Source organism: Pogona vitticeps, chromosome 3 (genome assembly GCF_051106095.1).
Source record: "Pogona vitticeps strain Pit_001003342236 chromosome 3, PviZW2.1, whole genome shotgun sequence".
NCBI lineage: Eukaryota > Metazoa > Chordata > Lepidosauria > Squamata > Agamidae > Pogona > Pogona vitticeps.
The window spans coordinates 107,600,700-107,672,788 of record NC_135785.1 but is presented as its reverse complement, the minus strand read 5'-3'; the positions used below and the strand labels follow the sequence as shown (position 1 = coordinate 107,672,788).

General features: G+C 41.2%; 2 protein-coding genes and 1 long non-coding RNA gene across 3 annotated transcripts; 2 read left to right on the top strand and 1 right to left on the bottom strand.

The window, feature by feature from the left end:
- Positions 1-4,063: 4,063 nt before the first annotated feature.
- LOC144588350 (uncharacterized) lies at positions 4,064-13,930 on the bottom strand. The gene is made up of 2 exons (XR_013543863.1): positions 8,854-13,930; positions 4,064-8,013 (listed from the first exon to the last, which is right to left on the bottom strand). It is a non-coding gene; the product is annotated as an uncharacterized LOC144588350 (long non-coding RNA).
- A 10,750-nt stretch (positions 13,931-24,680) lies between these two features.
- LOC110083680 (phospholipase A2 inhibitor alpha-like protein) lies at positions 24,681-29,468 on the top strand. Its single transcript, XM_020802297.3, has 4 exons — positions 24,681-24,934; positions 25,966-26,062; positions 27,531-27,614; positions 28,819-29,468. Exons 2-4 carry the CDS (start codon positions 25,984-25,986, stop codon positions 29,157-29,159), a joined length of 504 nt encoding a protein of 167 aa, XP_020657956.2. The 5' UTR covers positions 24,681-24,934; positions 25,966-25,983; the 3' UTR covers positions 29,160-29,468.
- A 23,612-nt stretch (positions 29,469-53,080) lies between these two features.
- Positions 53,081-70,272, top strand: LOC110083676 (uncharacterized). Its single transcript, XM_072995063.2, has 8 exons — positions 53,081-53,257; positions 55,167-55,379; positions 59,818-59,934; positions 61,901-62,008; positions 64,177-64,293; positions 66,730-66,846; positions 67,315-67,398; positions 68,390-70,272. The coding sequence occupies exons 2-8, from the start codon at positions 55,184-55,186 to the stop codon at positions 68,764-68,766; spliced, it is 1,116 nt and encodes a 371-aa protein (XP_072851164.2). The 5' UTR covers positions 53,081-53,257; positions 55,167-55,183; the 3' UTR covers positions 68,767-70,272.
- The last annotated feature ends 1,817 nt before the right edge of the window (positions 70,273-72,089 follow it).

The following is a 72,089-nucleotide window of genomic DNA, read 5'->3' as shown; positions in this document are numbered from 1 at the left end:
TATCCATTTTTCTAGCCAATCTCCAAGCAAGTAGCTTTGAGGCTCACTGGCTTTGTTTCAGCAGCAGATCATTTATTGTGTTATTATCATACCTCTGACTATTGCTTCTGCTTCCTTCTTCTTGGGGTGGTCATGTGGGTGATCCCACATGATCAGGACCATGCTGTGAATACATGTTGAATGACATCACAAAGCTTTATGACTGTGGTGCCCAACCTTGGCCTTAGACTACAGCTCCCAGAAGCCTTCACCACCACCTCTGCCGGCAAGGATTTCTGGGAGTTGAAGTCCAAGAACATCAGGAGGCCCAAGGTTGGACACCACTGCTTTATGATTTCAGGTGATACTAAAGTAAGCAGATTTGAGAATTTGGAGACAAATAATAATGCAGATGTTGAGAGAGAAAGATCACTAAACTACATAGTGATGTACACCATCTAGGGATGTGCACCAGCTCCCCTGCCCTCCCCTAGTGCACTCCATTGTTTCTGGTGACTCTCTGACCTGATCTGCAATGCTGTTTGTGCATTTCAGTTATTTCTGGAAAAAAACATTTCTGCAAATGCAGAAAACACTAACGGCTAAATGAAGTGGGCTACACCATGCCTTCAATTCTGGGAATGTAGTAGAGAGAAGAATTTTATTTCTGCCCACAGGCATGCTCCTAGCAACTCATCAAAGGCCAACAGGCAGTGGGATTTGCAACACCATAAAGGAGAAAAACAACTGAGGTTGCAGGAAGGAAAAAAAAGACCCTGATGAAATGATTTTTACTTTCCCAATCAAGCCCTCATAAGAGGAACATAGGCATGCATTCAGTCTTATCAGTGAACTGTTGAGTAAATTATCTAAAAGCTTCATAAGAAAGGACAGTTCTAAGAATGTGAATGCTAGCTAGCAACAATGACACAAGTCTTTCACTTTGCCCCAAAGCTATGTGAAATTGATGGCAGAGTGGCTGCAAGGAGATACACAATGCACAGTGATCATAGTCAAAGCCTTCTGTCCAAAGATGGGAGTGTCCAGGGGAGATCTTGAGTGTCTTTACTGGAGTTTAGGTGTCACTCACCCCCTCCTTTGGTTTCAGCAGTGGCAAATATTTGACCACCGTTTTCCTCAGTTCAAATGGCTGGCCATCTTGGATGAAAAACCTTTCAACCCCGGAAATGCCAGATAGAAGATGAAGGATCCGTGAGCGATTTTGCTCTATCTTGTGGACAATCAGCAGCTCTTTCCTCTGCCCCATAGCTGCCCAGAATTGCAGGCGTAACCCTGCTTTGGACTGTTTCTGCACATTTATGGAAGGACAGAGAATGTTACTACAAAATAACATAAGCTAAAAGAGATCCGTCCCTGGGGGGGAGACCTTACACTCTAAATGTATGGAAATGGTAGGCAAAAGAAGAAAAGAAAGAACAAGGTAGGTAAAGGCCAGGTCTTTTAAGCACTGCATTCATCAGTGAAAATGCCCAATCCTAGCCTAGAACATTGTTGCTTTATCAGTGTAAAATGCTTCAGTCGCTCTGCTTGGTGATAATGATATATCTGGGGGGTTTTGGAAACTGTTTTAGGTTGAAAAGACCATGTGAAAATGGCATCCTGGGACGTGTACACTAATCCTGATGAGCAGTTTTTATTGGCAATGACTAGGTACAGGTGGTGCACACACATCCTTGATTGCAACAGTAAAAGGGAATGGAGAACCTTGCCACTGGAAGCATGCCCATCTGCCAGCCACCCTTGCTGGAGTGGCACAATACTAAGGATGTCCGGGTGGCAATTGGCAACACTGCGTTGCACCATTTTCTGCAACCTTCCACTCTCAACCTTTCCTCCCAGGAAAGAATTGTAACAGCCAACAATTGACTAATAGGTGACACAGCAAATTATTTTTCAGGGCACGACAAATAATAACACAATTAATTACGTTTGTTTTTTTTTAATTTCTCAGTGATTAAAAAAGGAATAAATTACTTTTTAAAAAGGATGATGTTCAAGCTTCTCAATAACCTCTGAACCATCCTTTTCTGTAAAGTACATAATAATAAATGTGACTATCAGATCCATAGATAAGAGCAGTTATTAGTAGGGCCGCATGTGTATCCCCTGAACCCACTCAGGACTTTCAAATATACATTCATTTGGTCTAGAGTAATTTGTACCCCTTTGATTTGATTTGAACAAATGCTTATTTATAAGACTGCTACTTGCTTGCGCTAGAAAACCAAAATAGCTGCATATTTATTGCTTGTGTACAAGTGAATACGAAATTGCCGTAGAGTTTTAAATTTCTGTATAAATTCCTCTAGCTGCATAGCAGAAGTGCAAAGATTTAAAGAGCAGAATAGCTTTACATTCCCCAAAGTAGACCACCCCTTTCTCATGAACTGGCATTTACACTTTAAGACATTCATAGTAGAAAGGTTAAAGATTTCAATTTTTGTAGTGAACAGATAAGAAGGTGACTAACTGCCTTCAGCAACAGACCCCAACAGACTACCTAATTGCTTCCAACAGACTTAAAAGAGAGGAAAGCTCTCAGCAAAAAGATCCTACTTTACTTGAATTCAGGGGCAGGAAAGGCATGATTGGTTGCTGTTGGAGAGATTGACAGTCACTCCAGTCCAGAAAGATCCTTCTCAGCCAAACCTACTAAAGGCAGCATGCGAGGTTGCAGTAACTCCAACAGAAATTTGGAGACATGTCAAATTTCAAACAGCTAGATTTTAGGAATTTAAACACTAAATATCTTTAACACCTGCAAAAAATTTCCCTGAAGCAATTTGTGCCCAATCTGACTCAATATATTTTGTCAGCAGCCTGTACATTTTCTTTGCTTTGCCCCAGATCTGAATATGGCTATTCTGCTTCAATTTGGACCTTATATAAGTTGGTCCAAATCCAGCCATTTCAGTTTGGATTTTAGGATTTGTCTGAATCTGCTTCAGATCCATGGTTAATACTAATTTCTGGAATTTGTTTTCAGTCATGTTGTTCAGGGGTGACTTTCAATCATTAGAGATGGCAAGTTCGTTATCCTGCTAAAGACCCCATTACATTGAAAAGAGGCTGTCGGCAAACACAACAGATTAAACCTGAATATATTTTCAGTTCAGTTATATATTCACCTTCAGAATCATTCCAGTTCAACAAGAATATGTATTCTTGAAGGCTTTCATGGCCGGGATCCAATGGTGGTTGTAGGTTTTCCGGGCTGTTTGGCCATGTTCAGAACAATGCCAAACAGCCCGAAAAACCTACAACAACCATCATTAAGAATACCTTGCTGTTTATTTACTCGGAAGTAAAGTTTTTGCAGTGTACAGCACGGCTCACTCTCAAGTAGATGCAAGCATGATAAAAAACCTCTCACCCATAAGTCAATGTGTCTGGAATGAGTAGATGCAGTATTTCAGTGAAGCCCACCATCTTTTCGTAAGCATGAGCAGCCTTGAATGAATATCCACAATTGCTATAGAAACCAAAATAGAAACTGTGAATTATGCACAGTGTTCATGTAGGATTAAGTATTGCCTCTGGAATATGGACAGTAAAGAAGCTTTAGGAAGAAGATAATATTTAGGGGAGGGAAAAGAGATTACTTATTCTTGGGAATTCAGGCCTCAGTTTTAGAGTGCAACTAGACAATGAAGTTATCCCAGGCTGGATCGAACTAAATAGGGTTGCTTGAGAGTGTGGTTTAAGATTTAGAATGTATTTGCATGCATTCACAATGATCAGGTGGTTTCAGGATACGAAACCACACTGCACCTCAAAGTAACCCCATTTGACCTGTTTTCCCAGCCTTCATGGCCACACATCCTCTCCTGCTTCCCCCTCCACAGAAATAAATTATTTCCTTATTTATTGATAAGTGCCATGTCACTGTATTGGCAGGCCAGTGCGGTGAAACAGCATGGATTAATGAAGAAAAAAATAGATGTTTCTATGGTTTGTTTTCTCTCTCTCTCTCTCCTTCCCCCTTCTCTCGTGTTTCCCCTCTGTGGGGAGCAAGGAAAACTGGATTTTATTTTATGTTGATTTATTGGTAAGTAGCATATTATTTTATTGGTTTGCCACCAAAGTGCAACCGCACTGGGCTATAAAGAAAAAGAGTGTAGGGAGAGATCACCCTCTGCATTCTCTCCTCTCTCACACTGTACAAGAAGCAGAGAAAAGGTTATTTTGTTTCATTTATTGGAAGCTGACACATCACTGTATTGGTGCACTACCCAAGTGACACAGCACTGAATTGTTGGGGGAAACACTTACCAGTGCCACTCTGCTTCAGTAACAGTGATCAAACATGATGAAAATCAAACTCAGGATGCAATAGGCACTTTATCTTGTGTTTTGTTCTGCTTTGAGAACATGCTGGTTGACTCTATGTTCTGTTGACCACGTGGTCTACAGGAAATCATGAACCAACCTGACCCTCATCCATGCCTACCTGCACTTTTTGGGTCCTTAGCAGGAACTATTGTAATTTTTTATAACACAAGTAGGATTGCTCCATAGTTTGGCAGGCAAAATATCTTGCTATTTAGCAATATGCGGCCTGTTTCTGTGTATTGATATTTACTTACTCAAAAAATAATCATATGTATTTACTCATTGACATTGCTGGCAGGTGGATTCTGGAAGCAGTAGTCAAAAAACATTTTAATGGGTTGCTACTTGCCACTATGGTAATGAAAAGTGCTTAATTTTTTATGCTTTATTTAAATTTTATTGATTTTTGCAAATCCTTCGCTTCAGTTACATATGCATAATATTTGTTCAGACCGAACTCTTGATTTACCTTGGCAATGAACAAGAACAAATAATAAATATTAACAATGCTTAAATACTTGAAATTACATCTGCGTGCCAAAGAAAGCATATTGTGTACTTAGTCAGCAGAGGTAATTCATTTGTGAAGCACCCAAGATAGATTTGAAATCCCGGGGTATGGATTGACAAACCTGTCCATTTCACTTTCTCCCACATTTGGATTTTTAACATCTCAGGTCTTCTTTGTTAGACTTGTGGAGAAATTTTAGAATAGATTTAAGAAAGTTTAGAGGGGGAAAACCTAACTAGATAAAATGTTCACCACTCCTACCCTCCAGGACAGACTCTGTGGCAGGAGGGATATTCCCTGAATCATCCTCCTATGGGCATCCAGATTGGGATGACAGTAGTGTCCCAAAGCCTGCATTTAGCTCTGTTATCTGTAGAAAAGTGTGTAATGGGGGCCTGAGGACTGATCCCAATAAATTACCACTCACAACCTCTTCCACTCTATCTTGATATTTTTTGTCACCACTGTATGACTCCAAGCATCTTAATTTAGTTTCTAAATTCCCGTTCCATACAGAATGCCTCCCCTGAGGAGAGTCCAGAAAGGCAGACAGCTCTGTTAACCCACGTCGATAAATGAAGGCCCATTTGTTTTCATCTCCACTGAGTGCAGGTCTTTTGTAAAGCTAATAGGTCGCCCAATGAGTTGATCACAATTGTGCAAAGAAGGTCTAGCTGAGGGGGGGGGGCAAGGTCTCCCAGTGAGTTTCATGGTTGAGTGGGGATTTGAACCTGGCTGTCCCACACCCAAGCGCAACCATTTAACCCATATACTACTCTTGCTCTGGCATGCGTACTGGTCCTAATTCTCTCCCAGGTGGATATTTTTATTTCAGTCTCTTTGCTTGACTTATTCCTCTTATACTTTTCATGCTGACTTGAGATTAGTGGCTTGACTGCCAGAAAACTGGGGCTTCCCAGTTGCTTTTTCATTTCGAAAAGAGCATTAATTTTAAACATTTTGAATGGCTTTCAAATCTCTCCGGAGCAATGTTGTTCTCTGCTTAGAGGGATCATTCCCGTCTAAGTGGAGTTAAAGCTTTGTGCAACTGACAGTCCAGAGGCATTTTTTGTGATCTTGCAGAGTTAGCCTGGCAAGGCAGCACTCAATGCATCTGTCAGTTGCCTTGTCTGTTAGTGTCAAAACACACCCAATACAAGGAATCTTCAAATGCATTCTACAGTAGTCTTAGAACCATTGGATACACTGCACAATAGCAAACAGAAATCATCTGCCAGATGAACGCTTGACAGGGTGCCACAACCAGTTTGGGCTCCCTGATAAGTGTCATATATGGGATGTGTACTCATGGATGTGTGTGTTTGTTACGTGCATGAATATTCACACTCAAAACATCTTAAGGATGGGGAAAACTGCCAGTCCCCTTTCCCCGAATTCACAGGTTGTTGTTTTTTTAACTTCAATTTTTATGTGTGCCAAACATGTCGTTGGTGACCTTGGGAAAATTCTTCAGAAGCCAACTGAAACAAATTTCTCCACCACCTACACACCTACCTAACTTCAAAAGCTACAGTTTTTCTCAGTCTGAGCAGGATCAGAAAGGTGTCAGAGGGGAAGAACCACACGAGAGAGAAAAGGAGGTGGCACTGCTCGTGCAGCACTTCCATGGCTTGAGTGTAGAGCGAATTCAAAGCCAGACTTTTAAGAAGTTAAGCACCCAGAACGAAATGGTCAAAAGGATAAGGTTCAGTTTCTCAAACATTCATTTTTTTAAAAAAATAATCAAGTCCCTCCCATCCTGCATATGAAGGAACCTGTGATTTTTGGTAAGTTATTATCTAGAGTAAACTGAAACTGAAGTCTCACTTGGCATTGCTTTTAATCTATCATGTTTGAAGTCCATTTCCCACAATGTTTGCATTCCTAAATGCCCCAATTTCATATATTCCTGGTATCATTATGATGCTTCAGCAGCAAATGCAAAACATACATACAAATATAGGTGGGCAGAAAACCATTCCAGAATGCATTCGTTATATAGGTTTTAACAATCTCAGTTAGAACATGACTGCTGGATAGCTCAGGGGTTTAGGCATCTGGCTGTGAAGACAAGAGGTTGGGAGTTCAATTCCCCACTGTGCCTCCTTGACAGGAGCTGGACGTGATGATCCATAGGGTCCCTTCCAGCTCTGTAGTTCTAAAACAATAATTAGTATTGGGTTCCTTTGGGACAAATACTGTTCTACCTGCAACATCGCACAGTGAGAGAGCTGGCCCTGCTTCTCTGACCTTTGTTCATTTCTTGTCATATCTTTAGCAAACTCTGCAAGTACCTGTCAACCCAGCAACACATCAATACCACACATTGATGTGCAATCCCCATGTTTCACAACTTCTCCTGACTTCCGATAAACACAGAATGAGGGTTTTGTTCCGCACATTGCAAAATTGATACAGGCTACCCTCACTATTAGTACTTTTACCAGCACAGGAGCACTGAAGAAACATTAACCGTTAGTAACCACCCCTCCACAAACCTCAAATTTTAGAAATCAGTATACAAACATGGAGAGTAATCTTTTTATTTTTACCAGCTTTGGAGAAAGAGTAATGGAAACAACAGCAGCAACACTCACTTGCATTTTCATACTTGCTTATTTATCTACATCCAACATAATGAGGCAAAACAAAGCGCAATAAAATTCAAATTCAGATCCAAACCAAACCGAGAACTGTCCCATCATTAACACCCGGGGCAAATACACCAATCTCTCTTGATGTTTGTTAAAATAGGTTTGTTCCCTTAAGACTAAACGGGCTGATCTGGAAAAGCAGAAAGAGGAGCAGCTGGCTCAGGGATACGAGATACACTCTCCCCCCGCCCCCAACTCTTACACAGATGGAATATTTCATACTAGACATTGTGATTGTTGTGACCATTCCTTGGTCAATTAAGTGGCATCTGTGATGACAGGCCAAAAACCACGCCCGTCCATCACAATGGAATACTGGTTCAGTAGCCAATGGTTGTGCAGGAAGGCGGAACTAGGGAATATAGGAAGCGAATGGAGGACAGTTAGAGTTTCAGTTAGAGTTAGGAGTTCAGTTAGCCTGGAGTTAAGGGCTTTGGTTAGTGATGAGATAGGACAGTTAGTCAGGAGTTAGGGAAAGAGTTAGGTAGTTTGAAGAATTGTTTTGGAAAGAAACACCTGAAAAGAAACGTATAAATGCAACTGTTATAAAGTGATTGAAACTAGCAAAGTAACCAGCATATTTCTAAGATAAATGAAGTTTAATGAATACGAAATACAATTCCATCTATGATTTCCTTGATTCTTAAATATGTTAATCTATTAATAAATGATATTATATTTGACACAATTGATTCTGTGGTCCTAATTGGTAATTGAGGAAGGATTTCCTCTGGTGGCAGCGGAAGTGGAGACAAGAGAAATTGTCATGCTCGAAGGCAAATCTATTTGTTAGGGAGAACAATCAGAGGAGCTGGGGTGTGTGTGTGTGACAGCATCCTTTCACACTAGGAGCATGCCTTGTGATAAAATAAATAAATAAACTTAATAATAAATAAAAAGGTCTGTAGCAGTTTGATTTAGGTAGTTATGTTAATCACAAGCTGACTTTTCTGGAGGCTAGTGCAACGCTCACCAGTGGTCCATGGCCAATGGAGGTAGGCACCTCATCTTGCAGTAGGCTTCTGGTATCAAAGGTTGTGTACATCACACACAGTATAAGACAGGCTCATAAATTCTACTATACTCTCATGCACCTCTGACATTAGGTCCTATAGCCACTAGATCCAAATGTAGGTTACTAGCCTCCAATTAAACGCTGCCTTCTCTATATACATGGCCCATTAGTAAGGTATAGCTGCCAGGACTGAATAGGTAGGTGAGGCCATGGAATTAGGAAGAAGGGTTTAGATTTGCTAGATCCTGCAGAATGTTCAGATTATCCCAATCCTGTACCAAAGAGAAGGCTGCAAATATTTGAGTCATAGTGGTCATGGACTGCTGGAGGCGAATACTGACCTTTTAGAGATGGCTGAATGGAACTGATGAGCATCCATATAAGGTCAACTCCTCTCTTCAGGACAATGGTGTACAAGTTCCAGGTCATCTCAGTAGGGATACAGTAAAGGATGGTAGTGAGTACATTGTGAGACATAACACCTCTATCCTAAGAACAAAAAGTCACAGGAATAGTTGCACACAAAATGAATCTTTAGAGGGGGACTCAATGTACAAATATCTATATGTTCAAAATGATGGAACAGCAAGACTAAGTGGGATACAGTTATCCCTGGGGGAAAATTCTATATAAATAGCAAGGAAGGATATATTAACGAATGCTATTACTCAGAATGTAAAGAAAGGCATAATACTGGATAATTTAGAAAGATGAAATAATTTTTTTTCACAGAATCACTGATGATGATCTAGCTATCCATAGTAAATAAGCATGGAGGACACCCCACTGACCAAAATCTAAGAGTAATTTTGTATCTTGAAATGTAAGCAATCAGTGGGGGAAAGGAGAATGTACAAGCAATGTAATTGGAGTCTTTGACAACTTCCCTGTTCATGAGTAAATTAACATTTGGATCATAATAAAGATTAAATGTATTGCTAGAATCAATGACTGTGTCTTGGGGCCATTAAACACTGAGGACCAAACTCTACATTAGACATTGACATCAGAACTGAATTCATGTTAACATTCGAGAAATGAGACTGAGACTATATTTTGTTTATGAGAAATCAAACTTGCAAAGAAAATGGTTATGGCCTGAATGCCAATTACAAAATGAAGCTAGTTAATTTGCAAATAATGGGAACTGAGAAAAGCTAGTGTTGTAACAATGTACATCCAGTGCCACTGCCAAGAGGAAAGGAGGCAGTGATTGTGTTTTAAGATGCAGGCTCCATGAACTTCACAGAATGAGACAGAGTCCAACCAGATTTACTAGAGCAGAGGAACTGGATACATCAGCAGTCTGAGAGGCCTGGTCCTGCACCCACTCGTTCCCTCTACTTGTCTTGTCCCTGCAAGGGCTGAGTTCTGTGCACTACCCCCCCTTTGCCCAACATCCAAAGATGGGACTGAGTTTTCAGCACAAACTCCAGCAACCAGACACCCCTCAATGAGGGTTGGTAGTGCCTGGCCAAAGCAAATCTTCCCAGTGGATCTGCTCCTCTCATCCTGAGCCTGCTGGCAATGCCTCCAATGCCTCTTCTGGGTTGGCATCACCTTCCTCAGGTGAGGTTACACTGGGCAGTCTGGTCGCCATTGCGATGGCCCAGGTGGGGGACACATGGGTGCTCTCCTATCATGATCCTCCCTGGAGCAAACCTGATCCACTCTCCTGTCTCCTGTTCTGGAGAAGCATGAACCAGTTCTCCCGCATGGCATAGAAGATCAAGAGCTGCTCTTCCCATACCTCCATCCATGTTTCTGACACTGATGCCAACAACCCCCCTCTCTTTTTACCTCTTCCTGCCACCCAACTCCACCAGTTATCCAGCTATCCTGTCCATGTTTTCAGGCTGCCCTACCAGTGGGGTCTCGGGATAGTCCTCCAGAGGGCACAGGAATGAGGTTCGCATCCTCCTGGCTCTTAAATAATTCCCTCCTCTGGTAGCTAGGGATTGAAAGAATGCTTGCCAAAATTGTCATTCTCGTTGATTATGGTTGTCTCAACAGGACAAGATACCTTAACAAGATAATTAAAAGCCATGTGAGATTCCGTCTGCTCAGCACAAGCAAGACAAACAGATTTTCTCCCCCTCAAGGCCTCTAGCATTATAAAATGTCCTTAGTGTCCTTGCTTTTAAAAAGCAAAATGCGGGTATGGGGTGGGTTGGGTGGGCACACGTGTACTTACCCACACACAGAGAAGACCAATGAGGGAGAAGGGACTGGTTAACACTTAGCGTTCAGTTTAGTGCTTCAAATTCTTAAATAAAGCAGCAATCATTATGTTAATATGTGCAGTTCATGAATAATTGCACAGCACTGAGTAAAACCAGGTAATTTTATGCAAAACAGACAGTTTTGTGCAAACGTGGGCAATTCTGCGGAATAACATCATTCTTGCCAATTCAAGAACTTTATCAACAGCCCCTGGGAATTCCTCACTATCCTTACAAGTAAAAGAATATTGCAGTTCCTTCTTGTCTGCAAGGACAAGACAGGCAACGAATTGCATTGCTACCAGTATTCAGTTATCTGAGCCGTGTGTGCACTGGGAGAGAAGCTGATCCTTGCATGGTGCTTAGGAACAAGTTAAAGATGCAAACTGTTGCCAGACTATTTGGAACCATAGCAACAACACCATCGAATACATGGCAGTGGAAACTTGCTACAGAGATACAACACAGGCATTTGGAATATCAGTTGAAGTCTAGGGAAAGAAATACCTATCATAGATTAGGAAAAATACTTGTGCAATAGGATGCCGATACAGTGAAGCAAATCAACCAAAAAAGATGTGAAATGATTCCTGAAGGATAATCCAGAGATTGCAAAGAAGCTAACTAATTTATCTATACTGTATTGGTCCTTGCTGTGAAGTTATAGGACAGATACAGATATCCGCTTTTGGAGCCCCCCCCCCCCGCTCTTGTTTCAAATAGTTCATGCAACCCCGGCTTCCTATGCAAATGAAGTTCTTGATCATGATGTGATCAAGCGCCCTCAGTTTGGACAATATTTTAGGATAGGTTAAAACTTTTGTAAGTACATTATGTGTTGTGCGCCTGGATAGTTGTGATACTTTTATTTGTTTTTTTTAAAAAAACAAAAAGCAGCAGAATAAGAATAATATGCAAAAAATATAACTTTCCAGCCTCCAAAAACCCATGGGAACATCATGTAGAGAAGATGTCAGAAAATGACAAAGTCAAGATATTCTGGGATTTCCAGACCCCAACTGTTAGACACCTTGAACATAACACACCAGACATTGTAGTAGTGGAACGAAGAAATGTCTGTATCATTGACACTGTAACTCCAGAGGATGCCAGAGTTGAAAATAAGGCTCTCTCTGTGTCAGCGTTTCTTAGTGCAAATCACAGTTTTAGCAGAGTGATTCGCAGTCCAGGCAGTCAAGAAATAGCTCACGGACAGTCCAGCAGCATTTCCTTCAGCAACGTGTATTTACAGCGGTATTTACAGCATTCTGGCAGCATAACATGTAGAAGTGATCTTCAAGCAGGAAGATACAACTGACTGTACAATTCACACATATATACATATAGAGGACCAATCAGATCACGCATTGCATCATCCCTGAGTTGCATCATCCCTGAGTTGCATCAGCTCTGCTGAGTCATCCTGACTCCGTTTTAACACACCTGATCATTATGGATTCTCATTAATACACTCCATTCTGCTCAGGCCTGTAATTTTCTTTGACACTCTGTGAGGCATGCAACTGCTAGGCTGGGGCTTCTTCGAGTGCAGGCTGGCCCGAAGGAGCATTTAAGAAGGCTGCCCAGGCCTGCTTTTATCTCTCTTGCTGGCTTCATCTGGATGAGGAGGTGCTGAGCAAGCGTCAAGTGGTTTTGCTTTTGGCCGTGTGGCTTGTGCTGCATTGAAAAGCGACGAGGGAGCTGGGTTGTATATTGGCACAGCCCTGTGGTCAGAGGGGCCTGAGGGAGAGAGTTTTTGAGAGCCTGTGCAGGATCTAAAGTAAAATGTTAATTTAAAAATGTGCAGGGACCACACTGCTGACTTCTGTATTCGGAAGATGATTGCAATGTGGGGCAAGGAACGGGGTGCCATGGGGGACACCTGTATGCCCAGATCACTGGCCATCCTGGATAAATTAGGGAACACGTGGGATAAGGTTTGTATAGATCACTTTGACACCTGCCGTTTTTGGGTGGCAACACTGATAGCATTTGGGGGAAAGTGAGTTAGTGGCAGTGGCAAAAAATAGATGCATCCCTGTCTTCTTTGCAGAGAAAGGGCATGGTGGTGTTGAATGAGCAAATTGCCATTCACTTATGAAGGTGAAAAATGGATCAGTGGGGGAAGGGGAAGGGGCAGATTATTGTGCTAGGACAGTGTTCAACAGGAGAGATCTGTCCCGTGAATACCTATGCCTCAGGGGAGATGAGGAGGGGGGATTTTTTGCAGCACAAGGATGGATCTCCACTGAAGAAATATCAGTTCTGGAGAGTGACTCTCGGGCCCAAAACTGCTGCCTTTAGTTGTCCACCGGGTGTGCTATAACCCACCACTACAGTGGCAGCCATGGGGTACAGAGTTCAGGACATTAAAAGAGTAGGTAGGTGGTCACTCTGATCTTAGAGTTAATCAGCCTTGGCTATACAGAGAGGATGGAGTACACATCGAATGTGGGAGTAGACGTTTTCCTAAGGGATTTGCAAGTGAGCCTTCGAACTGACATTGTCGGCTTGGTGGGGGACAAGTGGCCTGGTTGCCAGATGGTGCGGGGTATAAATTCAATAAATAAATAAATAAAGTAAAGGGGCATACTTCGTAGCTCCTATACTGTGGTAGGTGATGCAAAAAGGAACAAAATGGGGCACCCAGGGTGCGTAAGGCACCTCTCCCCTCAGAAGGGAATTAGATGAGGGGAGAGTAAGTAGGGGAACCTAGGAAACGTTGGGTACTTAGGGGCAGGAGGACCACCTGGGGGTACTCCGGCTATTTGAGGACCGGGAGTGTGCTGTACAGTGCACAGTGGACAGTGCACTTCTGGAATAGGAACTCACTAGGGCAAAGTCTGGACTGGGAGGACAAGGTTGACCCTGATTACAGACCTGTTTTGCTTTACGGTAGTCCCCTTGTGAAGTTCAAGTTAAATAAGTTAACGAAGTTATTCCTTATACTGTGTCTGTCTCATTATTCTGGTCTAGGCAGGCAAAGAATTGGAAAAACTCACAAAATACAGAGATCTGGCAATTGAAACATCTTACTTGTGGATGAAACACACTTCAGTGGTTCCTGTCGTCATCAGGCCTTTGGGAACAATATAAAGAAATTTCACATAGTATTATAAGCAGTTGCAGATCTCAGAAATAACACCATCAGAGCTACAAAAAAACCCCTGCAATATTAGGACCAGCAAATGTACTACATTGATATTTAATAGGTACTGTACTTAGGTTTTTGGTTAAAACTTGTATTTGTTCTATAATACCAGTCAATGTTTTGTAGTTTTGATTGACTGTGCCTGGTGTTTTTGGATAATGATGAAAATGCTAATAATAGTAATAAGGAGGAGGGGTAAGAAACATGTGATGCCCAACATTTGCCATATCCATCACTGGCTGTGCTAATTGTGACTGACAGTTGTGCATTCTAGCTTCCTATGGTGAGCTAGACATTCTGTACGGCGGAACTGGACAGTGCATCTGTTTTCTCATGCTCCTTGTACCATTGGGCCATGGCATTTAATGATGGAAAGCCATAGCCACTGGGGAAATAGAAACAGTTTGCTGAAAGCACTCTAGGTTTGGTTTCAGTTTCTGTTTATTGTGCAATATCCAGCTAGGCTTTTTGTAGACAGCAAAACAAGATAATAAAGAGGTATTAAAAATGGATAAAACCAACTATGCAAAACATAGTAAAATGCTACAGCATGATTCTGGATGTTTTCTATTGACATTGAGGAACTTCCTTCCTCTTTAAGACCAGCTTAACATTTTAAATTGAGTATCACATAATAGCCTTTTCTCTGCATCATAAATAGCGTTTTATTTGAGAAACTATTATCTCCAGTGCCAGCAAACAGAAGATCAAGATAATGAATCTTTGAGTGTACATATAAAAGTCATTCTAGAGGAACACAAACTCTCCATCTCTCTTCCAAAAACCAGCAGGCAATGTATACTCACCTAAGATTGTTTTGATGCTTCTTGACCTCCATCAACTGCAAGGTATTTAGTCTATATTTAGTTAAAAGCCTTTCTATATTATTGTATTTTAATCATTATATTGTTATTATAGTTATTTTGATTGTCTTATTGAATGATAATTGCTTATTGTATGTTTTTATTATTGTAATTATGTTATGGTTGTATTTAAACTGTTTTTGACTATTGGAAAGCACTCTGGTATATAAATAAATATTATTTTTAACCCATATTGGCCAATATGGATGCAACTTCCAGGAGAGACAATAAAACTTTTGTACTACCGTATTTGCCAGCATATAAGACTGGGCATATAAGATGACCCCTCAACATTTCCACTCAAAATATAGAGTTTGTATATGGCAGCCCACCAGCCATTGCCTACCGGAGAGCGAGAGAGACCCTGCCTCGCAGCATTCCTGGCGGAACCTCCCACTCCCCTGGCCCCGGTGCAGCTGGCCCACCTTCAATGGAAATGACGTGCTCGCGGATCTGGCTCTGGAGCGCCAGGTCCTCCATGCACTCTATCAGGTTGTAGATGGCATAGAAGTTGGGGTGCACCAACTCAAAGCGCCCGATCTCGGCCCAGATGACCACAGAGTTGGAGAGGCCGAACTGCAGCTGCGGCACCCCGCCCGGCAATGGCCCCAACAGGCCTCCCAGGGTGGCCAGGCTCTGCTGCAGTGCCTGTGGCAGCTGCCTGGGGCTCTGCCCGGGCCCGCCCTGGAAGTTCATGGCCGGTGACGAGGCCCGAGGAGGAGGGGAAGTGGCTGGGTGGGCGGCAGCAGTGGAGGAGGAGGAGGGGAAGCAGCTCCCCGGCAGCTGGTGGGCAAGTGGGCAGCTGGCTCAGTGGCGCGGGGTGGCAGGCAGCCCAGCGGCGGGCTCTGGCCGCTCAGGCATGGCCGGCTCTGCTTCCCTCCCTCCGTCCGGACTGCCTGCCTGCCTGCCCGCCTGCCTTCCTCCCCGGCCCAGTGTCACTCACTCAATGGCGGCAGCGGCAGCTCCTTCAAGAAAGCCTGCCCGCCACCCTCCTGGCCCAACTGAAGTGCTCCCGGCGTATAAGATGACCCCCCCAACACTTGGAAGCATTTTTTTCAGGGTAAAAATGTCATCTTATACGCTGGCAAATACGGTATATATTTTAAAAACCGGTTAACCACAAGAGTCTCGTGAGGGGTGGAAGTTGTTCTAATTCCAGAATTTGAATATGTGTAGTATTTGGCCTGAGAGTTTAGTCCTATAAAGTTCAAGAAAGAACACCACTAGCCTGCCACCCAATCCAGTCACAGTGAAAAAAATTCCATAAGTTATTAACATTATCTGTTAATACAGCAGCTTTCAAATACTGCACCATGCTCCAGATTGTCTAAATATCACCTAACTATTTATAGGAGTCAACTTGCTCCAGTTGTTAATCAGCCAGTTGCCATAGATACTTCTGTCTGCTCTTTCCAAATACTATTATTTTCATTTTGGAATAATTAACTCATAGAATTTCCTTAGCACAGTAGGAATCTAGAGGTCTCAGGAGTCTATGCATCCCATACTGTGTGCATGAAACAAGAATGGCTTTATCAGTATTCAAGAAGATGGAAATGCCCCTGTATTTTAGATGAGGAGGAGGAAAAACCCACACCTGTGAAAATGGAACATAATTAAGACAGTAATTAAATAGGAGAGGAGCTAATAAGCCTCCCTACCACCTGTCCTTTTTAATGGGTATGACTTCAGAGAGCAGCCCCTTGCTCTGCCACTTACACATATATTAGAGTTTTTGCATAGCTCTGAATTTTTCTCAACAACCTCTGACCTATGTCTAGGAGAGCCAAAAGTAGGAATTTTAGTATATTGTGCATCTTGCGCAGACTGTCTTCCTTGTACACAAGCCCTTTGGTAGACTACCAAGAGAACCCTATTTTCTACAAAGCACTAGCAGTTATATATAGGCCCCAGTGTTGAACTGTACTTATTGTTTCATGTTCTGTGTCTGGTTTTTAATTTCTTCCCTTCATTTTACTGTATTTGCCAGCGTCCAAGATGACTGGGCGTATAAGACACACACCCCCAACATTTCCACTCAAAATATAGAGTGGATGGCTCTGCTGAGGGAAGCAGCTCGCTGGCGGTGCATGGGCGAGCGGGCAGCTGGCTCAGCTGCGAGGAGGGCAAGAAAGAGGGAAAGGGGCCGGGCAGAGGAGGAGGAGGGGAAGGGGAGGCAGCTCTCTGGCGGTACACGGGTGAGTGGATGGCTGGCCCAGCTGCAAGGAGGGTGAAAAGGAGGGAAAGCGGGCAAGTGGGCAGCGGCGGCGGCGGAGCTCTGGCCACTCAGGCATGGCCGGCTCTGCTTCCCTCCCTCCGTCTGGACTGACCACCTGCCTGCCCGCCTGCCTACCTCCCCTGCCAGCGCGGCCCTGCGTCACTCACTCAACGGCAGCGGTGGCGGCAGCTCCTTCCTGGCCCAACTGAAGTGCACCCGGCATATAAGACGACCCCCCCCCACTTGGAGGCATGTTTTTGGGGCCAAAAAAGTCATCTTCTATGCCAGCAAATACGGTATTGGTAATTTTTTTTTTAAAAAAAAGGTCAGAAACAATTAATAATTTCAGTAGTTTTCAAAGCATACTTTTGGGGAGCACTTTGGACCTGTTAAGAGATTTGGGACAGATGACAGCTAGTTAAATTGTGGATCTGGTTACTAAAGGGAGTGAGTGGTGGCGGCAGCCATCTTAAACAGCCTTAAAATGGATTGAACAAATTCATGGAGGACAGAGCTATCTGTGACTACCAACAATGAATCTTGTGACACATTATTCAATATTTATTTGGTCAAATGTTTCTGTGGATAGCAGCTCACTTCTTCAGATGCTTGTAGACTTTAAAAAAAACAGCTTAGGGATGAGGTCAAATATAGCCAGAGGGATGATCCTTTGAGCAAGAACCTGACCATGGGCTACAGTAATGATCCAGTGCACATCCCAGCCTGTAATCCCATAGCTGATTCTCCTCCAGATTAAAAGAAGTCAATTTATGAATACTTTTAAAGAGGTATGTATAAGGTTGCATGTAGTTTGGCACTCCTGCACTTCCTCTACTTTTTCTTGCTACCCTCATGCCAAAAAAAACAAAGCAAAAACCAAACAAACCCAAGTACATAGTTTCAGGTTGCTCGATGGTCCGATGCATTTCAACAGCTCTCCTTAGCCAATATGAAACTATGTACAGGGAGCATAAGCACATAAAACCCCAACACAATATATGAGGGTTTTGAGAGACCTTAGCCTTCCATATGTAGGGACGTGGTGGCGCTGCGGGCTAAACCGCAGAAGCCTGTGCTGCAGGGTCAGAAGACCAAGCAGTCGTAATATCGAATCCACGCGACGGAGTGAGCTCCCGTCGCTTGTCCCAGCTCCCGCCTACCTAGCGGTTCGAAAGCATGCAAATGCAAGTAGATAAATAGGGACCACTTCGGTGGGAAGGTAACAGCGTTCCGTGTCTAAGTCGCACTGGCCATGTGACCACGGAACATTGTCTTCGGACAAACGCTGGCTCTATGGCTTGGAAACGGGGATGAGCACCGCCCCCTAGAGTCGAACACGACTGGACAAAAATTGTCAAGGGGAACCTTTAACTTTACCCTTAGCCTTCCATATAATAACTTACGCACACTGTTACAGGCTGCTACAATTGCACTGCAATGAACTGCAATGCACAGGTATTTTTCAGTTTCTTCTATAGTGTGCCTGAGATGAAGAAATAAGTAACAACATCTACCAAGACTTTCATGTTTCTCTGCTGAAACACAGTCAGAAGATACAGTGCTTGTGTTAATAACCCTTTGCACACAGTCTGTAATTGTTCACTGTATTACCCTTGGGTCATGGGCAGCTGTGTCTCCAGCAAGAGACAGTGAATTAAAACCTATTGAGGGGGAAATTTGGCCCCATTTGGAAAGGAGTTGCCTGCATGTAGTACCCCATTGCCAGAAGAGTGTCTATGTCTGTGACAGGTAGACCCTTACAGTTTTTCCTCGCAGCAACTAGCTGAGGAATCCTGCTGTACCAAACAACACAACAGGATGATCTCACACACCCATCAGAATTCATGTAAGAGATGGAAGGGAATGGAGTAAACCCTTCTCCGCAAAAAGATCTAAAACCAAAGATATTGCTCTGTTATACTTTCAGCTCAGCATTCAACAAGCATTCAACAAGCAGCTGTGAAAAGTCACTCAGCTACTTTAGATCAGAAGGTACTTTTTGAATAGCAAAAAGCATGCACTCCCAAGTCTGCTATGACAAGCTTGCTTTTCCAAGGTATCCTCCTTCAGTGCAGGGAATGTAACCATAGTGTACAAAATTGTATACAAGTCTAAGAGGTCAGTATTTCTTGGAGTAAGTGTCTTGCAGATGGAAAAGTGGTGGTAAAACAGTGGTGTACTTCAGATAGACTCCTGGTGAACCAAATAGACTTAGAGACAGAGAGGAGGGCATATGTTAGCGAACTCTTAATTTTAATTTGGCAGTATTATAGCATTATGTTATGTGCCATTTCTAAACATATTCCAATTTATAAGTTATATTATAGATGCACCAAGGTGCATCCATAGTATCGTGCAGCAGAGCAATTCAGCATTCTACAAGGCCATTCTTTAAAAATGAGGGCAGACCAAAAAAAGTAACTGTATCCACAACTCAAAAATGCCAGGAAATGGCTTAATATTGCAGCACAATATTGTGTCTGGTTTGCTAGAAGGAAAAACAATGCCAAACTTTGCATAACAAAGGGCAGCCTGAATGTTGACAACACCAATGGCAGCTGTTGCAATGGTGTGTAGAGTACCCTTTTGTGCTCACTGCTGTTCACAAAGAGAAGTTGAAGAGAAAATCCCAGAAGCTGATTCCTTTTTTCATCAGCTAATAACTTCCCACCTCGACACAGAACAATTGTCAGGGCTTTTTGCAAAGTAAAGAAGTTGCTCCACTTTATCGCCCAGACAGCTGACAGGGTTGTATGGGGCCCGGAAGCGTTGTGCAATATTGGGCCATTTCCTGGCTTTCTGAATCATGGACACAGAAAAGCAATGTCCCACTTTCATCAACCAGAGGTTTTGTTGTTGTCCTTGTTGTTGTTTGGAGAACTGAATAACAGCTTTATGCTTCACTTTATTGCCCAGGCAGTTGGGCAAGAGAGAAGAGGAAGACAAAAATTGTGGTGAGGAATTTGAAAAACAAGGTAAAATATAAGTCAAGACCCAGTCATAAGATCCTAATGCCACTAAATCTCTCTCTGTCTCTCTCTCTGCCACTCATTCTTTCTCTCAGTTTAATGGACTGCTGGGAATTTAGAGAAGGTTCTTGCAGAGGCTTAAACCTCTACAGAGAAATTTTGAAAGACCGAGTGCCACATAAGATCAGGAGCTCCTGGCCAAAAAGGCTGTCAGCTAGTTACAAAAATCTTATCTATCTTAATTATTTATTCCACGGTTTTCTATATTTTTGCTGAATGCCAGTTTCCCAATCCAGAAACATTACTGAGCGTTATGAAAGTAAGTTAATTGACAGTTTGGGTTCTCTATGGTCCCAAAGGAGCTCTTCCAGCCATCCTCCTCTTCCCAGCTCTGTTCTCCAAATGTCAACTTGAGCATTACACTTTGCTCTGCCAGCACTCACTGGATGAAATCCAGTGGGCATAAACATGCCACATAAATGGTGATGACGTCATCATTGGGCACCATTCTTCCTGGTGGAGCAACCACCTTTTATTGTCCGATGTATTTTCTTAGCTTAAGGTACACACAGAGCTGTATTTATTAGATGTTGAGGATTAATCCTGTTTCAGTTTGCTATAATTTAATCCTTCCGTTTCCTTCTTGTAAGTATTCAGCAGCTATCTCCTGGCTAAACAATAAGAATGCAAAAAAAAAAAAAATTAAATACAAAATAAAAATTCTGGGCCAGAAAGGTGAGCGGCAGCTCTTAAGGAAGGATGGATCATTCTAAGCAGCAACACTTGTAGATGAGGGTGTGTTTTTTTTGCCTGGATCCAAACCATGTCATCAGTGATACATATATCATATATCTATGCCAGTGTAGACAGGCCCTATATCACAATTTTTCTGAAAGCTCCAAATGCTACCTTCTCATTCTGAATTTCACCATGAAGCAACACAGGTGAAATGAAGAGATTCCTGGAAGTGTGCCTTGTCTCAAAAAAAGCACACAAGATGTTGCCAGTACTTTATCTCAAAATCTTTCTAGTGCTACAATGCAAACATTTATGTCCAAAGGCTGAGATGGAAAAAGTTCAGAACAGTATTAAGCAAGGTATGAAATTCCGTAGGCACTGATTTCAGGAACACCCCATATAACTAGGGATTTTAAAACAAAGTTTTCACAGAGGTTCCCAGAAAAGAAAAGAAAGAATTAATCTTTACTGAATAGTTTCCTGTTTCAGACTGTTTGGTCTTTAAGAAAAATAAATTGGCTTATGTAACCAAGATTATGTAATGCTTTTTCCAAAATGAAATGTTTCCTCCCCAAAATCCTTTAATAATACATACACCACGTTAGAGTTAATAATTATCAAATTACCATGAATTACAATAGGGATCAGATAATATTCATGAAATTCTTCATTTCTTGAGTGTTTCTTGAATTTAGCCATTCTGAGATTCTTCACAGAGATATCCCCCTCCTGCATTAGCAAGATTTCCTAGTTTTCAGACAAAATGAGACTTGATTGTTTGTGTGTGTATGTGTAAAAATGATCTCCCCTTCCCATTGTTCAGTAGAGGAAGCTGCCAAATGGTGTGCAGCTTAATTATCTTTCTAGTGAATGCTCACAGGGAGCGAAGCCATTCTGTGCAGGAATTTTAGTATATTGTGCCGCTTGGTGTTTCCTCTACACTTTCCAGGTGAATCCTTCACAGGACTCTTGCCATTGCATGCAAGAATTGTATAATCATGAGCAGCCTGACATGTCTCTGGGAGTGAAATGACCATAACATTTCCATGTTATCCCACCAGATTTCCCACATGATTTCTTGGTGGGGAAAAAACTCAGGCAGAGAAATTTAACTACAAGAAAGAAAGAATGATTCCCCCCCCCCGCTTCCCCTCTGTAAGGAGGAAGCCACCACTACCCCTTGTCTTCCTTGTACACAAGCCCTTTGGTAGACGACCAGGAGATCCTAGTTTCAGGGCAGCCCAAAGGCAAAGATGCCAAAAGGCAGCACATGGGTGGTCCAGGAGAGATGGCGGAGCAACGTCCTTGGGAGGAGGGCACAGGTGTGACTGACTGGGAGGAGAAAGGAGTAAAGGAGAAGGAAGAAGATGAAGGGGACTGGTTAGAGGCTCTAGAACAGTGGTGTCGAACTGTGGCCCTCCAGATGTTCTTGGCCTTCAACTCCCAGAAATCCTGGCCAGCAGAGGTGGTGGTGAAGGCTTCTGGGAGTTGAAGTCCAAGAACATCTGGAGGGCCACAGTTCGACACCACTGCTCTAGAAGAACAGCCCCTCATCACACACTCTAACAATGGGAAGCTGTGAGAGTCATTTTCCTCCTTGATGGCTTTAAAAGTGAAAAATCCCACAAGTTACAACCAACAATCACTCTGATTTTCTGGAGCATTGAGTGGGGACTCCACTTCATGTGTGTGAGGTTCTGGACACGACTGGAAACAAATAGGCAGCAGCCAGAAGCAAACGGGCGGCAACACTGGCTTGGCTATATGGCCCCGATGCAGCAGAACTGTGTGGCCACATGGCTGCACAGCTGAGAGGGAATGTTGATTACAATGTAATATGTCTACATGTCAGTGGTCTTAATGTGTAATGAATCCTTATGATGTCACAGATACCTCTGTGATATCATTTTTTTTTAAAAAAGAAATCTCGTATCAAAAGGACATGTCTCCCGTTTTAAGGTTTGGTCCTGAAAATTGACCATGCCAGCCACATCTGAATCTCTCTGGGTTTTAATAAATTGAGGGGAGGCTCTGCTTTTGATCCTACTAACCTCCCAGGCATATGGAGTGAGCACATGAAAACTGACTTTTTCTGTGTCTGTTCCAGATTGTCAAACTCCCTTCCAAAGGAAGTGAAAGCTTCCCTGTTGTCCTTCTCACCAGAAGGCAAAAATATTCATCTTTAGATAGTCTTCTTGCCACTGACTGTCTGATGAGTATGGAGCTTTAAATAGGGCCTTTTCATTTATGATGATGATGATGATGATGATGTCTTTTACATTGTTTTAAATTCATTTGTTGTTTCAATATGATTACTTGTTTAATTGTATTTTAATGTTAAAAAGGCATTGCATTTCACTAATTGTTTTTCAATCGTGTTGGGTGCTGCTTTTGGTCTCAGTGCAAAAAGAAAGGTGAAGTGTAAAATGAATAAAGTGCTGAACTTAGAGATGTGTTAAATCCTAACAGTGAATTAAGGGGGGGAAAGATCAGTGGTAAGAGAAAAAAAACAACTTTAAATAGTGCTCAAATTAACAAAGCAAGGCTACTGAATGAGAGAAGGTTGCTGAAGATGGGAAAGCACGTTGTAGTAGCTGCTGCTGATTTTTAGTCACTAGTCACAGCTCAGACAGCTGAAGCTTTCAAAACAGGGTCTCAGATCTAGATCTAAACATTCGAAGAGGGAATCTCGCATGAGTGAAAATTGTTCTTCTTGAGGTGTCCTGAACCCATGCTGTTCAGTTCCTTCACTATGAACAACATCTTGACTTGCATCTCAAAGTTCAATGAAAATCAATAATGCTATTTTAAGTTTTAATCCTGGTGTATAGATTTTCTGTCCTCTATCCAGATGGACAAGTGTATTCCTGGTGCAGCCTCCAAACTGTTTCTGAAAGTGGCTCAATGAAAACTTCATTGCAACTGCCCAAATTTAAAAAAGTAAGCATGCATCTATGATAGAGTTCAAATGGCAGGTGCAACTTAGTTGCCATCTTGTCAGCCAAAGTGGGTGAAAGCCACAGAAATCACCCTGGCTCCTCTAGGTTGCAAGCCTTTTCCTTTTCTAGGGGTGTCAAAATACCTCAGGATAGGGAAGCCTCAAGGGCAGGAATGAACAGTACACAGCCTGTAAGTAAAAGAGGGCCCTTGCACCCTATCCTCATCCTCAGTGCACCCCCAGCAGCTGCTGACAGCATCCATGCTGTTGAAAATATGGCAGGATCTTCCCTTCCTGTCTGTATGTCTTAGCAATGGAAGGGAAAGAGACAATCTGTCCTGAGGTTTTGCAGAGCTCTATGGCACAAAAGGAGGCTCTGCCGCCTGCCTGCACCACAGAGCCAACAGAGTGGTCACAAGATTTCAGCAGCAGTAACTCCTGTAGTTCACAGCCAGACAACGAATGTGTCCCCTTTTCTCATGCCTTGAAGTTATTGCCCCTGAAGTGTGTCAGCTAGTTATTAGGCCATCAGCATCTCCACCTTGCTCACATGAAGCTTATCCTGATTCACCCTCACCTAGCCTATTACCAATCTCAAATACAGTAGGATCCCTTTATCCATATGATCAATATCTGTGGTTTCACTTCTCAGTAGTTTGCCGCCACCTTATGTTTAAAATACAAGTGCACCACCATGTGGCATTTCTCCTGCTCCTTTGTGGATTCCATCCTGCTGCCTTCTGTGTTGTATATAGGGTTCCCTTGTATCTGCAGTTTCAGGCATCTACAGCACTCTATGGAACCAATCCCCCCGCAGATACAGGATTCCTGCCATAATGAGGTGTTAAAACGTGTTGAAATGTGAAAGTTGCGCAGAAACCCATAGGCCCATTGGCAGTATCGGTATTCTCAAAGCACTCCTTTCTGTCTGACCTGCTGATGTTAACTGCCTACCAAGATTGTGAAATGTTGGATTTATTCAACATATCCGTGAAGGAGTGCCTTTGCGCAATAATTGAAACTTCATGCATGGCATTGAGAAATCTTCAGGTAAAAAACGTTTCTCTGGTTTTATTTCCTCATGTTTTGGGGTTTGTTGCTGTTGGAGAATTCAGTATTTCTAAATATATCACGCCTGTGTTTTCTGAAAGGCCAGACTGTTCTTAAACAAACAGCTGTAATTTACAGCAAAGAGAGAGAGACTTAGTTTTGAGTGATGAGTTGATTCTGTTGCTCAATCCACTCCCTCTATATAAAGTGACAAGCAAATGCTGGGACAATTAGTCTCCGTGAACCTCGTCTAGAACACCAGGACCTTTTAGGGTAAGTGGAGATTTGTGATCTTACTGTAACCAGGGGAGGGAAGAAAACACTCTTTTGACTTGTTGTCCAATGCAGGCAGGGAATCTCATGAAATTTTAAAACTTACTTGCTGAGGTATCTTGTCTTGTCATGATAGCCTACATTTGAGTGAATGAGGAATTTAGTGGTGGAAAACCTGTTGCTTGGTGTAATAAGTTGTAGTAGAGTAGGCCCATTACATTCATGGGAATTTCACAAGGAAACTGCTCCCATCACCCAGACCAGATGGGCGGGATATAAATCAAATAAATAAATAAATAAATACATTCCATGATTCAAATAGGCTCACTCAAGTTGTGATTTGCTATACTAAAGTCAGATGCAACCAGAGTAGGCCTATTTGAATCAATGGAACTTAGGGAGGAACTGACTGACCAAATCCCCAATGATTCAGTGGGCCAGCTCTAGTGCAGTTTACTAGTCTGAGCAACAGGGTTTTCAGTCCCTGAGTATTCTTTCCATCTCTACCTTGTTAATTCTAGAGCAGTGCTTCTTAACCTAGAGTCCCCATAAGTTCTTGAACTACAACTCCCAGAAATCCTGATCAGCACAGCTAGTGGTAAAAGCCTCTGGGAGTTTTAATCCAAGAACAACTGGGGACCCAAGGTTGGGAACCATTGTCCTAGAGATATACAGCAGCATCCTTGATATGGAGCCCACAGATATGTTAGATTGCAACTCTTATCAACTCTAGCTGGGATGTCCACCAGGCCATAGGAGACTGAGGCTACGATGCAGACATTGTGATCTTGGATCAGATTTATGGAATCAACAGATGTGTTTTTAAGTCTTCAAATGTCCAAAACAGAGGTGAGGTGGGAGTGTGTAATGGTGTATAGCAGTGATAGCTATCCTGAAGTTTGTTCTTTTAGATCAGGAGAACATCCCAATGACCAGGGAGGATTTTTGCAGAGATGATGCTATGGTAGCATCACTTGTCAATGAGTGATAATAGCTCAGTATGATTCAATAATTCTGTTTGATTTGTATAGGTCACACACTTTGAAAAGATGCATCCATTGCTGTTTCTCAGTATTCTTCTTTTTGGCACATCCTTGGCCAGCTCCCCAGCTGAGAACTGCTGTGAAGGTATGTCATTAAATGAACATGGGGAGGGCTGCAGGCTAGAACACATCGGTGCACTTCCTAACATCTCAAATCAAAAGGGACTACAGGCATCAGAGAGGGTAAAAACCTTTCCCTGAAACCTAACTCTTGAAAACTGTAAAAAGAAAGAAAGAAAGAAAGAAAGAAAGAAAGAAAGAAAGAAAGAAAGAAAGAAAGAAAGAAAGAAAGAAAGAAAGAAAGAAAGAAAGAAAGACAGACAGACAGACAGACAGACAGACAGACAGACAGACAAGAAAAGAAAAGAAAAGAAAAGAAAAGAAAAGAAAAGAAAAGAAAAGAAAAGAAAAGAAAAAAGAAAAGAAAAGAAAAGAAAAGAAAAGAAAAAGAACAGAGACCATATTTCTGGATAGTACCACTTCTGCCCATGTGGTGTAAGGCTCAAACATACCAAAACAAAAACTATAAAGCTCACAGGACATAGAAGCAGAATGCCTCAGAGATGCAACCTAGGCACCTATTTTCCTAAGGAAGAAATGTTACCTTTAATTCAAACATGTGATTTGCACGCCTGCAACAGCAGTCTAAAATAGAGCAGTACAGAAGCAGGCTTAGTAACTCAGCTGCTATGGGTAGGAGCTAACCTTCATCTGGAGTGATGAGAGTTGGCCAAATGGACCTGTGAAGTGGTTCTACCTAAAGGATTTCATGAGGGCAGACAAATTAAGCTATGCATTTCTCAAATGCGTAGCATTCCTTTAAGAGGAAAAAAGACAGCAAGTTCATGAAATATTCTATTAAGTGCTGGCTCTACCATTAGACAGGATGGGACAAATATCCCAGGCAGCAGATTTGGAGGCGCCAATGAAAAGCAACAAATTTGCTTTATATTTCTTGTATCTTTATTCTCAGGATGGGGGAACTGTTCTTGTAGGATCTTCTTCTTCGTGTGCCAAAGTTACCTGGCTGGCTTTGAGTACTATGTGCCTTGACTTGAGGGGGTGACACTGTATGGTGCTCCACATTGAGCAGGAAAATTTCTTGAGCCAGCTCAGATTATATCTCTTGCCAGAGTTTTGATGTATTTTTGCTGCTGGCTGGGGGATTCTGAGACTTGTGGCCCTCAAAAGTAACATTTCCAAGCTTTGATGACTGCTTTCATTATTTGAAGCTGACTGGACAGCTTAGTTGTTTAGGTTCCTGGATGTGGAGCCAGAGGTTGGAAGTTCAGTTCCCCACTGTGCCTCCTGTGAACAGAGCCAGCCTATGTAGCTATGGCCAAGCTGCACAATCCCAGGGTGTCCGCAGAAGAAGGGAATGGTAAACCATTTCTGTATTTTCTACCTGGAAAACCCTGAAAAGGGTCACCATAAGTCAGAATTGACTTGATGGCACATAATGATTATTTCTAATTATTGGAGAACTGTGGAAATCTTAGTGAGCATTTTCTTTATCATGCCTTTTGAGAAAATAATAGTGTTTTCCCTTTCAGAGCTGAAGCAGTTGAAAGAACATCTCCGTAAAGTGGAAGAGAAGGTGGATGGTGTTATAAATGATTTTATGACTGTCCACAGAGGTAAGATCAATGCCCTCATCATGTATATAATCTTATCTTCACAGTCTCCTACAGTGTTCCATGATTTAGCTTATGTAATTGCTACTGACCCAGGCCTAAATATGATTGGTAATTCCACTGAATCAATGGGATTTATGTATGTGCTGAGACTCATACTCAGCAGTAGAGATGGGAACTAATATAAAAACAGATCGGTTTCATCAATGAATATAGCTGATTGGTCATATATTCGTCAAATTTTAAGTCCCGATGGATACGGATCGACGACTATTTCCTCATTTTTATTCATCCCCATATGAAAAAAGCCATCCTATGGCTTTTCCATTCTGTTTAATGGCCCGCTGATCAACTAATTGGCAGGCTGACAGACAGCCACCCACCCCCACAACCTATCCCACCCCCTTCCTCTCCCTACCTTTACTGTAGGTTGTCGCCTGACCCCCACTCCCACCGACACCTCTTTACTGAAATCGTCGCTGCCACTGCCAAAGTTTCCATCAGGCCTCTGCAGCTGTAGAAAGGGCCACTGGCTTCCCTTTGTAAAGATGGCGGCTGTGGCTTCATTTAGGATAGGGAAGGTGCAGCTGCCATCTTTGCAAATGGCAGCCTGGATTCTCTTGGCCTGCCTTAAAGGGGAGTGACAGTGGTGCAGCAGTGGGGGGTGGCAGCAGGGGGTGTCTATGGCAGTGGGGGCTGGGGGTGTTTTTTTTAAAAAACCCACGAATTGATGAATAAATTCATTATTCATCTGTTCATGGGGGCAACTTCGTGTTTCATGAGCAACTTCATGCTTCAACCTTTGACTCATGAAGCAGGATGACTCACCAAAATGGTGAGTCGTCCTCATCTCTACTGAGCAGTTGACTCAATGGCTCTTTTTTTTAGAAAGCACTAACAGTTAGATATAGGGCCACATGCATCAGCAGCATGTCCAAGAGGCTGACCAGGAGGGGCAGGGGGAAGGGAACTGGGAGGCATTTGCAAGCTGCCCCCCAGCCCTTCCAATAATCAGAAAGGCACCCAGTCCAATTAAGGAGGTGCTGCTGCTGCTGCTGCTGCTGCTGCTGCTGCTGCTGCTGATGATGATGATGATGATGATGATGATGATGATGATGATGATGATGATCGCAAACAAACTTTCTTAAGAACATTCTAACACCAGGACATTTTAAAACAACTGAACATTTGTATGTTTCGTTCCCAGCTCGGTCTTTTTCAACTGGCAGTGAAAGGTTATACACCACCAATGAACAAGAAGGGAACTTTGAAATGGCAAGTGCCACGTGCATCCAAGCTGGAGGTCGTATTCCTTCTCCGAAGAAAGAGGGAGAGAATAAATTCCTGCAGGAAGTTGTACAGCGGCGTAACAAACCAGCTTTTCTTGTTGGGCATAAGGGAGAGGGTTACACAAACTGGGCAGATGGAGAACCAAACAATGCTGGTGGGACAAAGAACTGTGCAGAAATTGATATTGATGGCAAGTGGCATGCTGCATCTTGTGAACAGGCACACCTGATTGTTTGTGAATTTGCTTTTATCCCCTGATTTTGTTTAGGGCCAAACCCAATGCATTGTAATTGAACAGCATGTATTTTATTGATGCAAACGCTTATTTAGTAGATGACTCTCAGGCAACTTACCTTGCAGGGCTGTTGTGAAGATGACATTGAATAATACTATGTGTGTTTCTCGTTGAAAGGAGGGGATACACGTGTCACAAACCAGTCATTTCAATTTCTGTGGTTTGTTTCATGCATTTTAGTAGCCAATCGCGTATAGAAAAAGTGCTTCTTCTTGAAATGCCCAGGGTTTTTTGTGCTTTGAAAATAAATAGACATCCTTCCAAGGACTAAATGTGTGTGAATGTGTGTTTGGTGGCACAATGAAAATATGGCAGCAATTGCCATGTGTGAATCATTCTGTTTGAGTTGTTTGATTACATCCGTGGTTAAAATCCCATAAGGGGAGGAGTGAAGTGGCATATTAATCTCTGGGAATTGATTGGAAAAATATATAAATTTTAGGTCATTTGGAAATTTCCTTTACATTTTTGTCTTCTGAAGTTATTCTGAAGGGATAAGATACAACTATAAATAAATAAATCACTTTTACTCCCAACCCTTCCACATCAGGTCTTATACTCCCTGAGGCAGTATAGAAGAAAGGAAGGGAAGCCTTATATTTCCATGAAGACAAGGGGTTGGGGGAATTTGGGGCAGAGCAAGTTCTGAAGAAGTCCGCCCAGAACTCAGCTCTGGGTAGTGCACTACTTCCTTGTCCTCTCAATAAATCTGCAAATCAATGCACCAAGGTGGAGACTGCCCTTGGAGGAAGTCCTTGGGGGACCTGCAGACCAGAGGTGGGTGGGGCCAAGAGAGCAGCCATTTTCTCAATAACATGGAAGAGTGATGTTCTCCACCCCTCGCAACATAGCGGTTCAGCTATCTTGAACGGTTTTATGCCACCACACTGAATGGTAAGGAGACAGGTGTGCCATGCTATTAAATGGTCATGGAATCTTCAATTTGTAGCTGACCAAGCAAAAAAACAAAGCAAAAACCAAACAAACCCAAGTACCTAGTTTCAGGTTTCTCGATGGTCCGATGCATTTCAACAGCTCTCCTTAGCCAATATGAAACTATGTACGGGAAGCATAAGCACATAAAACCCCAACACAATATATGAGGCTTTTGAGAGACCTTAGCCTTCCATATAATAACTTACGCACACTGTTACAGGCTGCTACAATTGCACTGCAATGAACTGCAATGCACAGGTATTTTTCAGTTTCTTCTGTAGTGTGCCTGAGATGAAGAAATAAGTAACAACATCTACCAAGACTTTCATGTTTCTCTGCTGAAACACAGTCAGAAGATACAGTGCTTCTGTTAATAACCCTTTGCACACAGTCTGTAATTGTTCACTGTATTACCCTTGGGTCATGGGCAGCTGTGTCTCCAGCAAGGGACAGTGAATTAAAACCTATTAAGGGGGAAATTTGGCCCCATTTGGAAAGGAGTTGCCTGCATGTAGTATCCCATTGCCAGAAGAGTGTCTATGTCTGTGACAGGTAGACCCTTACAGTTTTTCCTCGCAGCAACTAGCTGAGGAATCCTGCTGTACCAAACAACACAACAGGATGATCTCACACACCCATCAGAATTCATGTAAGAGATGGAAGGGAATGGTGGAAACTCTCCAGTCAGGGACCACAAAGCACAACAGGCACACACTCGTGCCTTTTCCTTCATTGGTGGAGGTGTCACACACCTTTAGGTCTCTCATCTCTTCAGGGGAGCAGAAGCCACATAAATGGTACCAGATGGCACCTTGTAACCTGATAATGTATTGCAGTGTAGGAGTTATCAATAATTGAAGACAATGTAGTAGGTTTTTTTAATACAGAAATGCATTTCAGCAATGAATGGAGTCAAGGGGTCAAGCCAGGATGCTTCAGCAAGGAAACAATGCAGCAGTGTGCCACTTGTAATTTCTTTTTTCTTTTTTTAAGGAGAGAATCAGGGGCAGAGACATGGTACTCTTGCTCTATGTGTGCTCTCTGTATGCATGTGCCACACCATCAACTCATGCCACTCACTCACAAGCAGCCGCTTTCTGACCTACCAATAGCTATTGTAAAATAGAAACAAGGGAGGAGCAGGAGGTAGGGAGAAGGCCACAGGAGGATGAGGGCACTGATGTCAGATCAAACTGGCTCGATCTACATCACCATGTAAATGACTAGATCAGAACTGCCTATACATCAAGAGCAATTCCTGTGTGAATGGGAAGATTGCTCTAACCAAGCCCTCCCATTCTGAACTGCCTCTTGTTAACCCACTCCTATGCAATCTATGTTTTAAGTGTTGCCGGACCCTTATTCTCTTTCCTTTCAATGCAGGCTTCCTTAACCCAAAGAGGATTCAGGCTGGACCAGCTAATAATAGTTTACAAAACAAGATGCAACAAGGGTGATCTATACCATGTTACAAAGCAACATAATCATGTGTGTATTTATACTTAACTTTTATATCCTTTTTATTATTAGTATTACACACTACTTGGCTTAAAACAGTATAGATAGTACATATAAAAAAGAAGGAAAGGGAGAAAACATAAACCAAAATCCACAAACTAAAAAATGAAAATAAAAATACAATAATTGAGGTACAGAGTTAACCAGACACTATGTTTGCTATTATTACATTCTCTTTCTTTTTTCTTTATCAATCTATTTATCATCAGTATACCAGTGGTGCCTCAACTTATGAACGTCCTGACTTGCGACCAATTCGAGTTACGACCAGCTCCAGTCACAAAATTTTGCTTTGACTTACAACCAGAACTTTGAGTTACAGCCAGAAGAAAGGTGGGGGGAAAGGCGGGGAAATTTGAACTGCTAACTGTTGGTCCATGAAGAGGTTGCTTCTTTGTAGCTCTTTCTCCCCAGTGGTTAGAGAGTGTGCATTTGCAGAGAGGCTTCGGACTGCCTGGTAAAGTACTGCTTTTTGCTTTTAAAAACTGCCTATTCTGGGTGGTTTTTGTAGCATGGGTTTGGGCTGGGTAGTGGGGTTATGTTTCTATGCTGTGATGGGTCTTGCAGTGTATTTTTCAGTGTGTTTTAATGTGTGGGGGGGGGTTCGGCTGGAACGGATTAATCGCATTTCTGATGGCTCTTGCAGTGTGTTTTTTAGTCCCTGCTGGAATGGGTTTGTTTGATTCAAGGCACCACTGTATATATCATTATCCGTACATAGATCTCAACTTTCTTTATCTCTTTTATGAGTCATTTTACATATTCTATATTTTATGTATTTGCCTGGAGCCACACATAAAATAATTCCCATTCCTCTTTTTGTTCCTGTTTTGTGCTTTGTTTTAATACGTTTAATATGTTTTTGTTTTAATATGTCTGAGAGTTTATCTATTTCTGTTATGCTCATTATTTTTTCCATCAGTTCTTCCTTTGTTGGAATCTCAAAGTTTTTCCAATATTTGACATAGAGAATTCTGGCTGCCGTTAGTATCATAATTACTAAGTAACTATTTACCTTATCTATAAAATCTAGTATAATATTAGGCAAGAATAGTTCTGGTCTGAGTGGAATTTCATATCTCAATATTTCTTGTAATATTGCCTTTACCATTTTCCATTATGCTATTATATCCTTTCAAAATTTAAGGTAGGAACAAACAAACAAACCACACAACCCTGACACCTCTTACTATGGGTCATCAAATCACTTCTAACTTATGGTGATTTTTTTGTACTTATAATCTCCAGATGGCCCTTTCCTTAACTGCCCTGCTGAGGTCTTGCAAACAATAGTGTGGCTTCCTTTATTAAGTCAATCCATCTCATGCTAGGTCTTCCTCTTTTCCTGCTGCCTTCCCCTTTTCCAAGCTCTGCTGCCCCTTTCCAAGAACCCTAGTTTTCTCATGATGCAACCAAAGTACTGCACGATCACCTCAGTTTAGGTATTTTAGCTTCTAGTGAACGTTCAGTCTTTATTTACTCAAGAATACTTCTTTTTCTTTCTGTCAGCCCATGGCATTGATAAAACTTCTCTAACACCACATTTTCAATGACATTGTTTTTCATTGTTTTTCATTGTCCATCTTTCACACAATTGCCAAATCCTGTTCTACTTTCATGCCCGCAGAAGGTAAATTATTTAACTTGCAACAGCTTCTTGCTGTCAATTAATGAAACCCTGCTTAGATGTTCAGGGGTTCACCTGTCAGCTAACTAGGAGTCATTTGCCTTGTGAATTCTGCATACAGCCAAATCTGTTTGGCTATATCCAGAAGTTGAAAACATTACTTTTGGACTATTTCTCTCAAAATATCAAGCCAACATGGCCATCGTACTGGCTGGGGAGCTGTAGTCTAAAAAAGGCTTTAAAAGTGACATTTCCAAGTTCTGGATATAAGGCTTCACTTTCTGAACTTAATCATTCTGTGGGCTTGTCTGGTTAGGATCATACGATGAAAGAAGGAAGGCCTGCTAACTAAGGCATGGCTCTGGAGAAGCAACAACATTGAACATATCTGAGAGTTCAAATGGTGAACAAGGACTAAAGAATCTGGAAGCATTTCACACACATACACACATCTTTTTTCTTTTTCCAGCTCCCAAACTGCAGAGGGCTTCTTAAATGTTCATTTACCAATGACCATTAATAAATGGGAGAAGCAGAAAGAGGAAGGGTGCTTTCCCTGATTCTGCCACCACTCTCCTGCAAATGCCTCCCTGGTTAGCTTTCTCCTCACTTTCTGATCAATGCCTTTGGGTCATGGAGTTTAATCTTAGAAGAGCAAGTGGATGAGGAGTTCCAGCCAGGGCTGAGACTTTGAGGAAGAACTGGATAGAATATATTAAGGTTTGGCCACAGCTCTATCAGTGAGCCATGGTTGGTTTATCAGGCTGGTCTGGTAACAGTTGGCATTTATATCCAGCATCTTTCAATTTATCACAATGCCTCCAACTGATCCTAAGTTGGGGGTATTGTGGGAAATGAAAAGATTGGTGGGACCATGCAGATCAGATCAAGTTTAATACAGTCATAGACCAATATCCAGAAGTACAAATAAATGTACAAAAACAATGAAACACATACAGTGGTGCCTCGACTTATGAAGTTAATTGGTTCCAGAACTCCGGTCATAACTCAAAATGGTTGTAAGTCGAAGCACCATTTCCCATAGGAATGCATTGAAATGCAATTAATCCATTCCGGACGAAGAAAAACATCACCAAAAAAACCCAAACAAAAACACTGCAAGACCCATCGGAAACACAATCCATTCTGGCCAAAGGGAGGGGAGGCAAACAAACTATGCAATACCCCTCAGAAATGCAAAAAAAATGCAAAGAAGAAAGCAAACAAACCATGCAAGACCCTTCAGAAATACAAAAAAAGCAAAGCAGAAAGCAAACAAATCGTGCAAGACCCATCGGAAATGGGGGGGGGAACCAAAAAGCAAACAAACCCCACAAGACCCCATCAGAAATGGGAAAAAAGCATCAAAAACAAACAAAAAAAACCCAGCAAGACCCATCACAGCATAGAAACATAATCCCACCACCCAGCCCAAAACCATGCTGCAAAACCCACCCAGAACAGTTTTTAAACAGCAGAAAGCAGCACCTTAGTTTAGCAGGCAGTCCAAAGCCTCCTCCGATTGCACTCACTCTAACTGCTGGGGCAAAAGAGCTACAAAGAAGCAGCCTCTTCACCGACCAACGGTTAGCAATTTGAATTCCCCACCCTTTTTTCTTGCCTTTTTCTGTTCGTAACTGGAAGTTCGGGCCGCAAGTCGAAGCAAAATTTTACGGCCGGAGCTGATTTTACCTCGAAATGGTCATATGTCGGCATGTTCATAAGTCGAGGCACCACTGTATATAAAAAAGAAACTATATACTAAGTTAAAAACATCCTAACAGAGTAATACCTTAGTCTCCACTTCAGGTTCCCACTAATAACTAAAAACAAGTAATTTTTAAATCTTTCCTTTCACAGATTTTAATAGCAGTTGCAAGGAATTTCGCCATATTGTACCAGACAGCAATAAAAGCGTGTAAAAGCCTCAGAACGCCCAGGGAGTAATTTTAGATGAGGTTCAATAAAATTCTTCCGAATATCAAAATAATGACAGGACAGGAGAACATACTTCCCTTCTTGTACTGCCAATGGTAATGCGTTTAGTTGGGCAAGGGTAAAGGCTCTACGATATTTGGGTATTAACAGTGTGTAAAGGTAGTTAGCTGGTTTAAAAGGCCAGCTAATATCCAAAGAAATGCTATTTGATATTGCTGGCAAATCATGTTGTCTCTCCACCTCCATGATGCATTGTTTAAGTGCTTGGTTTGCAACATCATATCCCAAATATATAATATTACCCTCTGAAAATCCATAAGATCTAAGCTTGGCTAATAAAACTTCCTTCTGTTTGACTGATAATTCTCCTGTAGTATTAGAGAGAGTGAACCTCTTGGGAAGAAAATTAATTTCAGCCACAAGCTAAAGATGGTTAGCCAAATCTTTCTTTCAACTTTCAGCCATAAAACTGCATTAGGAACCCCACATGGGACCTACAGAATCGCTCTTAGAAATCTTGTCTGGACCCTTTCCAATGGTGTAAAGACACAGTAGGGTCCTAGTTGCACACCATAGAGTAATTGATTAATTGATTTAGCCTCAAACAATTTAAAGCTGCTGGACTATATTGTCCCCCTTTTTTATTAAAAAAATTTCAGTGTTGCTGATGCAGATCTGTGTGCATATTCTGCACAGAGACAAATGGCGCTCGCAGAGCACATGCAGAATATGGGCCACATATTCTGCATGTGCTCTGCGAGTGCCATTTGCTTAGAAGACAACTCCAAGGTATCTAAAGACCTTTGTTTCTTCAGTCTTGTAGCCATTTATAGTCCATTTGTAAAGTTTTGGTCTTTTAGCAAACACCACGATCATAGTTTTTTCATAGTTTATTTGAAGATTTTCTTTTTGGCTGTAATGTGCTAAGGCACACAGTGCCTCTTCAGGCCAATTGGTGTCTGTGATAATATCACCGCATCATCAGCATACAGCAGCACTGAGAGGTGTCTGCCCACTAGCTTAGGGGGATGGAAATCTAACTGGCTAAGGGCCGTCACCATTGAGTTAATATAGAAATTAAATATGCATCCCTTTGGGTACGTTGCTCGATAAATGACCCTCCCAATTACATCTTATTTTCAGATTTGTGCTTTCATGGAGGTTATAAATGAGCGGTAATAAATGACGATCTATTGTAGAGGATCCTAATTTACACCACAATTTATCTCTAGAGATGGAGTCAAAGGCAGATTTAAAGTCGATGAAGGCTGCAAATAGGACTCCCTTGGTTTTTTTAAATGTATTTTCCAACCAGGTGTTGTAAGATCATCACTTGATCCAGAGTTAATTTTCCTGATCTGAAACCTGCTTGTTCTTCAGATTCTATCCAGCTTTGTAATTTCCAGTAAAGATGTCTCATGTAGAGCTTGCTGATTGTGGATAGTAAACTCACTGGACGCTAGTTTGCTGGGTAGTCCCTCCTGCCCTTCTTATAAATTGGAATGATAATGGCTGTACTCCATTCAGATGGCATATGGGCATTTTGATCTATATATGTAAAAAGATTTCCCAGAATTGAAGTCTACCAATTTATATTTCTCTTGATTAGCTCAGATGAAATACTGTCACATCCTGGGGCTTTCCCTGGTTTAATTTGGGTAGCCGGGTCAATACTTTCAGCTATTGATACCGGGGGCCATTCTGGCAAGTTTCTTTTAATATATTCCAGTTGGAAGGTGGAATATATTACTTGCATATAGTTCATTAAAGTGGGTTTCCCACCTTTTAGCTGAAATATGGCAATCAGCCTGTGCTGAGTGATTGTTTGTTACTGATGATGTGAGGCTCCAGAAGGTATTTATATCTTTCCTCATAACAGCACTAATAAGTTGTTCCCATGCTGTGCATTGAGCATTCTTCTTTTTATCCTTGACTAATTTTTAATATTGTTTTTAAAGTTGTGGTAGATTCTCCACTCCCATTCCCCATGGGTTATCTTTATGTAGCTTGGTTGGCAATAAGCATTTTCTTAGCATTCCAGCATTCTTGATCAAACCATTCCTTTGATCTAAATTTACTAAATCAGTTCATTCTTTATATCTTTTGCTTTGAATGATTCAACTAGTTCCTCTATTAATTGTTCATAATACTCAGTGATTCCACTATTTGGGCTAATTGTTAAAATATTAGTACGGATCATAGAGTAGTGGTAAGTTTTCAACAGTTCTTTTAAAAAAGGCCTCAATCTTTTCCAACTATTTAATTCTAGTGGTAGAAGTTGTTGTCTCAGGACTTAATTGCAAAATGTCCTTTATACAAGTGCATTGGACTGGAGCCCTCAAGAACAAATTTAAAGGAAGATTATCACTATCCGGCTTGCAGTCTATCTCCAGTTTATGAATAGAGCTCAATAAATTGTTGCTGATTACCAAATAATCAATGGTGCTCATCCTATCTCCTGACTAATATGTGAACTCACCTGGGATATCCCCTGGGGGTTTTCCATTTAATATATGCAGGTTTAGTCAATGACTCATCTGAGCTAGCTGAAGCCCTGCATAATTGCTAATATTATCTTTTGCACAACACACATTTGGTGTATCAGGAGGAGAGCTTTCAGGGAGATACAGATGATAAGCTATATAGAGAGCAGTGTCATTAGCTCCCATCCTGGCATTGAAGTCACCCCCAATGACTATATAAGAGTTGGGGGAAGTTGTTAAACACTCTTTGATATAGGTTTCTAGTCCTTATCATATTCAAGTCAGTCTGGACCTGTCATCTTTGAGGAGGTATATATACATTTATAAGTAGCATTGAGCAGTGTTCATCTGACATGTTTAGTCCAGTCGTGTCTGTTACATACAGCTATGACATCACCTGCCCATCACTGCTGAAGCTGTGTGTCATCTACCAATGGCGTGACAGAGGGTGGGACATAAGGGGTGGAGCTGTTGTTTATAAGGGGAGTGAATGGTGTGAGAGAGGGAGAGAGGGCCAGATAGGGCTGAGAGATATAACATATGAAGTTATGAAAAGATGTGGTTATTGGAATATTGTTCTGTATATATATATATATATACAGAACAATATTCCAATAACCACATCTTTTCATAACTTCATATATATATATATATATGCGATTGATTATATAAGTGTAAGTATATTTTGAATAATATAGTTATGTAAGAATGTGCCTAATAGATTAATGGTAAGTGTTGAAATGTGGGGAAAATGTAATGTTTGATTTTGTTTCCAGTTGTTTTGGGTGAAAAGCACCTTACCTTTCCCCCACAAAACAACTTTTAAAGGGGGGAGGTATTGTTATGTACAGCTATGACATCACCTGCCCGTCACTGCTGAAGCTGTGTGTCATCTACCAATGGTGTGACGGAGGGTGGGACATAAGGGGTGGAGCTGTTGTTTATAAGGGGAGTGAATGGTGTGAGAGAGGGAGAGAGGGCCAGATAGGGCTGAGAGATAGGGTTGAGATAGGGAGACAGGGCTTGGAGATACTGAGAGATAATGTGTGACAATGGGGTGTGTGACAATGTTGTTTGCTCTTCTTACATTAATGAAGACAGGGAAGTCAAAATAACTTCAGAGTCCAATAAGTCATATTTGCATTGATGAAGATATTTTATTTTTGGAAAATAAAACCTTCCGCCTGTCCTGCTCTCCTCTACCACCTCAAGTTCTGATGTGCTGCATTTGAACAGCATTTGGAGAATAATTGTTGTAGCCCCAGTTACATTCTCTTAGACTTCAGGAAGACTTCCAACAAAAGCAGACGTTCTGCTCCTATCACCTTTGTGAGATGTTTGAAAGAGAGAAGCAATACTCTTTTCACACTTATCCACTGTGCCATTTACTGTTTTATTACTCTTATCTGAGGTGTTGTCTCCTACAGAAGAATAAAAATGGTTTTCAAAAAATTACCTGCCACCATTTTCTAAATCAGAGCACAGCGTATCAGGAAGCACACACTATTTCCAATTGAGATCTTTTAATAAGAGATAGTGACACATTACTGTAAAAAAACTGTCTCTGGGGAATGTGTGCATTTGTTTTCTTATACCGTACCATATACATTATTAAAGATATCATTCTGTTGCCTGTGACTGCCAGGAGGCTCTTTGCTTACTTGTCAGCTCATGCAAGTACTGAGCAAATCTTGATTTATTTATGACAAAAATAAAGGTTTACAAAGCACTTGGATTTACTGTCAGATTGCAATGTTTAACAAAGAGCTGGCAAGGGAAACTTAAGATGCTTTGGGACAAAGTAAAACCTGTTTAAGGCAATATAATTTCCTTGGTGTAATGATCTGAAAAGGAGGTAGGACAAAAGGAATCAAGGAGAATGTGCCCTAGTATTTGTTATGGAATAAATACAGAAGAAAAGAGCTATGTAGGTATGTGGCCTATACCTACAAGTAAAAAGGGGGGAAATGGATGTGCATGTTAGGCCTCCTCTCAATGTCCTCGTGCATCTGGGTTCTCTATGGAATATTTGTGTGCCACACACTGAAGAGTTTTTAGCAGCCCATTCAGATGTATGCACTTAGGAATATTCATTCCCAAACTGGATGAAAGCCCCTTTCCCAAGGGTTATGTTATGTGAAGAAATTCCAGGAGGGCCAATGATGATTAGACTTCCTTAACAGGAGAGAGAGAGAGAGATCCCTGTGAGATATATATATAATTTCTAGAGTTTAGAATTTCTCAAGATAAACTATTCATTCTTACAGTTAATTTAAAATAATTTTAAAATTATTTTTGTTTGATTGTTTGTTAAAACAGGATGACAGTAAAAAAGAAGTGAGGAGGCTTCTTGAAAATCAAAGGGATGACATGAAGGGTGGGGGGGAGTTCAGAAACCACAGATACAGCAGGAGGGAGTTTCACCTCATCAACAGAGCTTAGACAAATTATTTTGTAGTGCAGCCCCCATGACCCTCTGTCCAGCAGGATCACTTTCACTAACCTCACTTCAAAACTGAACTTTAGTAGCCTTCAGAGCAGCTGTCAACCACTTAGGGGTGCTGGAGGCAGGCTATATGCACCCTTATATCTCCTCTCCTCTTCTGTGTCACTTGGCCGTATCAGGCAACCTTTGAACTGAGCTTGAATATTGACCAGATATTGTTTGGACAATAGGCACTACTAAGTCGTTACAGTTCATTCCATGAAGAAAAGAATGGAATGGTGCTTGCTGGCCTCATCTCAATGACCACATCCCATGTTAGTTTCTCTCACTGCTACTTGCAGACTGGGAGGAGACATGAAGGGGGAGGGCATTACTCCACAAACGTAGGCTGCTCCCAGATGCGGGTGGTGGAGAAGTAAGGTTGGCAGAGGATAGTGAGGAAAAGGCTAGTGAGTAGGGTCCTCTGTTCTCCCTCGTTTGTACTTCTGTTGTGCCCAAAAGCTTCTGTCTCTTTAGCATTGAGACCTATAATCACGCATCATATTTATGCAAATAAGCATAAATGATAATCCAACACAAAATTTGTAGACCACTTTTCAGCAAGCAGTTCTCAAAGTGGTACAGGAAGGTATTGGAACAATGGAACAAAACAAATAGACAAAAACCTCTCTTTCCTCAGTTAACTTGTTCTTGCTACTGCCATCTCACTAGACCTTCAGAAGCGACAGAAACATGACTCCTTTCAACTGGAAGTGTGTTAACCAAGCATAAGGCTGAGTAATATCAGCTATCAAAATGATAAGGATGATGAGGATGAGTGGAAATTTTGCTTCAGCTTGACTTTTGATAAGAATGTGACAAAATCTGTACATTTCTTCATGTTTCATATAAAAAGATATTTTTAAAATAAATAATGGACCTAGGAAAAGCCAAACTAACAGATTCATCTGCAAAAGCCAAAGACTTTCAGTGTTTAACTCATGCCAATCTGTCTCTGAATTCTTGTGTTTTCAACCACATTAGTGCTGAGTTAGGTTCATTTATGAAATATTTAAATTAATCATCATCTTAGTACTGCAGAGCTGGAAGGGACCTCGTGGATCATCAAGTCCACCCCCTCCCTGTCAAAGAGGCAGAGTAGAAAGTTGAACTCCCAGCGTCTGGCTCTGCAGCCAGATACCTAAACCACTGAGCTGTCCAGCAATTCATTTAACACCTATATGGCAGACAGTAACAACATCATCCTCCATGTTGGGAATACCTGTATGTATTGAACTGACTGGTACAGGTGATGAAGAACTTATTTTCTTTTCTTCTAAAAACATTAAACAGTATTTGCACATTCAGGATGAAAAGAACTTCACATTAAAAAAAATACAATGCAAGAGAAAGGAAACTAGAAAGATGTCCCCTCCTCAGATAAAGTATTACTGCATTCTATTTCTGTAGAATTAGCTGTGCTTCTCCTTGGTATCAGATTTTATTTCCATAATATGCGTCTCAAAGTATTCCAAACCTTCAATCTCATACCAGCTGAGGTATTTTTCCTTTTTGTGCCAAATTATTTGTATTTTCACAATATTTTCAGCACTTTATAGCAAACCACATTTATTCTCACATATGCAGCACACATGCACTACAGTCAAACCATATGCCATTTCAGATTTTACTCCTTTGTTAGCATTAAGTAAAGACAGAAAGAATACAGTGGAAAGAATAAATTCCACATTCCTGTCAGTTTAAGCTTTCTTGGCACCATGAGAAGCCTCCATGAGGAATTTTAAAGCCAAGCAAGAATTCTCACTTCCAGCCAAGTGTGAGACATAGAGTTTTTTCCTCCCCTCAGTGTATACAATTAGTGTAATGTGTCTCTAATGGGCTTTCATTATGAGACACAAACAGTGCCTAAACACACAGCAAGCTCAGAAGGACTGGCTGATTTATGAGGAAGATGCAAATAGCGCATCTAGTGTTTCAGATTCTTGAATGAAGCATTAAATAGTCTCATTTTGAGATGTATACATAATTTGGACAAATGAATGAACTGCACAATTTTGCTCAAAACCAAGCAATTTTGTGCAAAATTTGGCATCTTCTCTACAAAATGTCATTCTTGCCAATGCAAGAATTGTATTGAGAGTATCAGAAAATTCCTTGCCTTCCTCTCTAGTGAGGCAGATAATGCTTTAATTCCACATTCTTCTCTGTGCGAATGAGATAAGCAAGAATTTATATGATTAATAAAGAATATTGAGTTCTTTATTTCCATTGACGTATGTTTCAAAACTTGACAAGCAAGTTTAAATCCCAACAGGACTTCTCACCTCCAGGCATGAGCCAGTTGAGGGGAAAGCACTTAATTTGAACAAATTTTCTTTGTGGGGCATGTCCATAATCTTTGAGAAACAACACATATACCGTATTTGCCGGCGTACAAGATGACTTTTTGGGCCCAAAAACATGCCTCCAAGTGAATGATGCGGAGCCGTGCTGGCCAGGGAGGAAAGCAGGCAGGCAGGCGGTCTGGATGGAGGGAGGGAAGCACAGCCTGCCATGTCTGAGCGGCCAGAGCCCGCCGACGGGCTGCCCACCACCCTGTGCCGCTGAGCCAACTGCGTGCTCACCCGCCCGCCACCCGCCCATTTCCCTTTTCCTCCTCCTCCTCCTGCCGCCGCCAGCTCAGCCTCTTCCGCTCTTCCTTGCACTCTCGCTGCCATGCCTGAACGACCGCCGGGCTGCCCACCGCCCCGTGCAGCTGAGCCAGCCGCGCGCTCGCTCGCCCGCCACCCGCCCGTTTCCCCTCTTCCTCCTCCTCCTGTTGGGGGGTCGTCTTATACGGCCGGTCGCCTTGTGCGCCAGCAAATACGGTACACCAAGAGAACACAATGTTGGACACAAATGGGCTCCCCAGTCCTTCTGATTTTTAGGAATACAGCCACCAGAACTTTACAGGGATATTTTGGAAATGATTCTGCAAAGTGACTTTCTATGTATTGTTTTTCTAGGGAACTAAGAAAATTATATGCCAGAATGTTTCTCAAGAGAAGTCTTCTGGGAAATTTTGCCACTGTACTTGCTATCATTCTTTAAGGTTTAGTGCTAGAGATGGCCACAAACTGAATCACAAACCAGAAAAAACACAAACTGGGCTGCTTCATAGTTTGGTTCGTGGTTTGATTCTGGGATCTCATTTTGAAATGAAACTGTCAAACTCCCCCCCCCCCGTGTTTTGTTTTCTTTCCACAAAACGGGAGGCACCCCTCCCCCCATTGCCAGAGGTGGCAGCAGCATCTTCAAGACAAGGCAGAGAGGCAATGGGATCTGGCATTGGGCAGTTCCCCCCCCCCAGCATGAACCCAAAAACCAAACCACAAGCCATTTGGGGTTTTTGGGGGGTCCATGATAGTTCATGGTCCATGTGTAGCCATGAACCACAAACCATCATGAACCACCATTTTTCCAGTTCATGCCCATCTCAGCACTTCCCTCAGGTTTTCTAAATGCTACAGTTTTGAGGGGTTATTATAGGATATCTCTTGTAGATACTTATGCACAACTTCTTCTCTGGAAGCCCTGTAGCTACCGTGACTGCTGTAACCAGCTCCAGGAAGAAGGTAAATCTACTGCTGTCTAATAGTTTGTGCTCCCAATTTCCCAAAAGTTTTATTTCTGCAAAAAAAGATACTTAAGTTTTTCTGCCTCATTATCAGGGTCCGTTAGAATTTCTTTTAGTTATATTTTTGAGCTCACTGTAACACTGCAGAGTGCTGCATTTGTTTTTCCTTTCTATTATACATCTCATTATCCTCTAAAGTTTCCATGGCTGCCTACATTTCCTGATCTGAAAGAGTCCTTTGAAGGTGATACATTATGGCATCTTCCTCTGAGCTTTAATTGAATCATGAGAACCTGGGGGGTAGGATGGCTGCCAGCTGCCACAGGGGTGATTCCACAGTGAAAAGCAGAACACACAGCCATCTCAGAAACAAAGTAGGAGAAGAATCACAGTCCTTATCCATGAAATTTTCTCCCCACATTTCTCCTCCTTTGAACGTCTTGCTTCAAGGGAAATGCTATTGTATACAATGAGCAGAGCATGGTCAAAAGTTCACAGGAGACGTTTGCTGTTCACTTTCTTTGTGTTGTGTTAGAATGACTTCTCGCTCTGGAGCAAATAAAGGAAAAGGCAGAGTGCAAGGATAGCAAAGATGATGTGTAGCACAGCAAGAGAAGGTTGTCTTGAAATTGCTCAGGACCAAGCTGGGGCTGGAAAGGGATGCTGTGGGTTTACATCTTTAACTACCGGTCTTTCCAACTGCTGTCAAAGACAGAACAGTATCATATCCCTATGAACCCCACAGGCCCTGCCAGGACTGATGGGTCTTCCCTCCTCTATTCCCTAATCCTTTGAGATGAGACCTGTAGCTTCTTACAAAAGGGGTTTATTGGAACTTAACTTACAGCTAACATCACCCCTCTTCTGATTTTGTTAGCACTTGAACTTAGACACCTTTGTCTAACAAAGTCTGAGGGCTAGTTGAATTCACTAACCCTGTTTGTGTCCAGTCTTTCTCTGCATACCCAGTTCACTGCACTGGGGTTTGGGCAACTTAAATTTGCTTTGGGGTGGTCATCCTGAGGCCCCAAAGCTGGGGGCTGGGAGGAGTGAGGGCTGGTATGCCTACAATGAAGGCAGAGCTTGTGGTGTATCACTGGCTCTGGCTGGGCAGGATGCAAGACCTGTGACTGCTGCAGTTCTTACACGTGATGCTGGAATTTCCTGTGCTGTTTCCTCCTCCAGCATCTTTGCTATGTCAATATTGGCTGCCCTGGACCTGTCCCACCTGGACATCTCTGTCCCAGCCTCTCTAGTCATTCTCCTCAATGGGAAAGGCACTTGTCTTGGGTTTTTGTGTTTCATACCCTCCGCTTTGGGCACTTGAACCAAGACCCCTCTCTAAGGGTCCTATTTTATTACATAATCCCACTTGTCCTCAGGTCTGGGGTCTTCACCCTCTTCCTCTTAGTCTTCAATATTATAGGCTTCGTATATCTTTTCAGAGGCATCCCTCCAGGCCCCTCTTCCTCACCTTTATATTTGTGTTCCTCTCTCTCCTGTGTCTTGTCCTCCAAATCCTCCTCAAGCTCCTCCAGTATGACTTTTATTTCCTCCAGCCACAAGCACCCTCCTTTCTCCTTCAGGGGGCTCTCTTTCCAGACCAGAAGGTTCTCCTTCCTGACAACTATCAATGCTAGACAGACAGCCAAGGACACACTCATGAGTGTCCACCTCACAGTTTCTTACGTTACTGCAGACGGAGCTGAGAGGACAGTTTCTTGTCCAAATGTAACAGCTAGGTTTGTGGCTTAGTTGAGCTTTGAAACAGAAACCTCCCAGATTTGGTGATAGCCAAAGTGGCTTAAGGTAGCAGTTTTCTCCCCACAGTAAATATAAGCAGATGAGAAAAAAAAGAATGAATGAACTATGAGAATCAAGATGCCAAGAAATTGCTTCACATAGGCATATACATCCCATGTTTGCACAGTCTGTCACTTCTGAATGTGTGAAGTGAGCCACTGAAAAGCAGGCCCAGAGATTTTGCTTTCCAGAGTTATGATGGAATTTCATTGGTCTTCCCTATCTTCTGACTCTTCTGAAGCAAAACCTATGGCACCACTACTGAGCATCTTTAGCAATGGTGCCTAACTGTGCAGACAGTGAAGAGTCCCCCTTACTGCTAAAGTACCATTGGACATAATATCTAAAGTACTTGGAGGTACATGTCACAAATCCCTGGTTTGAAACTCTTACATAATATGAACATAGTTGTTTCTTCATTATGTGAGAAATGTTCCAAAACTGAGGATGCCTATGGCCTATGGTAGGAAAAGATAGTACAAATTAAGGCCACACCAAGAACCTGCATCATCTAAGAAGATGTAGCAGATTAATAGGTGGGCAGGCAAGGTGGCAAGAAGCTCAAGAAAACTCATCTTCACAGTCCAAAAGTGCACAGGAACCACTTTTCATTTGTGGAATCCCATGTTTCTAGGAAATGTGTGCAAAGAAATGCATCAAGCTTTTATTATGGGGAAATGATATAAAAATACAATAACTAAATGAGAATTAAATCAATAAATATTTACTGTGAATGAATGTGTAGTTAATAAATGCTATTAAATAAATACAGTTTACAAATACTATGGTCAAATCCTATTTGGAACCAAAGGGGAACTGTGTAAGCAGTACTGCTATTCCAGTACATTGCCCATTACTCAACTGATCCCACCATCAGAGCAAGACCAGGACCACAAAGAGAAGCCTGCCAGAGCAGAAGGAGCACTTGCATGGTTACCCTTCCGCTCTGCATGTCCTGAATAGGATACTAGTCTATAATGAAGTTGGCAATATGTGCAGGCTATGGATAGTTCAGTGGGTTAGGAATCTGACTGCAGAGCCAGAGGTTGGGAGTTCAGTTCCCCATTGGGCTTCCTTGACAGGGGCTGGACTCAATGATCCATAGGGTCCCTTCCAGCTCTGCAGTTCTAAGATTATACCTCAACTTCCCATACCTCACACACCCAATGTGGTGGCTCACACTCATTGATCAGTGCCACTGGGTCCTACAGGGAAGGCAATAAAGGGTGCCAGCTGCTGCCATTGGTCCTCATATGACCATCAGTATAATCTATTGCTATCCAGAGAAGCAGAGGATTGTTCAAATTTCTAGAAGAATAATAAGGATAATCCTTACTCGTGTCAGTTGTTTTGAAATTAAGAAATGCATTAAACTGTCCTCAGAGTGTTGGAGAAAGACTCAAATAAACAGTGAAAGCGCAAAGTCTTATCATTATGCAACCATCATCTTGCTATTTCTTCACATCTGTCACCTGACTCCCTGGCTCAGACATACACAGCATTTGTCATTCCTCATCATGCCATATCTATAATATTTGCCTAATTCTGCAATTGAATTTGGGAGAGTGGAATGTTTATACCTCTATTACAATTCCTCCACAGGTTTCCCCATGTGGATTTATTTATCAATAGTATCACTTTATCTGTGAGTGCTTCAGGTTTTGGGCTGTTGCCTTTAAATGTATTCAGAAAGGTACCCTCACCCACCACCAAAGGCTTATAGATCATAATGCCATTCCAATGGATCATCATCAATCAGAATTATGAGACATAAGGAGGATAAAGAATGCTTTGTTAACAAATATGATAGAGCTAGGAAAGCCATTTCCTGGATTAATTGTTTGCTTAGCACTTAGGTGAATACATAATGCCCTTAATTATAGAGTGGCATTTGTCCTTGTAGAGATTGGCTGCATTCACGTCTCTACTTGAGTTTCTCTCTGGCAAAACATTGAAACATCCAGCCCTGCCAGTAAATACACAATATTTGTTGTTATGCACCATCAAATTACTTCCAACTCACAGCAACCCTACTGGCATTTTTTAAGCTATGTGAGACGTTTAAAGAGTGGTTCACCATTACTACTTCCAATGAGTTTCTGTGGATGAGTTAGACTTTGAACCCAGGTCTCCTACACTCTGCTACATTGACTCTCACACAACATTCCGTATCCCACAAAAAATGGTTTGCCAACCCACATATCTGTATGTTCATCATCTATGCATCAGCTACACTAAAGGAGAACTGGATGCGCCCCACTTTGCAAAAGCTTCAGTGCATTACTTGGAAATAATATGTTGGCCTTTTTCAGGAAATGTTCAGTTGTCTCTCTGTCATGTCACCCTTTTTTTTACAACTCCAACAGGCTATTTGTTTTGCCTGAAAAAGCTGTTGTGTCTGTATCTTGTCCCATCTTTGTGGTACAATGGTCTGTTTAGTCAGTGAGCCAGACTAATACTTAGCATCCAGGTATGGAATAGGTGCAGCATTGTTTGCTCACACATAATTTTGCCCATTGATAAAGATATTTTGAAGGGCCTTGCTCTATATTATACCACTATCTAAGGCAGGCCCTTATTTGTTTTGGCACTGTGATGGAACCCTCACCAGTTTTACCTAGCAACAACAGCAATAAGGTGATTGGCTGTAAGGATGTAGAAGGAGAGCCAATCAAGAAGAGCTTACAGAAGGTAGAAAAAGAACTGAAGAGAGCAAGAGAGAGTTAAATTGTATCATGAGGAGGGAGGTCATATTTTAAGAGTGGGCTTGAACTTGAGAGAATTACTGTGTACAGTATCTGGGAGAGGGAGGGAGGATATTTGAGAGCCAGCATATAACACAGTGTAACCTTAAGTTGAACTCTTGTTTATTTTCACCAGTTGTTATGTTATGATAAAGATCTTTTTTTTTCTATTTCAATTTTAAAACCACTTGGGCACATATGTTTTGGGTTGAAGGCAAGCCTATTAAAAGTAAGGGCATTTAAAATATGATTAGCCTGGGTAAAGGCCAGTCACAGGAACCTACACCCTGGAATATCCTTTCTGTGGTGCTCTGTTATATTTTTAAAGCTTCTTTAGGGTCCCTGCATGGTGCTGAAAGATGATATTAATATATTTATAGAAATAAGCAAGGACTAGCCATGAGTCTAGATCATATGGCAGCACAAGCAGTAATGGGTACAAATGCCAGGCACATTATCTAGTGTTTTTATTCAATCTCAAAGCATGAGAACTCAAAAGTACTAGAAAACTCAAAATATTTAGTGCAGAAGTATCAGTGGTATATTCTGCATATTTTGCAAACTGTGCTAAGTTCCTATCTGATATATTACAACAGCAATATTTTGTAAACAGTACAAAAGCATACAGCTCATATATTGCAACTGCAACGGTTTAACAGCTGATCTGAAATCTGGTGACCAACTGTTCCCTGAATTTAAACTCAGAGGAGGAGGAGAGCACAGAGCTTATGGGAATAAACCAGCTCTTGGTTGCTTGAAGAGATACTGTGGCTTGACAGAAATTTTGCATGAAAAAGTGTGTATGGGAGAGTACGTCAGGGGCATCGACATATTACCCAGAAGTGACAGGAAAAAAAAAATTTTTTTTTTTTTTTGCATTACTGCAGCACTGAAGAGAGTATATGGTATTGTATGATGCCTCTTTTAAATAGAGCTGTTTATTCAGCTACATCATTATTTTTACGAGGGGCTCTAAGAGGTGAAATGTTGCAAAACTCTTCTGTGTTAAAAGCAGGTTCTGAAGTCATGAGGGAATGTTTTATGGTATTTGCTATGGTATGGCTGGATTCTGACAGCCATTCTCAAACATTCCAAATGTTTTAGCCTGAGTCCTTGCATCTTCTTTGTAAAGAATGATAGTTCAATTCTTTTTGTATATATTGAGAAATTCCATTCCCCGCCCCCCCCCCCCCCGTCATCAAGCTGTACTCCCAGATAAGTTGATACAGGATTGCAGCACATATGAAGCAGCACGTTGGCTTCTGTTGCTTGACTCTCAATCAAGGGGAGGAAAAGTACACTGCAAAACATTGGTGATTCAAGAATACATCATGATCACTTTTTGCATCAGCTGAGATTTTGAATGTGTAAATGGTTCATCACCAGAGATAGGGATATTTAACAGTTTCAGTTTCTCCCACTACTGAATGTCATTCTTTAGTTCTTCTCATCCTGAATATACAGAAATTTTCAGATTTTGATAAATCTTTATTAAAACAAATGAAGAAGAAACAAAATTCTCCCCCATTCCTAGCAATCACAAATGAAACATAACAGATAAAAAGGTAAAGGTTCCCCTTGACAATTTGTCCAGTCATGTCCGACTCTAGAGGGTGGTGCTCATCTCCGTTTCCAACCCATAGAGCTAGCGTTTTTGTGCAAAGACAATCTTCCGTGGTCACGTGGCCAGCGCGACTTAGACACGGAACGCTGTTACCTTCCCACCATGGTGGTACCTATTTATCTACTCGCATTTTTGCATTTTGCATGCTTTCAAACCGCTAGGTTGGCGGGAGCTGGGACAAGTGACAGGGGCTCAATCAGTCATGTGAATTCGATCTAACAACTGCAGGTCTTCTGACCTGGCAGCATAGAGCTTCTGCGGTTTAACCCGCAGTGCCACCACGTCCCTCAGATCATATTTTTAGTGTCTCATGGTGGAGATTGTTCATAGTTTAAGGATGCACACATGCTACACATGCAGAAAGCATCAGTTTCAATACCTATCATTTCCAATTAGAGGATCTCTGATAACAGTGCTCAGATCCAAGTAATTAGAGGGACCATACATTATTCTCCCACTCCCATCTGCCCCCAAAGTGAGATCTTTAGGAAGAAGCCCTTCTCTGGATCCTATGACTGGCACATACATAGTTAGTAGCAATATGAGCCAGGACCTTATTTAGAGTTGCTGGAACTCTCTTCCAAAGAAAGCTAGACTGGCCCCCTTGCTCTTGTCCTTCTTCTGGCCAAGCAACAAGGACTTTTTTCTTCAGGTACACTTTGAGCAACTGTCTGGTTGCTGAGAAAGGACCTTTGAGAAGGGCATGCTGTGTTCGTTAATGGCTTTTAATGGCTTTTAATTCAGTAGTGCTTAATAAAATTTGGATCCTAAAACTTTTGTGTTTCATTTGTGTCTATTTGTAATCTTATTTAGAGCTGCCTTGGGTACCAGTTTTGTAAGAAAGGCAGAATGCAAATGTACAATAAATAAATAAATAATTAAAAAATGGCCAACAGAGTAAAAGTTGCAGTAAAGGTGAGACTTATTCTGACACTGGAAAGGCACTCTAATTGTGTGTAGTCAGTTCTGTGCTAAATAAGTTGATGTGTTTTTTAATAAGGTGGCTTAGCAAGTAATACATATTTATTAGGCGAACATATGTCTTGCCCCTATGAAAAACATCATGTGTGTCAGGTACACTTAGCATTCAGGGAGTGATGGTCCATTCACAGAGGGAAGAGGCTCGTTACCTTCTGAGTTCTGCTTGTGGATTTTCCATGGATGTATGGTGTACCTTCTGTGGAAAACAGAGTGCTCAAGTAGTTGGGCCCAGAGTTACAAATTATAAACCACTGATTTTGACTACAAATCAGTGACTACAAACCAGCATACCCCAGAGATTCTGGGAGTTCTCCTTTTTTTGAAGTTACTTTTCTGAGCTCTGGTTGGCTAATAGTGTGTCCTTATGCGATGTTGTCGTTCAGTATGAGTCTTTGAATCAGATCCATATTTTCATAAGAGTGAAGACTGCACAGAATATAATAGTTCGCAGTTGAGTCAGTTCACATTCAGTTAGTTGAGAGTATAAGTTCTTACTGAGGTATCACATGATAAACAATAATTTCCTACAACTATATGTTGCCACTTGCCCCTCCTTTTTTGTGATCTTACTGGGACCTTTAGAAACATTGAGATAGACACTGAGCAAAGAGTTCTAAGGTTGCTATATGACCTGGTTGGAGGATTTTACCTAGGGTTCAGATGTGCCCTTTTAGCTCATCAGCTGGCTTTGATACATCCTACTGAATTAATTAGTTCTTGCACCTCAGTAAATTTACATAGGAAATTCATACTTATTAGGGAGAAGTTGCTGTTCTGGACTGAAACAGCCAGAATCCCCAGTGAACATGCTCAGTGATGATTCTGCATGGTGTAGTTCAAAAAGTGAAATTTGAAGATCTACTGTGAATCCCATTCCCTACTCCAATATACCCCATGGCAGTGAAGTGGAAATAGCAGTTAATGTGAGTAGGGGTTTAGAGAGATGTGTTACATTTGAGTGTGTGTGCATGCGCATTCACACGTGCGCATGTGTGGGCATGAACTGAAATATGGCAAAGAAAGTTAGGCTAGAATACTTGCTAGTTATCACACAATTTTCAGTCTGTATTTCTGAAAGAAATGGCACCTTAGTTTGCCATCACTTCCCCATGCATTTTTTTTCCTGCAAAGAAGTTGACACTGTGTCAAATCATGGGAGATTCCTGTGATGCTCTCATAAGGCTTTCGTATTTCTTTGTAGTCATTAATAAAAACTGATGTCAAAGACCACCTCCAGAAAATATTACCAGAAGATCCTGTATGTGGTCAAATGACATTATTTCTCTATTTATAGGCACCAGGAATTTACACGGATGCTTTCCATGGTTTCCTTCTCACCATTTTATTCTCAAAAATAGTAAAGTAGGGTTGACTATGAAGTACTAAATGGTCCAAGGACAGCAAACATCTTTGTATCTAAGCTGGAGTTTGAACTTGGTTCTCCTAAGACCCACATTCTAACCATCGCACTATCCTAGCCCTCACTAACCAGTGCTTACTATAAAAATGATGCCAAGGCTGAAAGAAAAACAATATTGAAAGAAAAACAATGCAAAAATCAATGTTCTTAATTTGCATAGTAGGAAAATATGTATTGTATGTGAAATGAGACTGTCCAAGTGCATAAGAGGCTAATTGGCGTGCCAGAATTTGGATAACAGGAATATGGAAACCCTGTTGACTTCTTCCTACATTGGGCTGCTTATACAGTTTCTCCAATTTAAAGTGGTTTAACTCTATTTATTTAGGTTTGTTTTATTCCATGATTTTGTAATTTTATGATTGTGTTATTTTGTTATTGTTTTGCTAGTTTGTGCTGGATTTTATAATATCGTTAACTGCTGGGAATACTGCTGTGCACTAATGGAACAGTTGGAATAGTATATGAAAGAAAGAAAAAGAAAGAAAGAAAGAAAGAAAGAAAGAAAGAAAGAAAGAAAGAAAGAAAGAAAGAAAGACAGAAAGACAGACAGACAGACAGACAGACAGACTTGGGTAGATAGTTCTGAACAGGCTAAGTATTCTAGCAGAGCAAAAATGTAGTGTGTATTTGACCCACGTGCCCCTTGTACTCTGGGTTTAAAAAACAACAGCCAACAGTGCTGTCCTCCCTACATTTCGCAAGCAGTAGGAAATTCCTCTCTTTAAACTTCACACTTCCTGTCTGCTTACAGGATTGATAGGACCTCTCAGCTCTGAAGGGTTGGTTGTTCTCTTTCTATGAAGTCATATGATTGAGAAACCGGAGCCTCTGTTACTTAATTCATAGCTTATAAAAGAGGACCACATTCCTAGCAAACCATCCTTACTCAGGTCTTCCCAGAGCACCAGAATTTGCAAAGGAAGTGAGTGGATTTTTAATTTGTCTTTTAACAATGGGTCTCTCAGGAAACTGATAAATGATATGTGATGGAAATACATTATTGTGATACTGCAGACTGCTACCAGTGCTTTTTAGAAACAGGCATTGTGCTCAATGAATTTGATTAATTTCACCCAGAACTAGATCTTCCTACTTAATTCAGGCTTCACTGATAAGCTATCTTTTGATTATTAAGTACTTTCTATATCTGATGTTCTCATCTCTCTGTGCTTTTCTAGTAATTACCTCCAGCTTTAATGACTAGTTGATTTTGTGTCCAACAGGAGTCTAATTTGTCTGCCCGTTGATCTCTTTGTTTAACACCCTGATTTAAATGCAGCTGGTGAATTGGCCTTCAGGAGGCATAGGCTATCCTGCTGCAAAAGAAGAGGAGAGATTGTGTGCCTTGACAGATCATGTGGGGAAAAAAATGAATGGATTTTAGGAAATACAGTCTGCTGTAGAAGAAGGATACCAGCTTTACTGCCTGTGACGATCCCCACCAGAGAGCAGGGAACCTTGTCTTTTTCACTGGATGACACTAAACCCTTCATATTCTTCCTATGCAGTTTTTGATCAACTCCACCTAACACAGAGATATTTATTTATTTATTTGATTTATATCCCGCTCATCTGATCAAATCGACCACTCGAGAAGGGCAATAGGATTATTCACATGTTATCTATTTCTCTATAGTCATCATGTTTAGAGAGGGACAGTTTAGCTCTTTATTACCCTCCTACATTTGGATGGCAATGAGTCGGAAAGGGGAGAGCTCCTTGATCCATGGGAAGGCTCTCCACATGAGTCAGGACCCTAGAAAATCCAGGTCCTGACTCACAAGGAGAGTTCATCCTTTTCAGATTTGTCAACCCTCCATATTCAAGAAGGTGAGGAAAATAGAGATGAGAGAGGTCACAGTGCTTCCCTCTACATACAATTGGTATACACAGCTAGATAACATTTGAATAGTTCACATAACTCAGCAGGAGAGCCTGCAACACTTTCTTAGTTTAGTTCCTGGTGTTTTTACACAGAACTAATAAAGATCACCTTGCTGAGACCTGATAATAACAGATGGTCTGATGGTCTGACTCAATAGAAGCAGATACCTACGCTCTCACTGAGGAGATTCCGTTTATTTCGTAATATATAGACTACTGACCATCTAGAAAAGAGGTGGGATTTAGATATTTATTTCGTTCATATCCTGCCTTTCTCCCAAAGCTAGGATTCAAAGGAGCTAGCAATGAACCAGCCTCCACCCTAAATAGTATCCAATGATGGAGATAAGGAAGAAAATTTCCTTTGCAATACATACAAGCTTACTAATTTTTCACTTTCGAGCCATATGTAAACTGAAGGTCAGGAATCTTTTGAAGCATTCATTCACAAGGAAGTTTTCTACTTTAGTGAAAATAATGACCAAAGAAAATTGGAAAATTTGCTTGCAAGGGTGTGTCTGCAAGGGGAAACTGAATGGAAAAATGTGTGTATAGAGAGAAATGTATACAAACGGATCCATCCATTTCCTTGCCCTTGGTTATTTTTTTAAAAAAATGTTTTTGGTTGACCAAATTTAAGACTAGAACAATAAAGAACTGAAGAAAACTAAAACAGATGGATGTTTTGATATGCACCAATAAAATATAAAGGGCTAGGTATTACAATATTTTACTTGTGGCAAATATTTGGGTGGTGGGATGGTGATGAAATAGAACTAAACTACTTAAATGGATAATGGAAAAGGGTGTGATTTAAATGGTTTCCCCATAGATATGTGAACTAGAACTAATGGGAATAACCTTCATTTCTGTACAGTGTAGAGTTGAGCTAGAAACGTATTTTGGTTAACTCTTTCTTCTTCTTCCCTTTTAAATTCTTTCCCCAGGTCAATCCAATTAAACAATGCTGGTGCTTCTACTATTTTATGCTTTAGTTTCACAAGCATTACCAGCAACAGACCCAGTGCCACAGCACGTTGTACATAACTGGGATCGGAATGCCTGTTCACTAGTTGTATGTGGACCGGCTGAGAAAGGGATACCAGGAAGAGATGGAAGAGATGGGCTCCCAGGACCAAAAGGGGACAAGGGAGAGCAAGGTATGGAAAAGATAGGTTCCTAATGGTTAAACTCTCGGGATTCCATTTTCCATTCATATTTTAAAGGCTAAATAATTGCAAAAAAAAAAAAAAAAAAACTGTGCATGAAACGCATGCTAAAATCTTTCTCCCACAAGGATCCTCAATTATATCGTTAATTACATGGTGATGTGTTCATCAGTTATGCTGGAGATCAGAGTCTTAATGATGAAAGGAGTTTTATCACTGATACATTTTGAAGATGGTTCTGGTTAGCTGCGGCTGGGTCTTTAATGAATGGGAACTAAGACTTGAGGGAGGCAGCTGCCACAATCTGTGTATGTCACCAGGTTTCCCAGTGGTCTGTTACTCAGACTTGCCTAGGAATTTGCATCTAAGCAAGGAGGCAGTTGATGGGCAACATATGTGACTGATAATCCACTATTAGAAGAGGGAATTTCTCAAGTGCTGATAGGCAAGTGGGAGTCATCAGGCCTACCCTGATTCCATCTCTGGAAGAGCAATTTCAGCTTCTAATGGTGGGCTATGTATCTGTCTCATAGCACTTTGAACAGAATGTTCATTCATGTACATTTCCCTATTCACATTCTCATATTAGACACATGTTATTATGTTTGTGTTTTATGTGTGTTTTATGTATCATACTTTTAAGGAGACAGTCCTTTATTTGAAGGGTTACCAGAGTACAGTCTTTTAAGCTGTCCACCATTTTGTCTAGTTCAGTTCCAGTTTAAGAAACAACCATAATGAAGAAACTAGCAACTAGCAGCCCATGCACCTGGAAATACCTCTCTTTGGGTCTGGATTGCCATGGACAGTTGGATCAGACAATACTAAATAACTGTTGGAGGGCTCAGTGGCTTAGGCATCTGGCTACAGACCCACAGGTTGGAAGTTCAATTCCCGACTGTACCTCCTTGACAGAGAATGGACTCAATGATCCAAAGGGTCTCTTCCTGCTCTGCAGTTCTAACATTCTAAAATTAATCTGATTCAGTATCCTATGTTCTCATTCTATTTGCACCACAGCTGCTCATGGAAAAGCCACACCCTCTACATTAATGTCATTATAAGCTGGAAGCGGCTCTGACACATAATTACTACTACCATCATTCTGGAAACAGAAAAAAAGCAAAGGACTGCACATTCTGAATAATTCCATATGAGGAAACTAGCCAATATTTTAAAATAACTGATACGAAAAATGCTAATGTTTTCCTGCTCTTCTTCTAATTCATCTGTTAAAAGGAATATTACAGTGCAAAGCTGGGAGCACTACAGCCCCAGGAGGTCAATATGATGCCAGTGGATCTGACTTTACAGCTTTTATTGGCCAGTGGGCCAGTGTTTTTTTTTCCAGTTGTGCAAATGGCAGCACCTTTGTTCTTATGGCCTTAAGGCATGCTCCCAGTTGTGCAACAGTTTCTGCAAACAGCAACGCAACTAGTTTACACTGGATTGCGCACAGTAGAGAACTAGATGTCAGTGAGTATATCATCATTTGTGCTAGTGTAACAAAATCTAGGTTTTGACTAGGTGGCCAATGCAGATTCAATCTGAAGTTCAGATGCTGGCTGTTGAAAGGTAACCTCAAGGCTCCCATTTTAGTTGGTCATGAATCTTTAGCTTCATAACACCCTTGACCTAAAAATAGATCTTTTAATAGAACACACCTCCAAATAGAGGATGTTGGCTACAGAAGTACACAAAAGAATTCTGGGAGAAAAATGCATTTGTGCTTTATGAGTTACAGTGAATCCTTTGGTTTTATGGTTCATGAAGAGTTATGGTTATAAAAGAAACAGGTATGCCACAATGTTTTATAGTGGTATGTAACTTATAATGCCAACAAGAGGCTAGTGTTAGTAAAGAATATGAAGAAACAGAATGGTTTCTAGATGGCGAGGGTGTAAGATAATAGGTATTTTATCTTTTTACCTGTTCAGTCAATATGCAAAACATATATGAAAATTGTCAGGATGTGTGTGAAAATGAATCACTTTTAAGTAGTTAGCAAAGTCCTGGAAAGAAAATTTAGGCTTTCTCTTCTCCGGACAGCAGTAAAAGATAAGACACAGTGGAAATTTTGCTCTGAGAGATTTCAACAATATAGCTCACAGACTAACCATTGTCTTTCTCAGTGAAGGCTTTTATCTTGTAGTTTCAAGAAAATATTTACAGCAGCTGTTTACAGCACTCCAGACAGCAAACGGACAGCATCATGCACAGAGCTTCAAACTCCACCCACAGAAGCATGGTACCAACTTGGTTACTTTTATATCCATCTTGCTGATGCAATCTTGCTACCTGGATTGCATCAGATGCACAGTGACTCAGCAGAGTTCCACTGCACATGCCCATCATGTCATAACTTTTCTTAAAGAGACAATATTCTCTAGTATTATCAATACTCTGACAAAATCTGGATACAATTCTGGTGGAAGAGGAAAGAAAAAATATCAATACTCAATAGCAGGAAGCACCAGTAATTTTAGATATGCAGACAACACCATATTTCTGGAAGGAAAGAGCAATGACTTGAAATGATTGCAGATGAAGGATAAAGAAGAATGTTCACAAGCAGAATTATAAATTAATATTAGAAAGACAAAAATAATGACAACAGAAGAACTTTACATAACTTTAATGTTAACAGTAACAAAACTGAAATTGTAAAGGATTTTCAATACAGGCAACACTTGGAAAAACAATGATAAAAATATAAGGTAATCCTTAAGTATAAGGATGTGTTGTTGGAAACCAAAACCAGGATCATCCATACTATTTTATTCTCTATTACTATGTACAGATGTGACATCTAGATAATGAAGAAAGCTGATGAATAAAAAATATTTCTTCAAGTAGTGTTGGAGGAGAGCTTTATGGATAACATGGGCCACCAGAAAGACAAATAAATAAGTTCTTAGTCAAATCACACCTAAACTCTCACTGGGAGCAAAAATAACCACAATGAGGCTATTGTACTTTGGACATATCATGAGAAGACAAGATAAACTAGAATAGAAAAGGCCAAGAAAAGTTAAAGCTAGTAGGTGAAGACCTAGCTTGAGATGGATTGATTTAATAAAGGAATCCATAGCCTTTAGTTTGCAAAAAACAGCACAGGGCTGTTAATCGTAGTACCTTCTGAAAATAAATAAATCATAGGATTTTGACTTCCAAAAGGTGGATGCAACCTGTGACACATAACAACACCATCCAGCAGTCCTTCCAAAAGAACACTGCACTCTGTAAAACAGGACAAACAGCTACCCTATGTTAAGCTCAAGGTGGCAAGCCACCCAGCCTTGGTCTACTTTATCCTTCCACTAGGTTACAAGATTTGATCAGCCTATCTGGTTAGGAGAAATTAGGCATATTATGTGTCAGAGCTTGAGTTTCATGGCTTTACCCTCATCTTAATATCTTCACAAGAAGGGGTAATATCTCAATATAAAGGACCAGAATAACTCACCTGCCTCATGAAATGTAAGTAATATAGACTGATAATATACTCCAAGGAATCCCAGATGTAATTGGGTCAATTTCCCCTCAACCACAAAGTATCATATTCTGTCCTCAATAGTCATTACCAGCAAATATGGCTGCAAAGTGGGGTAGAGGGAAGTAGCAAAGATACAGTGGTACCCCGACTTATGAATGTCTCCACTTACGAACATTTCGAGTTACGAATGGCTTCATTCACAAAATGTTGCTTCGACTTGCGAACAGAGCCTCGACTTACGAATGGGAAAAAAAAACCTTTCCTGCCCTTTTTTTACCTAAGTTCATCTTAGGTCAAAAGAAGAAAAAAATTCCCCCTAGTGGTAGAGTATGGATTAACCAGCTTTGCATTAGTTCCTATGGGAACTAATGCCTCTACTTGCAAACAGCGCCTCGACATAAGAATGAAAAACAGCCGGAACAGATTAAATGGTTTTAAATGCATTCCTATGGGAAATTTTGCCTCAACTTACAAACTTTTCGATGTATGAACACCGTTCCAATATAGATTAAGTTTGTAAGTCAAGGTACCACTGTATTAATGGCCATGTGCTGTAGGTTGCAGCATGAGACAAGAGAGAAAGGTGCAAGCTTTAACAGTGAATAGGTGAAAACCAAACCAGACTTTCCCACAATTGGCCCTCACTGATTGTGAATGTTGAGGGTGCAAGCAGTCGTGACAAAATTGCCAGCCACTTAGTATAGCACTGTGCTAATTTAATAATAAAGATGACCTAAGGATAGAATTGATTTATGCCTAACATGAAGAGGTTAAAATGGTGACATTCCCTGTAGCCTGCTAGTAATTTAAAGTTGATTTGTAGTTCTACATTCTGAGCGTACCTGTAATTTATTACCAATGTGCCGTTCACAAAAGCCTGTGATGTTCACCTTCTTAATACTCTATCTTGTAAATGTTTTTATCAAACACCAGGGTTACAAGGACCAAGAGGCATCCTTGGCCCTCCAGGAAAAATGGGCCCAGTTGGACCAGCAGGCGAAAAGGGAGCCCAAGGGGGAAATGGTCCAAAAGGAGATGTTGGAGAAATGGGTAAGGAAAGTCTTCAGTCAAATAAATTATTCACAGTTTTACAACATAAAGGATCAATGCAGAGATGGGCAAGTTTAATTACCCTTTGAGACTAAAACTCTCTTAATTCTCCAGACAATATGAGCATGGGAATTGTAGTCCTCAAAAGTAAACTTCCCCATCTCTGGATTAAGATGTATAACTTGGAGGGACCATAAATTCCTCAGTGATCTCCCCAACAACAACAACAGACACATCAAATGATGCTGCATGTGTTTGTGTCAAAGTTGTTACAGTCAATTTATTCATATAAAAACTTCATTAAGGAGGTTTAGGCCATGCTGTAGTAAGAGGTCAGGTATCAGAATGACTTCTACAAAGTTCTTATTTTTATTTTGGAAATGTTAGAAGACATTAAGCAGGTGTTGTGGTGGGGTGGGGCACCTTGAAGAACTCTGTGTCTCCTACCAGGAAATACTGTACATGTTGGGCAAACGTGCCAAGTGCTTCTTGGGCAGAATGCCCTCTGACAAGGCTTAGAGACAAAAATTGATAAAACATATAATTTTTGGTTGTTGTGGGTTTTTCAGGCTCTTTGGCCATATTCTGAAGGTTGTTCTTCCTAACGTTTTGCCAGTCTCTGTGCTACTCCTGTCCTCTGAAGATGCCAGCCACAGAGACTGGCGAAACGTCAGAAAGAACAACCTTCAGAACACAGCCAAAGAGCCCAAAAAACCCACAACAACCATTAGATCCTGGCTGTGAAAGCCTTTGCAAATACACATATTTTTGTTGGATACAATGCATACAAAGCAGTGTTTTCAATGTCTGATCAGATACATGTAGATTTCTGGTGAGGACAATGAGAAGTTTGGGGCATTGCAGGGCATTGCATGTACTTTACAAATAATAACAGGAAAAGAATATTCATGAATGTAGTTATATATCTCCTTTCTTTCTGCCATGGCAGAAGATTATAGAATTTGGCCTAAGTTTTCATGGGGAAGGAGGGCTGAAGGGGAAAAGATGAGTGTACATGTTCTGGTAGGAAGTTCCAGGCTTTGAGGGAAGCCAATGAAAATGTCCATTAATAACCTAGGACACTTTTGAGGGCATCAGGGTGGTAGAACTGCCAATAGGGAGGGAAGATCATCAGCAGGGCTTAATCAGAAAGTAAACACAGAAAACAGTGCAGGGAGACAGAAGTAGCAGATGTTAGTACTGATGCTGCAGTCGACAGCCACTGTAGCAGAATGAATTTGTTCTATTATGGTTTATGGAGCAGGTAGATGCCTTACTTCCCAAATTTTGGATGCATCCTGCTACACACTCCAGAAGCTTCCTACAGTCCAAGCCCCATTAATCATTAAGCTTGATCATTACAAGCTTCTGTATACAAACCTTCAGGGCCAACATAAAACTTTTTATTACTTTAGGAAGAGCAGCAAATGTGATCATGATCAGATGGACATATTCAGTCTTTCCCCAATTAATTGAAGGTCCATCACAGTCAAAGGCAAACAAGTCAAAGACACATGAGGTAGAAAATCCCACAAGTCTCTCTCCTTGTCTGTGACAGTGAAAATAGAAACATAATCATAACAAAGTAAGTAACCAACCATTTTGCTGACCTTTCATGGCACCTTGAACCTGCTGCCTGAAGCACTTGTCTCACTCTGTCTAATGGTAGCACTGGCTCTGTAAGCCACAAAATAAGGAGTTGGGCAGGAACATCCAAGAATGCAGTTTCCCAGACAACAGAGCTGGGAATTCTTTCCAGTCAGAAACAGCCAATGAGATGCCTGAATGAGCAATGTTACTTCACAATCCAGAGAACCCTCTGACCAGGACTGCAGCACGCAGTTTCAACAGCTCCCAGTTCTGGTATGATTGCCTGAAGCACTGTGATGTGCTATGAGAAGACTATCCTATGTAGTTCCTCTTCCTCTTCCTCTGCTTACTCTCATAGTCTATACCATTTGAATAGGACCACGTGGAATCCGAGGTTTGCAAGGGCCTCCAGGAAGCACAGGCCCTTCTGGAGTGAAAGGTGACAGAGGCCCACAAGGTGAAAAGGGCAAAAACGGAGAAACAGGTAAGCCTGTTTCGTAGCTGCATGGCTGAATGTCTTCTGAAAGAGTCAGTGAAATATGTTGGGTGGAAACAAAGAAACACACAAGTAGTTCTGCACATCCCATGTGGCTTTGGGTTTCTGTGTCTCCTAAGCAGCAACTGGAGATTGTCCAAATGGCAATCTGGATGTCCTAAGGATGGTGGTCCTTCTTTTCAACAAGAAGAGGATCTTTTCAGCCACCGTATCCCAGGTGCACAATGATCTTCTCCTTAGAAACCTGTTTGGCACCAATGTTGGTCTGCCTTTAGTGCCAATTGTAAACACAGCTGAATAGTTGAGGCTTAGTGATCATGGCTTAGTTTTGGGTCCCCAGATTGAGAGTTTCATTTTAATTTTCTTGACGTAGTTGAAACTGTTTTAAGTACTTTTTAAATTTTTTGCAGTTCTGAGAGAGCATTATATATACTAGACCAAGGTAGAAAATATGTTAATAACCTAAATTGGTGGTTCCCAATCTTAGGTAACCCATGAGTTCTTGGACTGCAATTCCCAGAAGCCTTTACCACTAGATGTGCTGGCTGGGTTTTCTGGGAGTTGCAGTCCAGGAACACCTGGGAACCATTTACATAAATAACTAATGAGAAGAAAATATAAATGGTCATTGAGGGCTTTCCAGGTGATCTGAAAGGAGTAGGCTGAATTGGGCAAAGCAGGATTGGCAGGTATGCAATTTGTTGCAATCCTTGCATCCAAATGGCATATGGACCTCAAGTGACCCTATTTGCTCTGGAGCAGCCTGCTATCAATTTGCTAGACAGCCATTTCTGGATATTGGCAAAATAATCACTTCCTCAGCTCTGTGAATAACCAGGGAAGTGAAGAGAGAGAGAGAGAGAGAGAGAAGTATATATTTGGGCAGCAAATATGTGCTGCACCATTAAAAAAAAAAGACAAAAGGAAACTTCCATCATAAAATCTTTTGTTTGCTTTTCTTCTAAAGGTCTACTTGCAACTCTCCCTAATTCTAGCTATCCTACCAACACACAGAAAGAAGCCTATGATAGGGCGCAGAAAGATGTGAATTTTGACAGATAATTTCTGATACCCTTTTTTGCATGTTCAGAAATCCAAATAATAAACTTTGGCTATCACAGTGTTGCCGTCCAGATTGCCTATCAAACCTAGTATGAGCAATAGTGAAGGATTCTGGGAGTTGTGGTTACACAGTATTTGAGGAACTAAGCCCGGTGGATAGCTCAATGAGTTAGGGGTTAGGAGTTTCATTCCCCATGATGCCTCTCAAGAGAAGAGTTCCCCTGTATAGCCTTTAGCAAGCTGCGCCGATCCAGGGCACCACCAGAAGAAGGACATGGTAAACTACTTCTGGATATTCACTACCCAGAAAACCCTGAAAAGGGTAGCTATAAGTCAGAACTGACATGACAGTACTCATTTTTTATTATTAAACCCACTCTAATCCATGCTCAAGGGATGTGGTGGCATTGCAGGTTAAATAGCAGAAGCCTCTGTGCTGCAAGGTCAGGAGACTAGCCGTTGTAAGATCAAATCCACTCGATGGAGTGAGCGCCCATCACTTGTCCCAGCTCCTGCCAACCTAGCAGTTTGAAAGCATGTTAAAATGCGAGTAGATAAATAGGTACCACCTTGGTGGGAAGGTAACGGTGTTCCATGTCTAGTCATGCTGGCCACGTGACCACAGAAAATGTCTTCAGACAAACGCTGCCTCTGTGGCTTGGAAATGGGGATGAGCACCATGCCATAGAGTTGGACACAACTAGACTAAATGTCAAGGGAACCTTTACCTAATCCATGTTCATAATATAATTTCTTTGTCCTCTTTAAAGTTTGCTGCTACGGAGTGGCATAGCCACTCTAAAAAGAAATTAGTTTTATCATCTCCTTTCTCAGGATGAAATAGATCTGTTATGCAACCAGTCATCTGTAATTTAGCACCTTCCAATGGCCACCCTGGCAAGAATAGACAGTTGGGTGGACATCTAGCATAAGGTGGGAAAGGCAGAAACAATGCACCTGTTCTATCTAAATGTTCCCACCTTGAACTACAAGTTAAACTAGATTTGATCTGGAATGATATGCCTAGTTTTATATTAGTCGCTATTGGAAGTATCTTTCATTTGCCCCCCTCCAAATGCTTGATATCCATACAGGTCCAGCAGGTCCCACTGGGACGCAAGGTCGTCAGGGCAACACTGGTGCCCCTGGCCCCAAAGGCAATCAAGGGTCAGTCGGTGAAAAAGGAGCAAAAGGAGATGTTGGACCCAAAGGTAAACAGTGTGGACATGCCATAAAGAGTGACGATGAGCAAGCACTTTTATTGCTGTTTCAGAACAGGTTCAAAACAGCCAAAATAAAGCATTTCTTCACAGAGTGCAGCATTAACTTGTAGCCATTTAGCTGAGGCTTTTAGCTGAGGTGGCATTAAAAACTGTGCAGATCAGCAGATCAGGCCAGACAAATTCACGGAGAACTAATCCCTCAATGCCTGGTATCCTACTCATGTTCATATAAAGTTTGCCCAACTTGCTGCAGCAAATAGCAGCCAATTGATGAGGTGCTGGAGTGCCCTTTGGTTGTAAGATCAGGTGTGTGGCCAGGTATACAACTAAGGTATGCCTCATACCTCATCAGTTAGTCATTATTAGCTATGGCAAGTTACACAAGCCTTACACGAGCACTTACAATGTTCTGCCCAGTTGTTGCTAACCTTAATAGCTAAGTGACATCTGCCTATACAGAGGAAGTTGCATTATAAATACAAGATGTGGGGGCAGGCATGCTTCTCTGAGCTTCTCAAAGGAATCTGATGATTCTATATAAGAAACAGGATACTAGATTTAAAAGGACTTCAGTCTAATCCAGCAGGATGGCTTTATGGTGTTTCCAGCAGTTAAGCATTGTAGAACCACTGGGAGCTAGTTCAAAAATGGGGTGATGGAGGTGTCATTGGGAAAGGTTGGCCAGGGAAAGAGTAGCTATGCTACGGGGTGAAATATGATGACCACTTTTTGTGTGTATAGACCAAAGTGCAGTAAATAAGAGGGAAGGCCAATGCCAGCACACGGCATCTATTACTTTCAGCTTCTTCTTCGGAAGAAGAAAGGGATAACATATCTGCTGACAAAAATGGTAGTGGCAGGCAGAACTATATTAGCAAAGTTAATTCAATAACACTATGACATGCAGTAGTTATAAATTTGAAAGGGAAAAAAAAAGCTCTGTGGTTCATGGAGAATTTAAAAAAATCAAGGATGGATTATACATTTATTGGATGAGTAAAATGTTAAACGCAGGTGAACTTTAGAGTTCATCAGGCCCTTCAACAAACTAGCAATCTTATTCCCCCCCCCTTCCTTTTGGTATTTACATGAATATGATCCTGTTCTGAAAACATTGTTCCCTGTAATTATCTCAAGTGTTCAGTATTACAACAAGGTACTATGTTTGTTGACTAATACTATCATGGCCATGTTACAGGTGAGAAAGTGAAAGTGTTGTAGTCTGTGAGTAATAGGGAAAATTTTAGCTGGCAAACTTCCTGATTAGTTTGATCATTTAGAAAATAGAAGTTATCGAAATATTTTTCTGAATACTTGAAAAAAGAAGAGAGATAACATTTTGCTTGTACTACTCTACTCATAAACAGTGCTGAGAGTCACACTAGTCATTAAAGGGATGCATATTCCCTATGATTAATTGATTTCCCCTCCCACACCACGATTTCTTTAGCGATATGTGCTTCAGCAACCAGACTTGTGAATTAAGCCCTTCCAAAAACCAGTCACAGAACAAAACTTGCTGGATTGCGAGATACAAAACAAAGCATACCAAGTGATAGCTGCAAGGAGACTAAACTGACAAGTTATAGCAGTCATTTTTCAGCAGTGGGGGGAGGACCCTTGTAAAAACCATGATAAAACAATATTCTAGTGTGACTCTTTGCTTACCTCTGTGTCACTCTCTATGAGGTATCTCTAACATCTGTTTCTGGCCTGTATGGGCCAATCTTAATAGCCTTCCAACTCTTGCATAAAGGTCACCATTATCAGATAGACACTGTGAACTGGCTTATCCCCATGTGCAAAAAGCAGGAATTATTTGTCTTTTCTCTCATGAGGTGCCAAAAAACTAGTAATTTGGGAACACAGGGGATGAGTCAAAACAATGGGGTCCAAGAGCCAGCTTCAGGATGCAGGGGAGAGTTGTAGAGTTTTTATAGAATACTCTTTGAGACTACAAATCTCAGAATCCTCTGGTCAGCAGCACAAGTGTGGGCTGGAGCCAACTGACCAAGACCACTGATTATCAACCCTTTTATTGCTGAGGCCCCAGTTCAAACACCACAACCAAAGAACTGTGTCCCAACAGTGCGAAGTGCTAATGACAGGCTTGGACAGCCTCTGCTTCTTTCCCATATACCTGTTATCTGTGTCTCTACTGTTCAGTGTAGAAAATTTGAATGATTATTCATATTTCTCCTGCATAATATTCTGAATATTAATAACATCCATGGGATAAGGGAAGCCACCTACGAGTTAACAGGCCAGTTGTAATTAACTGACTTGCTTTTTCCCTTTTGCTTTTTACATGTGGTGTAATTTTATCAGCTCACAGTGTTTACTGTGACCCATTTGAGGCACGGACTGCTGGGGGAAAGCAGCATATAGCCTACCTCACTGGCTACTTGTTCTACCTCCTTACAGGATCACAGGGAGAGGCAGGAGTGCAAGGGCCAGGGGGGAAGACAGGCGCTCCTGGACCAAAAGGAGACAAAGGATCTGTAGGTGAAAAGGGGACAAAAGGTGATAGTGGCCTCTCAGGTAAGACTAAATGGGATACCACTTGCTTATTGGCTTTTTTTGTTTGTTTGAAGAACCCATTGACAACACTGGGGAGATAGTATCGTATTCGCCTTTCTTAACTTATTGCAGATTCCACTGGGGATTCTTTCTAACAAGGAGGGATGCTTAAATCTCAGATTCTCCAGAAAACTCTCCATGAGTCATTCAAATTTGCTGACAGATCTGGGCAAACTTTCCTTCTAGATCAAATGTTATTATAATAATCTGGCAGTTCATGTACGCATAGGTACACTTACAGATTTCTCGATAAAATGACTATTCTCAGTTTGGACCACCATTTGAATATCTGAAATAGCACCTATGTATGTGCTTCCAAGTTACCAAATATTTATTCTGAGAGATAGGAAACACTTTCATGAACATGTAAGACCAGCCCTGTCATTGGGCAATAGGAAACAAATTATCAACCATTTGATTATTTTTCAGAGATCAACCTTATGAAGAATAAAGTCAGTGCCCTGGAGGGACAGCTAAAAGCTCTACAAGCCAGTTTTACCAAGTATCAAAAAGGTAAAGCATTGAGCATAATGATAAAATGGTTTAAAATTGTTGTAAATTTTCCGAGGTCAGTTTGATCCTTAACAGAAATGATGAAGGCCTAGGAATGGGTGGGGATGCATTCCACATGTTGCCACCAAGGCATCCTCTTTGTAACCTGATATATACAGATGTTGTCTCATGTACTGAGGATGCAATGAGAACTCACCGATTTCTCATCCTCAATGAAAAGGAATGTCCTGATGCATCAAAAGTCTTGTTGAAAAAAACAGTCATAGAATTTTTCAGTTCTACACAGAATCAAGCCTTTCTTTATAGGTAGCATTAGTGAAATAATTTTAACACAAAATCTTACATTTTATGTTTTTTTTAAAAAAACTAGCATTTTGTGCAAATTAAAATTAAAATCTTTTTGCACTAAATACAAAGTTTTACACAAATCACAAGACTATCTGGAAGTTGAGTCATGGCAAGTGGACCACACCTGGATCACTGAGAATCTTCACACGAATCACAAGGTTCTTGCACAAAACACATTATTGCAGAAAACCAGTTCCATTAATATTCTGCAAGAGAGAGAGAGAGAGAGATCTGGAATGAAAACAACAATAAAAACTCTCTGAATCTTGCTCTGCATGTGCACACACACACACACACACACACACACAAAGTGTTTAAATTGTTCTTCACTGTGGAAACAAAATATGTGAAGATTTATGTCCCTGGTGCTAGTGTTAGAGAACCGTCTGTAGCACCATTTTCACAATGGCATAGGATAAATTAAGAATTTATATAAATTAAGAATTTATCCTACGCTGAACATGCTATGGCCTGGCAGAACCCCACTTAATTTCAAATGGCTGCATTAATGGTGACAGTTAATGAACAAAGACACAATGGACCACAGAATCCAATAAGCCCAACCTGATATTATAATTGCACAAATCAAGCCGATATCTATCATCCTTTTTCATTTGTTTTATCCCTTTTTCATTTGTTCCAGTGGCAACATTCCCAGGTGGCCGAATTGTTGGCAACAAGGTGTTTGTAACCAGCGGCTATGAAGGCAATTTTGACGATTTGAAGCAGAGGTGTCTCCAGGCTGGTGGCCAACTCGCTTCTCCCAGAAATGCTGCTGAAAATGCTGCAGTCCAACAGATAGCAGTCCTCTATAAGAAGTCGGTGTTCCTTGGGATTACTGATATCCAGACAGAGGGAAGATTTAAGTACCAGAATGGTGAAGCCATTGTTTATTCTAACTGGGCTCCGGGAGAACCCAATAATGATAAGGGCTCAGAGAACTGTGTTGAAGTCTATACGAATGGCAAGTGGAACGACAAGTCTTGTGGAGAAAAGAGGCTCATAGTTTGTGAATTTTAGGCCACCCACTACACCACCTTCAATCCACCTATCTTTAAGGTATGCAGCATTGCTTTTCATCTGTAGACACAGATTGCTGTTCCATACATCCTCCCCAAATCCCAGTGACTGATGTTGCCCCTACTACATGTCTGAATCAAAGCAACTGTGAATATCAGTTCACACATAGAGCATCTTCATGAGGCACCACCACCTTCCCACTTGATTTAGTTTATTTCCTTTCAGTGTGAGAGCACTAATTTGTAATATTTGCCTTCCAGAATTTGGTAAGGCTACATCTTGTACCGCATTGGCTGGGAGGTTCTGGGAGTTATAGTCAAAAAGTAAAGTGTCCAAGTTCTGTAAAAGTATGATTATACAAGCAGAGCCCTAACAGCAAACAACAGATTTCCCAAGAGGTCCATGTGTTTCCAGATTTCCAACTTTTTATCACACTAGATAGTCTACTGCTGATCAGAGAAGCTGACCCAGGACACAAGGGAAGGCAATTTCATGTTCCTCTCCTTGGCTAAACAAGAAGGAAATGAATAATTGTGGTATTGATAGTGATAGTAGAAGCAGATGGAGGAGAGAAAGAAAAAGAGCTATAACAATGTGGAAAGAATGCAGCACCAGGCAGTCTCTACTCAATGGTTCCCAGCAGTGGTTCCCCAGATGTTCTTAGACTACATCTCCAGGAATCCTAGCCAGCATCACTAGTGGTGAAGGCTTCTGGGAGTTTCAGTCCAAGAATATGGGGAACCCAACAACTGGGAACTATTGGTCTGGCTGAAGATGTTTAGTCATGCAAGGCAAACTAAGGCATGCTTTTCTATGAGCCCCTTGGCCACAAGGGGTCTCCTTTGGCAACTGTTGACTTCTGATCTCATTTAGAAGAAAGGGCCCAAGTCATTGAAAAGATCAAAAGCTGTTCCTTACTTTCCTCATTTGGAACAATGTGGGTTTCTCTTAAGCCTTTGTTATCAGTCTGAAACACACACACACACACACACACACACACACACACACACACACACACACACACACACACACACACACACACACACACAGACATTTTAATTGCATTTGCAGTTTTTTCCTTCCTTCCTTCCTTCCTTCCTTCCTTCCTTCCTTCCTTCCTTCCTTCCTTCCTTCCTTCCTTTCCACTCTCTTTCCTTTGTTATCTCCCCTTCTCAGATTTTAGATCAAGAGCTGCTTCAGCCAAGGCCTGTCCTTTTTCTCCTGTTATAGTGTGAAATACTTATGTGTATTGATAAGACTATAAATAAACCATCAATATCAATTTTCTGCTTAAGGCCCACTTTAAGAAGCAAATAGAAGTTTTCTTGAATCTGAAGTCTTAAAAGTCTCTCTCTCTCTCTCTCTCTCTGTATGTGTGTGTGTGTGTGTGTGTGTAAGTGCACAACTTTTCATATGTGTGTGTAATTTCTGATGTGCAAAGAATATGTTTATATTTATATTATTTGCAAAACTGTTGATTAAAAGTTTTTCTTTTAGTAAACAGAAGTGTTTTCTTTATGTGAACCATATTTTATCAGATTAATATATATCGTGTGGAAGTGTGCCAGAAAGTACTTTCACCAGTGCATATTGCTAATTAGGGATGTGTGGAACCTGTTTCCCACGGTTCTGTCTCATGGACATAGAAACCACCACTATAAATCAGATGTGCACTGGAAATCACACCTCAGTGTGGCAACACTTTGATTGCTCCATTGATGTCAACAATTGTGGTGTCAGCACCATACAGCATTCCATAAGACAAATAAAAAAATTGGGATGTCCTAAACAAAATAATTATAACCATGAAACTGGATCTCGAATCAGCACCAAATGTATGGATGTAGCAGAACGTCTGTTCCTGTTTTGAGCCAAGTCTGGGGATGTTGAGCAAAGTGTTTTCAAGTTATGAATTTTCAAAAGTAAAATTATTTTACCCCCACGCTGAACCAAGTAACTTGGAGCTCCAGCTGATTGAAAACAGATTAAATACATTGATAAGACAAAGTCTGCATACCAGAACAAACATCCGTTTTAACCACTTTTTTCATTCAGAAGAATTGAGGTATTCATGGCTTTTATTCATACTTTGTATAATGCTTTTCAAGCCTGAAAAGCTCTGAAATCTCTGGTTTGTGGAGGGGTGGGTGGTGACTACACACTGGGGCCTGAGAGGCTGAAGGAAGGCCTCCTGAAAGATCTTAAAAAGCAGATGGAGTTGGGAGTCATCAGCACATTGGGGGTATCAGAGTACAAAATTCTGGACAGCTTCTTTCAGTTTTTTTAATGTGAAATAATGTGAGGAATCCTGGAACCCTGAGACACTCCACAGGCTAATGATCAAGGTGTTGAACAGGAGTCCCCCAGCATCATGACCATTCACAAAGTGACATCATGCAAGGAATAATCCCAGAATCTGATTCATTTTTCACTTCTCACCCAAACACAAAGCAATTGTCATGGCTGTTTTTCAACAAGTGTGAACAGTAGTGAGCAGAAGAGGGTATCCTGTATACCGTATTGACTGCTGCCATTGTTGTTAAACATTTCAGCTGCACTTTGTTGTAGTAAGCTTGGCATCCTTTTTCCTGTTGGCAATATGGGTAAGATATTTGTGCATCAGTATTGGGCTATTTCCTGGCTTTTTGAATTCTGGGAAAAGAACCACAATATCCCAGATTCATAAATTTAAAAAAAATTAACATCCATGTGTGGATACAGCACTTTCTGTTCCATTGTTTTCAAAGGGATACATACTTTGATTTATATTGGGAAGTGCATCCCAGTGCATGTTCCATAAAAATCCTTCCTTTCCTTCAATGTTTGCACAGTGTTTTTCTTCATTGAGCTATTTATTCCCTTCTTAACAGATTGCACAAAAATGTGTGGATGCAGCTACCAATATTATTTTCCCTAACTGAAAGTACATGGAACAGAATTAGAAAGGTTTGTCTGAACTGCCCACATCAAAAGGTTGCCACAGTGACTTTATTATCAACATTATAATCCTTTCTCTGATTCTTTAGTGCTTCTTCACTTGTAACACTATGTAAAAGTCTGGTTGCCGCATCTGGCAAAAGGTTGTGTAAAGCTGTAAAAATGGGGCAGGAGAGATCGATCATAATTGTCGAAGGGATGAGGCAACTCCCTTGTGAAAATGTGGACCTTTTTAGGTTAGAAAAAAAGGTGATTGGCAAGCTGGGCAGGACTTTGCGTAGTCATGTAGTCATTGAGTGGTAAAGTGCCAGAACCACTCTCCTTCAGGCAGCAGAGATGAAGAAATGTCCCCTTTTTATCCATCAGATGGAAGAATGTCTATTGTT

Excerpts from the sequence above, each read along its gene's own strand:
- LOC110083680 (XM_020802297.3), top strand. The coding sequence starts at position 25,984 with ATGCATCCATTGCTGTTTCTCAGTATTCTTCTTTTTGGCACATCCTTG. Across the intron at positions 26,063-27,530 it reads AGCTGAGAACTGCTGTGAAG|AGCTGAAGCAGTTGAAAGAA; the intron begins GTATGTCATTAA and ends TTTCCCTTTCAG. Across the intron at positions 27,615-28,818 it reads TTTTATGACTGTCCACAGAG|CTCGGTCTTTTTCAACTGGC; the intron begins GTAAGATCAATG and ends TTTCGTTCCCAG.
- LOC110083676 (XM_072995063.2), top strand. The coding sequence starts at position 55,184 with ATGCTGGTGCTTCTACTATTTTATGCTTTAGTTTCACAAGCATTACCA. Across the intron at positions 64,294-66,729 it reads AGGAGATGTTGGACCCAAAG|GATCACAGGGAGAGGCAGGA; the intron begins GTAAACAGTGTG and ends ACCTCCTTACAG. Across the intron at positions 67,399-68,389 it reads TTTTACCAAGTATCAAAAAG|TGGCAACATTCCCAGGTGGC; the intron begins GTAAAGCATTGA and ends CATTTGTTCCAG.